At 39.0% G+C, this 72,089-nt stretch overlaps 3 long non-coding RNA genes across 4 annotated transcripts; all 3 read right to left on the bottom strand.

The window, feature by feature from the left end:
* Positions 1–2,210: 2,210 nt before the first annotated feature.
* Positions 2,211–6,096, bottom strand: LOC108496176. The gene is made up of 3 exons (XR_001874373.1): positions 6,043–6,096; positions 5,708–5,763; positions 2,211–2,340 (listed from the first exon to the last, which is right to left on the bottom strand). It is a non-coding gene; the product is annotated as an uncharacterized LOC108496176 (long non-coding RNA).
* A 16,928-nt stretch (positions 6,097–23,024) lies between these two features.
* Positions 23,025–29,688, bottom strand: LOC108496177. Its single transcript, XR_001874374.1, has 3 exons — positions 29,399–29,688; positions 23,736–23,836; positions 23,025–23,268 (listed from the first exon to the last, which is right to left on the bottom strand). It is a non-coding gene; the product is annotated as an uncharacterized LOC108496177 (long non-coding RNA).
* A 1,183-nt stretch (positions 29,689–30,871) lies between these two features.
* On the bottom strand, positions 30,872–52,357 carry LOC108496172. Of its 2 annotated transcripts, XR_001874363.1 has the most exons (5): positions 52,133–52,357; positions 51,981–52,028; positions 50,446–50,508; positions 36,565–36,642; positions 30,872–32,550 (listed from the first exon to the last, which is right to left on the bottom strand). It is a non-coding gene; the product is annotated as an uncharacterized LOC108496172 (long non-coding RNA). The 2 variants fall into 2 exon arrangements; XR_001874362.1 differs by having other exon boundaries at positions 51,981–52,351.
* Positions 52,358–72,089: the final 19,732 nt, after the last annotated feature.

Raw genomic sequence — 72,089 nt, 5'->3', positions numbered from 1 at the left:
GAGTGGTCGTCTGTGGGCCTAAGAGTTGGACTCAATTATTCTGATGGGTCCCTTCCAACTCAGCATATTCTGTGATTTTGTGATTTTTAGGAAAGAATTCATTTCTAGGAAGACTAGCAGCTTTGCCCTAGCAAGTGATCCTGAAAGATCACTTCAAGGGGGAAGAAGTGAAACCCAAAAACTCCTCCAGTGGAGACACTCTGCAAAGAAATAGGAGAGAATTGATGAGGCAAGTGTATGCAAATCACCAGGTTCCTGTAGAGACAAAATAAGGTTAGCATCCAAGGAGATGTAGTCAACTAGAAGTAGGAAGTTCATGATTTGAGGAGTACAGTTCAGCTGATAAAAGGATAGAATTCTGTCAAGTAGTAACAAAGGCTGCATGACAGGTGTCAGAGAGGGCCTGTGTAGTGTCCAATAGCAGCCAAACTGTAAGGATCTTCACTCACATCAACTGCCTGTGTACAGCAAGGAGGAACTTGAATAAACCTCTTCTCAGAGTTCAAGGAGCTTTAATATGTTTGAAGGATGCTCTGATACATGCTTTTATGCAGTGCTCTGGAAATAAGAGGCTGAAACTAGGTCAAGAGAGCAATATTCTTCACAGCACAATATTTTAAATTGTGAGATGCATTAGAAGGCCATAGTGATCTCTTTTTTCCCTAAGAGGTTGGGGAAAATAAACTGTGTGTTAATGCAAGTTTTGAACAGATAATTTCTCTGCTGTATTTCTGTGTGTGCTGGTTTAAGAGTCAACCAGCAGGGGAAACGAACTCAACTCAAAGGAGAGACCACAAGTCAGAATAACAATTTATTAAAACACAGCAAGCACAATCACACAAACAAACAATTGGTCCTAACCCACAAAACCCACATGTACAACCCAGTACCCTGGGGCATGAACAAAGTGGTGTTCCCTGGGCCCCGCTTGAGTCCAAAGTAAAGGGAGAGGGGAAAAACCTGCTGGTGGGAGAACTGTTGCAGTCTGGTCAGAAGCGGTGATTGAAGTCCAGCAAAGGTCGAGAGCGACGAGCTGCAGTCTTCCTTCTGGATCCCACGAGTGGTTGCAAAAGTTCTGAAACTCCAGGTTTATATATTCCCCAGTTCAGGCAAAAATGGTCAATCTTTCCCTCAGAGCGGGGAGTTCCATAAAAGGCTCAGAGCGGGGACTTCCATAAAGGGTATGAGGACAAGAGCATCCTCTTATCTCACAGGCCTCTTAACACCTAGTTTATAGCCTGAGGAGTCAGGCTCTATGGGCGGAGGGTGCGAATAGTCTATTGACAACAGTTTCTGGGTAATGGCATGGAAGGCTATAGAATACACAGTTTTGGGTTATACCCATACCATGATGAACTGATCTCAGCTGTCCTAACTAGGACACTGTGGCAGAAGGTTGTCAGACAGATAGTCTAGGGAAAAGCAGTTTACATTAGTTCTCTTCTTATTTCTTTCTGCTTAAAGCAGGAAGATGTAGGTGGAGCCATTGACTCTGCATGATACTGTAAGTGGGACATGTGGATGCGTAGACTCCATTGCAATGGTAATTCTTGCCTTTGACCCAGTGACCCAATAACACATACCTTAGTAGCTGCATCTTTCTATATCATAGAATTTTAAAACTTGTCTAAGCAATTTTCTGTACATACAACTTGGAAATATTGATGTGCTCCAGACTCATGTATGTTTTCCTTCCTCAGATATTGTCGTTTATATTTGGGATTATATTGGGCATTTTCTGTGCTCATTAGTAGCTGACACAGTTTTTGGATGATGTTAAATAGTTTAAGGAAATAACTGTGCTTTAAGTTGTCCATGGTTATAGCTGTGAAGTGATGACTAAGTAGATAGGATGGTCTTAACACTTATGGTTTTACTTCAAGCGAATAGCAGCAAAGGTCAGTGCTCTAAAACAGACAATCAAACAAAACATCTTTCGTAGGAATAAACACCAAAAATTTTTCTTGCTAAAAATTATAAATTGAAAGTAAGTGTTGGGAAACCTTTACCATGTATATGTTAACTGCACATTGGTCATTTAAATGAAAATTAATCAAAAGCATGCTTAAAGCCTGTGCTGAAATGTGACTGAATTAATTTTCTCTGGAAACTCTTGCTAATGGACACAAATTTTACTTTTTTTTTCCTCGAATTTGTCGAAACACAGTATTAATAACATTGTACTGTCTTCTTTTACTTTTTTGGTTTCTGCATGTCTTCTTTCTTCATCTTCTAGATTGGGATAGCCTCCAATTTCTTCTCTCCCTTTCTGCTCTTCCCTTCTTCCCATAGCTTGGCTGCATGGAAGAGGTTTTTTGTTCCAGCTATGTTGTTTGGCAGCTGAACAAAACAAGCATGTCAGGGAGGGGAATAGGACAGGTAGCTCTGACATAGCTTCATGCTGCCAACTCCTCCAGATATACAGGACAACTTTGGTTACATAACCTCATCCAGTATTTGGAAAACCAGGTTCAGACTGAAAGGGACCTGTGGATCCCATGGCTATGCCTGTGATGTTAAATGCTCCCTTACTCACTCCAACAAGGGAGCACAGAGAGCCAGTGGAAGTGGGCTCTTTCCATGGCTCTTCCACGGGACCCACAGCCCCATGGCACTGGTGTGACACTTAATATATAAAAAGTCAAAGTTGGAGCACTCAATGAGCTGAGGGAGTTCCTGCCTAGAGGCAGGGGGTGTGCTAGGGGAAGAATATTTTAGAATTGCAGAGGTCTTATAATAGGTGGTTTATGGAAGAAACTAAAGATGAGGAAAAAAAAGGATTTGGATGATTTGGGGAGGAACAAGCTGGCAAAAACAAAGAGATAAGGTGACAGAAAGAGCTGGTTGTTTTTAAAACAGTTTGCTAATCAATACACTTGTCTGCCAGTGCTGTGTGCCCAATTAGCAGAGTCTATCCTGTCTTCTTATTGTATTAATTTCTAGCTTTGCTTTCCTGGGTTCAGGCCTATGTTCTCTGTGTGTGTATGGGCATACTGAGGTCTCGGTGCCAGCAGCTGGAGTAAGACCAGGGGCTTGGCGGGCTCATGGTAGTGGCACCAGCCTCTGACAGGCTATGATTACATGTGCACATGTGGTGCATTTGTGTGCTCTGCATCTACCTGAGTTTTTAATCATCTCTAGATTTTAGTGTCATTTAAAGACAGCTCAAGCCATGCCAAAGTAGGGAAATTTTGAAACACTTGATTCCTGCATAAAGTGTCTGGTAACATGACAGATGGCAGTTGTAAGTTAGTTAGAGAAATTGAAAAAGGGTTTAGAATTTAAAGGCACCCAGCTAATTGAGATCACTGTCCCACATTACATAGCCATTTACTACTGGAAGTCACATTTCAATGAGCCAGGAGATTAATTTTTATCCATTTATAATAAGGGGAAATAGGGGGGCTTGATAAGTTAATTTCGAATTTTATTTCTTTTCTGTATTGTCATTACTCTTTTCTTCAATTATTTCTTTTATTTGTTTTGTTTCTGTCATTTGTGCTGGGTTTTTTCTTTGGCTTTAGGTTGGTTCTGGGTTAGTTTGGTGGTTTTTTTTCTCCTGCTGCTGCTTTGTGGAAGGGAAATTATCATTACTTATTTACTGGTCTCCCACAATACTTCCACATTTCTGTGTTTTGGCATGTTTTTCAGGAGGTAGGAGTTACTGTGAGACAAGATCCAGAATATCTGAGTGACTGATTTCAGTCTAATCCATCATCTTGGACAATATTGACACCAGTCTAAGTAATGCTAAACCAGTGCATCCTTCATAACCAAAGATGTTAATGATCCCCACAGCTTCTTTATGGCATTACACTTTGTCTGTTCCAAGGGCTTTTGGTGATACTACAGCTTGGATTCTTCACTCCTGAGATTGTAAAAGGTTGAAAGACAGACTTGCCATGAGGTTCCTTATATTCCTTTATGTTGTCAATCCTTATCTAGAGATAAAGGAACTGCAGCTTTCAACTGAATGTGATGAAGCAGTCAATGCCTCACAGTAGTTAAGAATTACTGAGTTTATACACAGGATTTTTCCTCAGTTTCTTCCAATAGTAATCACTTAATTCCCCAATGTAGCCTTCTGAGAACTATGAATAAGAAATTGTGGGATTATTTTGTCACAGATTAACATTAAATCTAAACTTCAAGTGTTTCAATAATATAGTTAAAGTATATAGGACAGTAAAAATTAGAGATAAAGTAGGTAATCTACTTACATTTCAGGAAAATGTAATGCATTTTCAAAGTATATTACGTCCAGCTCACTACCTTTCATAAAAAGACGGTCGGTAGTTCAGTGCTTTTAGATTCCTGAACCTCCCCTTGTTCTTTAGTTATTTTGCTTTCCCTGGAAATATTGCATGTTATATATGCTTTCAAAAATTCTCTGGTCTAAGAGGTGCTGTGAGAAACCCCTGATGACTTTGCAGCATGTCAGGGGAGTTAGTTACAAGGTAGTTAAAGTTGATGTTCCCAGCTCCTGAGATGTCTCATCTTAAAATGCAAATCCTTTGGTGAAGGAGCTAGTCTGCTTCTGTAAGTATACCTGTTTGTAAACATCTAGTACACCAGCATCAGATCTGCACCAATTCTGGTAGATTCTTCGGAGTCTAATTTACTGCAATAGCTTTGATAGGCTGGATCACAAATTAAACAGATGGCATGTGAAATGCTTACTCTGAACCATTAAGGGACGGTACAACATGCTCTTCAAGTAGTTTTCTACACATCCCTCTCCCTTCTTCTCCTCGTTTCAACTTTTTTCACCTTTCTTTCTTTTATTTTTTGCCAGAGCCCTTTCCAGATAATAATCAATTTACCCTCCTATGCATTTATAATTTTTTTCACATGTTAAGACTGTGAAGCCTTTTATATAATCTATTTTCCCAGAAACATGGTAAGGACCATTAGATACCTTACTGTTCTATCTCTACCTTGTATGTATTTGTGTTTCAATTGTTTTGAGAGGTCTGGGCTTGGTTTTTTTTCACATTTTATTGTGACTCTGACAAACAGCAATAGCTAAGTTGCTACATACTTTATAATGTTTTTCCCTAGGCTAAGTGTTTGCTATTTTGTAGGTTGAACTCCTTCAATGTGAAGAAGCCCTTGTAGTTTAGAAAACACTTAGTTCATCTACCTGATGGGTTTAAAAAGCATTAACATTCATTGAGTAGCTTTCTCATCTCTTTAATTTTGACTGTTGATGTTTTTAGTCCCTTTATTTACTGCGTTTGCATAACTGGTTTAGCAGGAAATAACACATGACTATTTTGGTTCCTCTGTATGAGACACTATTAGTGGGGATTGGTGTTTTGGACCATTAAAACACTGCCCAAGAAAGGAGAAGTCACTATTTTTTTTTATTTAATTTAATTTAATTTTATTTTATTTTAATTTAATTTTTTCATGCAGTTCTGTAAGAATAGCTTGGTGCTTTGTAGAGATTTGGTAGGGGCTCTATGTGTGTGTATGTTCATATCCTCAGAACAGAATACTATTTTTACCTCTTTCAAACAGTTCAAACATGGCTCTCTGTTTACCAAATGCTTAATTTTCACTCCCATCCTCAAATTTAAAGATAGAATAAATGAGACTTTTTTTGTGTGTGTATTTCTTTGTAAAGTAGTTTGACCTGAACATATACAGGCTTGAACTTTGCTTAGTGAGTCTTATAGCCCATAGTAAAGATCTCTGAACTTACCTGGCTTCCCATAGCTACACCAGTGCTGTAGAACCCACAGATATATTATTCCTCACCTGAAAAACAAACAAACAAACAAAACAAAACCAAAATCATCAGCAAAACTTGCTGCATATAAAAACATAAATAAGTTTGATTTCTAATTGCACAACTTTCATTCTTGATGGGAAGATCTGCAGGGAAGTTTTGGAAGAAAGGCAGGGATGTGGTACTTCTAATACACTCTTATTGAATCCTCATTCTTGAACAGCCAAATTAACTACTGCTTTCAAATAGTATTATCCCCACAACATTTCATCTTGTTGTTTTTCTAATTTCTTACATTGTTTTCTCACCTTCATGGAAGGATTCATTTGCCTGTCATCATGAGGATATAACAAACTACTGGAATGCAGCAGATGGAGCTCACGTATTGTGGCAACAGTACATAACCCTGGTGTTCAAAGGCTCTTTAGTGTCTTCAATATGTCTGCAGGGCAGCCAGGTGGGACTGCAGCATATACAGCTGTACCAAAAGTAACAGCAATCTGGATTTGTTGATACCAACAAAGAGAAAAGGATTTGCAGTCAGGTTTGGGTGTGTGAGGCTTGCACAGGACATGAATAGCCCATGCCGAAACCCTCAGCACTGACACTGCTGACTATACAGACTTTAAGAAGATTAAAGTTGGCAAAACTTCTGCTCTCTGTGCTCTAGCACTTCTGTTTAAATTGTGGGTATGTTCAGTGCAGTGTCTGTGTGTACAAACATATGCATGACCTGACTGTCACTTTCAAGATCCCCACTGCCCGGGTGACTTTCAGAGCTGCTAATGTAGTAACGTTATGATAACTACAGAATTGCAAATGCTGGCAGGATTTCTGGTCATTTTTATTCCTGTTTTTTTTAATACTGTGTCTAGATGGTTATTTGTCTAATCTTGCTACTTTCAGAATTTCTTGCAGATCATTATACAAGCTAATGGGGGATCTCTTAAATAAATTTGAAGGTTCCTAAGTGGATCTCTTAAACAAATTTTAAAAGGATCATTTACTTATTAACTGGTGTAAAAGGGAAAATACTGGAAGTAGACAGAACGTTCTGGATTAAACTGATGGATGAAGGGGAAATCAAAAGACTAAAACTATTAATCGGTTAGAGATGAAGTTTGCTGTTCCAATAGAAGAAGAAAGCCAGGGAATAGATTAGGTAAGGAGATAGGGATTAAAATTCCAGATACAAACAAAATGAGGTCATAATTGCAGCAATAGAACTAGAGCCTTGGGGGAGGAAAGCAGGTGTGCAGACAGCAAAGCTTCTCCTACTGGAGCACTGATCTCCAAGGAAATTGTGCCCTGGGGAACTAGGGGACAAGCAACGCCAGGTGGACTGGAGCCCTGCAGCCCAGTGACAATGACTTTTGGGTCCATCTAATGTAGAACCTTCTCTCTACATTAATTTTTTTCAGGGAGCTGGAGCTGTAACACAAAATGATTTCACGGAAGATTCAGGAATCCAGAAAGGAGTCCCACCACACCTGCTCGGGATACAGACTAACTGAGGTGGGGGTGACAGCACCTCCTTTTCACAGAATCATGGAATCTGCAGTGTTGGAAGAGACCCATCAGAATCACTGATATGTACCTGAGGACATTACCAAGTGCTTCTCGAACTCAGACAGGCTTGGTGCTATGACCACTTCCCTGGGGAGCCTGTTCCAGTGCTCAGCCACCCTCTGAAAAAGCTCTTCCTGATATCCAACCTAATTTTGTTTTGTTGTCTGCATGAATGGGTTTGTCATTCTATCACCAAAGACTGACCAAACTTCCAGGCCATGGAATTCTTCAGTGAGAGCATTTCTTGCTGTTTAACTCCTTTAAAATTACAAAAGCCAGGAAAAATATTAAACTGAATTAAAATTTAGGTTGTCCTTGTATTATGACATTTCACTGAGTATTCAGATGGGAAAGAATCTCCTTTTCTCTCTCTCTGCTCCAAAGACGGCTGTCTCTTGCTAGGCAGAAGGAGTCTGTGGTCACTTCGAACACAGATGAGTTTGTAAGCCCAGTTCAGCCTGTACCAGCTGAGGAGGAACGGAGACTGCTCTTCAAAATGAAACATCGTAGTTTGCTGGCTAGAGCATGCTACGCAAAAACTGAGACTATGGTTCCTTTAGTCCTTGTTAGAGAAGGATTTTGCTTCTGGAATGGGCTCTAGATGTTGCTGCTGTCCTCTGCCTTGGCTTCCCACAGGCCTCAGAGCTATTGACATGTTCTCATCCAGACTGTGCTTTCAGGACAACTACAGCTTGGATGTGGACAGTCCTTCAAACCAGGAGGCAGACAATATTGTCACTTGCAGAGCATAGACTTGTAGTGTAACAGATTAGTAGATAGGTCAGTTATTTGTTTTGAAAAATTTTATTGTGCCATTTAAAAAGAACAGGTAGCATATAGAAAAACTTACCCCTGAGTGCCATCTTAGGGTGTTGCCACTGAATTATCTTTAGCCTGTACAGCCTAGTTACTACAGAGGTCTCCTTTTTAATGTAGTGTAAGATGAATGTTTGAGGCACAACAAAATGCAGACATTACATAAACTACCACCAGTTCACACATCTTACCCTCAGGAGTCACAACCAGAAATGGCAATGAAGCAGTAGAGAACTTCAGTACCAAACACAAGCTTTCTCCTCTGCCATTCTAGGTCTTCTTGATGAGACTATTCTATAACCAATGAATGAAAGAGTTTTTCTGGGATGTTGTATGTGAGCAACACTTGGAGCTGTCTCACTTTAACTTGACTCTCTTTCTTGGCTATTCCTACATTAGATATTTGTCTTAATTTCCCTCAGTAGAGACAGTGGATATACCATACATAATGAAGTGCTTCTGCCAGTGCCAGCAAGAATGCGAGTACACCACCAAAAGTCAAGGTTGTAGGTAGCATCATCACCATAAAGACACCATAACCACCTTTACTGCTCCTGTGCGTGACACAATGGCAATGTGTTCAAATAGTTCCACATATATAACAGAGGTAGGAGACACTAGAGTCAAAGCTTTACTTTGATTTTTTCTTTGAGTCCCCTGCAAAGACTTGCATTTGACTGAAAGCATTCTGAATCAGGATTTATTTAACAGGGCAGACAAGGTGGCAAATAAGAAGGCAATGTATAATAACTGTGTAAATCTTAGTCAAAAAGTGATCAGGTCATAAGTGCTGAACACATGATGGCACATTAGTCTTCTCTCTAACCTTCTTGCTGTGGAAAAAAATTATCCAGTGCCTTTTCTGAATCACAGAAACAACTAGCACAGAGATTGACTAGTTACGTGTTTTAGTGTGTAACCACTCACACATGGTGGAAAAATTATTTCTTCTTATCAAGTCAAATATTCTGTCCTTGATTCATAGTAATGTAGCATGTGATGTATTCTCCCTTTTTGTGATAAAGGTAAAAATTATACAAGTACACTTGCTTTGTGCAACCTTGCAGCATTCTCCCCTTGTCTCCACCTTCAAATTTAATGTTCTAATTAGTAGAAAACTTGGGTAGGTATAGAAAAGCAAAAACCTTGCAATGCTAAGCCGTGGCTTTAATCAGATTAGAAGCTTCAAGAACACGTGTAGGACCTTCAGAAATCCAATTATACAGTTTAACCTGCCAATATGAAAAATTTGTTCCCAGCATAACCCTCACAGTCATGAATTCTGACATGAACCATAAATCTATTCTGTATTAACTCTAATGCTAGTTAATATAACAGTAAATAGTGTCTCATCTATGAAACATATGTTAGATTTTTTTATTATTATTTTTTTATCCATCTAAGCTCTTTTCTTTGTTTCTCTGAGAGAATGAGGAAGAAGGTACTCTGCTTATGGTTTTGTTCAGAATGTAGTTCAATTCCTTCTCTTGATTCTAAAATGCTTACTTCTGTATCTTCAGTGGAAGCTCCTCTTTTTCTTGTCTGAGGAAAATTAGATGAATGACATTTGGCTGACCTTCTGACACCGTTACAGGATTTTTCTATCTGCTCTGCCATTTTTAACCTAGGATGTGTCTAATGGCCGGAGCAGAAAGCATTGCAATAAAGCCCTTAGCTGCTGCCAAGTAATTATGTCCCAGAAAGGACATAACCCTGTCAGCCTTGGTCTGATCCTGAGCTAAGGAGCCCTGCTCCAAGGGCTAATGAGATTAGGTAGTGCAGTCTACTGACATGGGCTTCCAAATTCAACCTCATATTTTATTTACAGTTCTGGGACACCTTACATGGATGTACAAGCTTTTGAATTCCCCAGCATACAAGGGAGAATCACACTCTTTCACATGTAGGAGTAATTAGTACACTATTCCTTATCTTCTTCTTTTCAGTCCTTGCTGCTGAAGTTCATTTGTTTCTTTTCCTTGGTGTTTAACTTAGCTAATATTTTTTGCTGGGCTCAGCAGATTACATCTACACGGCTGTCTATTCCTGGGTGCCAGTCAAGGGAGGCCATGCTATTCAAATGCACAGTAAAGGTCTCAAAGCTGCATCCAGGTAGGGCCAACCCCATCCATAACGTGTCCAGGAAATGTTCACAGAGAGCAGAACTATCTCACCTTTTAACAAGATAAAGGAGACAGACTTACCTAATGTGTATCTTTGTGTAAATGTGAGAGGATTGTTGGAATTGGAACCATAGGGCCCACAAGTTTTATCTTGCTTTGTGGAGCAATGTCTTATCCTTTAATTGACCCAGCAACCAAGATTATCTGCACGTTAGAGGATGCCAAAGCAAAGTGAAAGAATCTGAGTTTAACCGTCAAGGAACTGAAACAAGTGAATTTTCAAGTGCCTTTGGAAGTAACAGTTGTTTTCTGAGGCTTAAGCATCTACAGTACCAGCTTAGGCAGTCTAAATTCACTGCAGAGTTTCTGCTTGGACAGCTCTTGATCTGCCCCTGCCAGAAAAATTAGCTTTGTTTATTGCCCTTCACCATCTCACCACTGACTTGAAGGGTGTGTGACCCTAGCCCCTTAAATTGCCTTGTTTGGACAAAGGCTTTACAGTGTCTATTTTGAGGGTGCCTTACAAAAACTGAATACCCAGAGGCCTCATTGTTCTCAGAGGGAAGTGCATTGTTACATTTGTAACTACAAATACTAAACAAACAAAACAAAACCAAACCAGATTGCACAATGCTAATTTATAGAAAACACAAAAAATATGCCAAATATTTTGCTCTAACTTAAGAAATACTTAGGGTTAAAAGGGGGGATATTTCTTAGTGCTAGTATCAGATAAGAAATAAATCAATCTACATTTGACCCAGGTTTGTCAGCAGTAGTTACTGGGTAATCAGTTCAAACATTACCTTGTTAGTAAACAGAAACATTCTCATCACCCTCTATTGCATTCTAAGCCAGATATTACTCAGATAACACTTAACATTTTGCAATATCATATTGACAAGAAAAACTTATATTTTTATACCTGCAAACAGGTGCTGCATTCTGTTTTTTTCAAAAATTATTAGTAATGAAAATAAATTCAATTTCAGCATAATTTAAGTGATACAGAGCTGACCCTGAAGTATTTTATTTGTTTATTTTAATTGATTTTCTGTATTTTTCATTGGCAGAGTACTTGTTCTAAATAAGGTTTCAGGCAGATTTTGAGATTTTTAGTCTCAAATAGTGTCGCTCAGAAGCCCTATTCTCCGGTAGATGGCAGTTCTCTCAGCCTTATTCACCCTGTGTATCACACATAAGAATGTGGTCTTAATCTATGAAAATAACCTGATATATGTTTAATATTGTTAACCTGCAGAAGTTTTTTTCAAAAATAATGTTGTCTATTTGCCTTTATAAACTTCACGTAATTGTTACAATACCAACAGAACTTGACTGTTTAAATAAATAGTTTAAAAACCAGAATGAGTGACTAATACTGTATATAGATTTCACCACCTTATTTACATTGCTATATAAACACCTGACTTTCTACAATGATATAAAATATATTTTAATAATAGTAGATAATGCTATCTGACTGGTTAAAATTTCAGGTGAAGCAACAAGTTAACTATACATGTGGCCAGTAAAGGTCATAGTTGCTCTAGTTTAGCATTTCTGGTTTCTGTCTGGCTTAAACCAGAACATGCAGGACACAGCAAAAAGTTTATAGAGCAGCCCTTTAAACCAGTAAAACATTCAATAAAAGTGGAGTCAGCAGGACGGGCGAGACTCAAGTCTGTTCTTATTTTGTGTGTTGTCTGCTAGGCTCCCTATACTAACTGGAAAATTCGTTGTATATTTAGTTTATTTTCTGCTTTTCTTCCTGTGGACTGTATGGCAGAGTGAGATGTTGCTTCTGATATTGTTTGTCCTATACACATTAAATACAGTGGCTGTTTCTAGTAGTGATATTTCTGATGGTTCCTTCCTTTTTGTGTGCTCATTAAAACTTCGGGGAATTTGGTTTTGTTAACCTTGAGCTGTTGGAGCAGAAGCAGATAAAACAAGTTGCAGTAATAAGCACTCTACAGAAAATGGTTACTTTGTAGTTTTAGTGTCTTGGCTCATTTACAACCTAATCATTACAGTTCGTTTGCCAGGAGCTGTATAATGCTCAGTTATGCATCTGTGAATAGAAATTACATAATTAAAAGCCAGGCAGCAGCACATTCCTTCTACACATACATGGCTGCTTTAGGTCTCTGATTTCTCGGGTGAAACCTGTGAGCCTTTGCCGTTCAGAAAGTGTATCTGAGCACGTCAGGTTCTCTGTGTAGCGTTTTGGGCAGTGTCCGTTCACTTCAACTGCAGTACCTTCTGATGTGCTCTTTTGATCTGCTTGCACATGCAAGATATTCACCCAGGTTTTCTGGGCATCTGCAACTCATGCTCCAACCAGACAGTCTGATCTCCTATCCAGAAGACCAAAATCTACCATTGCCCCTAGACATATCTCCCAAGCATGAAAAATCATGTTTACAGAGACGTTGAAAACTTGATAGACTTAGATGCATTTTTCGTTTTATTAGTTATTTGGGTAGGTAACAAGGCTTCAAGTAGCAGCATTGCTTTTTTCTCTTTTAAAGTATTTTCTCTTTGACCCGAGTTATGTTTAAAGGGAAAGCAACCTGAAGCCACTTTTTCCATGGATGGAACCATTGTCTGGCAGACATTGCACTAGCACAGCTGTACTACCTTACTTTCTACAATTGAACAGTCTGTGGTGGAACTTGTTATTTTAAATTGAGGAGGTGAGTCAGTGCTTCACTGGACTCTCGCAAAGACACTTGGAGCGCTGCAGAACTCAGCCCCCGTTCTCTTTGGTTTGACATTTTGTCAAATTCAAAATATGCCAGTTGTGCATCGAGTTTGTAGTACAATCAAATTGCTCCAAAAGAAGCAAACAGTTATTGTGTCATATTTTTGAGGGAGCTTTTCAAGGACTGATTGATAACTTGATGTGGAAACATGCCTAATTTTCAAATCAGCATTTTAAACAAATAAATGTCATATGCTTTAGACCACTTGTAGTCATCTTAAACATATGATGATTAGTTTGTTTTTAGAAGTTGGGAAAAAATATCTTCCTGACAGAAAAACTTGCTCTCCTATTTTAAGATGAAGTATATATGCTTACATAACTGTCTGTGGTATTTTTACGTTGGAAAAATATTATCAACCAGAATCCCCTGAAGCACTGGGGTCCTTTGCTAACAGAGTGCTTGGACTGCAGCCACCTCTAAATCACATTGCATGACAGTAGGTAAGAAGACCCGAAAACAAATAAAATTTTGCCATGCATATCTGCTTTGGAGCATCAAGAGAGCAAGGGGGGCTGTTAGTCCTGAAACCACATATTTTTGCAGTCATCTACTTTTATTTTCCCATCATAACTCAAGAAGTTCTGAAAAAAAAATTTAGGAAAAAATAAACTCTGTGGTTAGGCAAACTTGTTGGAAGTGTGACAAAAAGCTGAAGCAATTTTTCCAACACTATCATTCAAAACTTCTGACTTTTGTTTAGCTTTCATTTTGGGTTATGTTAAGACGAGCAGATAATGCTTGTCTCTGATTTACCAAGTAGAAAACTTACAGGTAGGTACTGTACTCTTGAGTCTGGCAAAGGAGATTGGACTTCTGGCATCTCTTTCTCATATGCTTGCCAAGCTGGACAACTTCCTACATAACTGATGCCTTATTTGGAAAATGCTTAAACTATTTCTTGGAAAGTGTTTGAAGGTCAGACAGAGTTTTTTTGGTGTTTTGCAGTATTTATTATTGCATAAGAAGGTTGTGTCCTACTTCTCATGGACATCTGGCTAAGAACTAGTGATATGACGAAGGCATTCTTCCTGACACAAAAGAAACCCTACTGGAGACAGTAAAAGGCAGAACTACAGACAGGTCCCTGTACCTGCTACACATTTGTTTTTACATTTAGGAAATAGGTACTCTAGAATTGTCTTTAAAATCCCTCAAATATATACATACTGCATGAATTTTGAGGCTCAAAATGGGGTCTCTGATAATGCAGCTTTGAAGTCATCTACTCTGTGGCGGGGGTCCTCAAGAGACCAACCAGGTGACAGAAGTTGATGGTAGAGGCTCTGAAGATACAGGCACAAGGGAGTAATAGCAGGTTGAAGGTTGAAGCACAAATCACAACTGGCCAATAGGCATGACAAAGAACGAGGAATATGTATATCACCTGTAAATATCCCCTTTCTGATATAAACATAGAAGAGAAAACAGGGAGGCGTCAAAGGTGGTCACAACCCCTAGAAGAATGGGAACAAAGGAAGAAAAGATAGTGGGGAATTGCTCCACTCCTGTCTTCTTCCACTAAGGCCACCACTGCTCTTTAGTCACAGTAGGTTTCCCTCAGCTTGGGTAATTAAGAAGGGCTGCTTTTTGGCTTGCTATTCAGCAATATTTTGCCTGTGTAAAGTGTCTCTACTATGTCACTGGATAATGTAAATTTGGCCTCTGCAGAGCCCTGTGAGTGTGTGAGCATGCGCGTGTGTGTTTTCCACTCCAACCTGCCCACACAACAAAGGGATTGATGCTGCAGCTGAATAACTCAGAGTCAGAATAAGCTCAGATGCAACAACTCACTTGAATGAATATAAGGACTTCAAACCTCCTCCCCACTCCCTCCTCCAGTTTCTTTGATCTCCTTTTTAAAAGTCTCAGGCTGTCAAAACATGAATGCATGTATGCATTTCTGCACATGAATAGTCACGGCAAAGTTAAGGGAACAGAACGCTGCCTATACTCCCATTCAGCCACATTGGATGGAAGACCAGTATCTCCTTTCTTCTACACTTTTATTGTACCTTATCTGAGCACTGGATTTGTTCTTAGCTTGCTACTTCCTGCCCAGCGTATTTGTACATTGAACAGAAAAGTTCCAGCCCAGTTAATTATAATTAATTGAATTGCTAGAGAAAAAGAACCAAATAAAACAAGGAAGAAAAAGTATTAGAGTATGTATTGGTATTTGTCTTATATTTTCTCTTTTAAGGTTAGATTTTGTCTAATGCTCTGTTTCAGCATAAACTTAGAAGACTTCTGGGTGGAGGAGAAGCAGTCCATACAATGATGTGTGGATACTGTGGTATTCTTGGGTTTGGGCAGAGTGTCTCCGAATCAATTGAAAATATAGCTTTAGGAGTCCTGTGATTTGGATTGAAAACTGAGAGATAATTATTAGGAAAGTACCAACTTGAAATTTTGAGTATTCTGTGGGAAAAAAAATAAACAAAACAAAACAATAAACAACTTCTTGATATTGGTCATTTTATGACTTTTAAAAGGTACTATGTACTTGCACAGTAACCTCTCTCCTGCATCATCCCAGGGCAGCAGAATTACAGTGCTGCAGTTCTGAGGCTGTCCTAATAACTTCACATTATATTTACTCATGGTAGAAGTTAAAAGTAGCCTTTACCTTTCTCTGAACTCAGACTGGAAAGGCAGCCAATGAACTACCTAAATTTTGTGGAAAAAAGCCTGGGTTGTTACATTAAATCCAAATTATGTTCCTGGCAGACTATAAACCTGTACCTTCAATTTATGGGGAAAGTATCATCAGATGTGTGCTGCTCACCGGGGGGTGGCCTCCCCATCCCCTTAAAATTGTCACTGCTAATACTACTGTGGAGAAGACACGAATAAGCATAAATATGAAGGTAATGTGTGGCACAGATACTCAGTTAAAAGCCAAAAATAATTGCTTCTGGGAAAATTATTGCTTTTTGAAGTGTGCAGGCCAGGCCCTGTGAACAACACAACCTGACAAATTGTCACATGTGGCATATGCTACAGCCTTGGTTCAGAATCTCGCCAGAGGCCAATTTTGAGAGATAATTGCAGGACTAAAAGATTTCCCTCTCTTTTCAGTTCTTCCTGAGTTTTCAACAGACCCAAAATGATTTGCAGAAGTAGGTCAAATTGGACAGTTGCCTTAGATTGAAAGCACTTCCACAAATGTAACTAGAGAGCAAGAACCAATCTGCAACGAACGACATTAGTTATAATTGACCTTTGCCTTTGCCATCTAGCTGCATTTTTAATCTGCAATAGCTTCAAACACCAGGCTAATTATATTCCTATAATGAGCAGCATACCAAAGAAAAAGAAAGGCTTTCTTTTCTAAAGAAAAGCCTTTTAGAAATTCAGGATGGATCTGCTTCCTTTGTACGTTGCTCACTTTCTCCCTCAAATTTCTCTATTGAAGATTCTTTCAATCTTTACACTATTCTCTGTAAATAAAACAGCATTGAACAAAGGGAGGCATGTAATCTGTTGACTGCAGAAATGAAAATATTATTAATTTTGTCCTTTGCTGTAATTTGGATATAATTTCTGGGAAAACATGAATTTGAGAGATTCTAAACAGCTGTTGGCTACATCATTTTATGAAAGGATCTAAGCCACTGGTGAAGGAAGCCAGTCAGACATTGTTTCAGGTCTGATCAGTTCAGATTTAACTTAAAGAATTGTACTAAAAACAAATATAGTGATTACTATATGTTGCAAAGAACATACTGGATGGAATGTTTCTCTTATAACCCCATTTTGTTCCAGACTGCTGGGACAAAATACCTTAAGGTATTCATGGAGCATTCATAAAGATGAACCATATGAGAATTTAGATAATTCCCTTCATAATCATACATTGGTTTTTTAGCAATTCATTCACATTGTGGCAGAAGTTTAGTTTGATGTCAATGCATAGGTACTATATCAGATCTGAGGCCTAATTAGTTGAGTGTGTTCTCTCTTAGAGTAACTAGGTGCAGATGTATTTGATAGCTATACAAAAGCAGGCTGGTAGAAAGTAATTTTTTTCTGCCACATTAGGTCTTTCCTTTTATCTCCAATAGTGAAAGTAACTGAACTCATAAAGTGAAGTTAAAATTTAAAAGAGACACTGTTTGATGGTGGCCCGCTTATCTGCATGAAAGTCAGCTCTGTAAACCTTCCTAAATTCTTGGCTTCACCTCTGAAAAAGAGCGCTTACAAAGCTTTCTTTAATGAAGTTTAGTAACAGCTGTGTTCACTCGAAAATGAGGGAAACCACACAAAATACTCTAAGAGCTTTAAAATTCACAAAACAGGGAAAAGCTAAGTAATTGACATAAACTGTTGTCGTAATAGGGAAAACACAAGTAATTTTTCATGTCAAATTTTCCATAGAGGTAGTTTGTTAAAAAACCCCAACAACTTATTTCTATTTCTCTACTATAAAGAACACTTTTTTTTTTCCTTTCAGGACTTAATATACAATCTCATATCTATCCACTGCTTGATTTTGAGTAACCCCATAAAAATACTAGGGGATAAGTCTTTAGGATTAAGCAAGAGAGATTCCCAGAAACAGATTTACACTTCTATATTCAGTACAATGCACAGAGATTTATTGCCTTTTAAACATACACGAATCACTAAAAGATATGGTGTTAAGTAGCCAATGGGCCAGAGTTAATGGGTAGAATACAGGTGTCACAGATGTGCTTCTAAGGAGTGATCTAATGCTAACATGAAATTAAAACTCATTTTTGGACAGATAATTATCCTAGTGGTTTTGTGTGCTTTGACAAAGCATGAGGCAGCTTGAGTGCTACCAGCTGAACCCAGAGAAACTATTACCTTACCCTGGTAAATGTCATGTTGTGTGCATTAGGAGCAGGCTGGTAGATACACATCTGCTCCCGCATCTCTTCTTCAAAGCTAATGCAGCTACAGACATCTTGTTGAGTGGTTTATGACTGTACAGTAACCTGTGCCACCTGGTAGAATTCAAAAAACTGAAGGTTTTTTGTATTAATCAAATGCATAAGAGCTCTAGCTCCAACTGAGGCAGTAGGTTTTTATGAATAAATTGCATGTGTCTTGATTTTCAGTGTTTGTAACTTGATCTGGCATAGGATTTTGGCAGTTGGTAGGGACACCTAAGTTGTCTGTGGGACCCCTCAGCAGCCTCCCAGTAGAAAGCTCTATCCAGGGATCCATCCACTGCAGTCATAAACACACAAACCATACCCATGTCCTTGCTATCAGCTAATGCGCAAGGGAGAAATAATTGGAAATAAGTTGAAACATGGCTTTCTCTAGGCACCTCTGTAAGATGCTGAGAGTAGGGGTGGCTAGCGAGGGACCTGGAGCAGGTAATCCTGCCATGCTCAGTCCAGCACCATGAGCTGCAGTTTGATCCACGCTCATCTCTCTTGTGCGTGCAGGAAGCAGCATCTTTTTCTGGATAAAGGGTGGAGATGGGGAAACTGCCTGTGCTTCTTGGCAGCTCATCGGTAGAATTATTTGAGGGGGTAAAACTGGCTTCTTATGTGAGTAGGTGTCTTAAAAGAAACCAAACTCCTTATTTTTAATTAATCATTTTCTTAAGGCAGTGATCTGAAGTGAAAAAAATTAAAATCATTTTTGAAAGAACACAAATACTGTAGGTGGTGGAAATAATAGAAACTAGATGTAACAGGTTTGATCATGTCACTTGTGTTTCACTCTCCATTTGTCTTTTTCCACACATTTGCTAGGGTTGGTGCATCATATCTTCAATTAAATTGTAGGATCAGAAGGCCAGGGGCTACAGGCTGCGACTGTTGCTTCTGCTGTTATTAGATTACAGGCCACCATGAAACTAATACTTTTAGCACAGCCTCATCAGGGTGTGACAAGCAAGCAGTCAATTTTCCGAGTTTTATATAGTGATCTGCTTATACCCATGGAAACCAGTGCACTTAAACATACATTAAATGCTTTAAATAGTGTACAGAAAGAGGAAGAATAGAACAAAACTATTGATAGTATAAAACTTTGAAGTATTTGGTTTATTAAACACACTGTTGCACTCCTGGTTTAGGTAGTGAGAGATTGCTATAAAGAAAACAAAATCTGTAAAATCTTCTTCTTTCAGATATTATTAAAAATACCTAAATTTCCCATTTAAGTTAAGGCTAGGATAAATTTATGCAATTTTTCTTTAGTGTATCTGAGATTTTCCAAGATACCCTGCAGCAGTGGCCAAGCTGTTAGAAACCACTTTCTAACATTAAACCTAACCCCCCTACACCAGGATTTAGACTCTAATGGATTAGGAAAAAAAAATTTCCCCCTGTCCCTTTTGCAGTTGCCTTTTTTATACTTGAGGAGCATTGTCATGCTTCCCTCATGTTAGATTAAACAGTCCAACTTTTTGCAGTCTTTCCTCGCTCAGTGCATTTTCTAGACCACTGGCTACTCTCACTGCTCTCTCCTGGACACCCTCCAGCTTCTCCCCATCCTGCAGGAAATGCCTTGCCCAAAACCAGTCACAGTGATTCAGCTGAGGTTTTGCAAATGCTGACAGGAGTGGAATGAGTTCTGTATGAGCCCTGTAGGTTAATGCCTCTGTTTATGCATTCTTGTACAGTGTTTGCTTTTCTAGCAACAGCAGCAGATTAACTCCTGTTAGCTTCAGGTCCAATATGATAATCTTCTACAGAAGTACTACATATAAATTAGGTTATCTGCCTAAACACTGAGTGACATCGTCTATATGTGATACCTTCCTGTCGAACAACACCTCCTTAAGAAGAAAAAAGATCAATTTATATTGATAACTTTAAGTTTCCATGGTGCTCACCAGTGCCACTGACTGTACTTTTAGCTCAGTTCCTAAATTTCAATAGGATTGCTTCCTAGTTCAATATCCTAATTGCTAAAAATATTGATTTGGACTAAGAAAAATTCATGAGTGTGTTTCTTTAGTAAATGGCTGAGCACTTTTCTGATAAGGTTCTCCAGTTTTACTCCTACCCAAATGTATTTCATCCAGACCTGGTTTGCCTAGTTTCCTTACAAAAAGATCTCATCAGCCAATGTCAAAAACATAATGAAAGACACGATTTATGGCTTCTGCTGTTTATCCACAAGCTTTTTACCTCATCATAGGGGAAATGGAGTTGGTTGGATGCAATTTTGTTCTCATCAAATCCTTTCTGACTGCTAAAAGATGATTTATACAATATCACTAGGTTTTTTTTAAACTTTCAAACTTTCAGTGTTTTATCTTTAAACTTTTGTGATCAGTCAATCTAATTGTCTAAGGCCAACTTCTCTTATCTTGCACAGCTTAAAGTCCAGGTTTGTGCACAACACTCCGCAGTGAAGAGAAGGATTTGGAAATTTCTGTCACAAGGCATTGCTAACTCTAGAGGAAGATCAGACTATCCAGATCATTTTAAGGAATTGATTACTAAACACAAAATAAAAGAATGACTAAATCCCACACCTCAAGATAGCAGTGAGTAGCCTCTTATGATCTTAGCAAGCAACTCACCCAAGGAGGATTACAAAGGCATAGAAAGATTTAGTTAGTCATTGTAATTTGAGTTTTGACCACCAATAGTAGCTGTTGTTACTAAAAGCTATGGAAGTATTTTTGGAATGATGTCTTGGAAAGCCATTAGTAACTTGAACTCTTCAGGATGTCAGGGAATAGCTTACATTAAAAGTAGACTCAAAAAAACCCCTCAAATTCCCAAACGGATACATCAAACATATAGATGTTCCTCAAACTAAATGAGGGGTGAATGTGCAGGGAGAAGGAAGAACTGTTGTTGAGCCTAGAAAATGTTGCTACTAGAATAAAGAATATAACTGAGGGAAAACTTGTGGTTTGAAACAGGCAGTGTTAGCTATAGCAGGTATTTCATACCTGTAGGGTCCTGAAGTGTTAGTAATAGTCTTTTGCTTTGCTGTAGTAATAGTGTGTAGAAAGGAGTAATGACACTGTTGCATGCATCTTTCATACTTCCATGAATCACATCACCATGCATTTAGTGTTTCACAGTCACTGAGTTGTCCCTGCAACACCACTGGGAAAGACGAAAGTAGTGTTTTACAGAGGAGTTGTAGCAAAAATGGGCAATGAATTGAGGGTAGGTTACACATTTGGAGTACCAAAAGTACCCTCCAATGTGGAACCTGTAGTTAGTTTCTTTATTTTTTTTTCTTTTAGATTTGACACAGAGTGACTTGCTGTAGTTGGCACAGGAAATTGGTGAACTTGAGCAGTCTCCCATATTTTTTTATTGTCATTCTTTGGGCTATTTTTATTGCACAGTTTTAACTCGATCTCAGTGACTTCTGCACCCTCTCACATTACAAAACCTAATAATCAGTATTATTTCCTCTTATATGTGTAAAAAGGAGGCACAGATAAGTTAAAGCCACTTTTTCAAAAGCAGCTTTTTCCGCTGGTGTATCAGGAGGTACAGCTACAGCTTTGACAGACTTTAAAGATAGCCGCCTCTTACAGCGACTACAGTTGTTTTTACAGGGGCCTCCCGCTTCCACAGTGTTCCCTGGAGCATCAGCAGCTCCTGTGCATTCTCCTGACTCTTCTGCATCCACCAGTACAGGTCTCCTGGTGCTGGGGAGTATCCTCTTCTGGTGCAGCCATTACCTTTCTCCCTCAGGGGTTTTAGCCCTAGTTTTACAAGTGCTTACTTTTATTAGAGTCAATAAGTTTTGTGAATGCTCAGGGAGCTCTGTGTGGGTCAGTGTCAAGCTGGAATGCGTAGCTCGTTCACTATTAGATTTCTTCTCTACTTTTTCTTATGAGTGCCAGGGAATAAGCAATAAATCAACAGCAAAACAGTGGACATACATGGCTGTTCAGATTGGCAATGTGAGGTGCATACTCCCTCAAATACCGCGATTCAAGACAGTGATATATGTATTTTTGTTTCCTGGGGAGTTAAAAAATAGATACTTTTAGCAACGAGTTGAAGATATGTGAATTCTGAGTGCATTGGTAAAGTAGTTTCCCTGACTTACTGCTTCTTTTTTATTTGCTTTCTTTTCAGTAGCATCCACATATCATTCTGGAAGCAGGAATGAAATCAGAAAAACAGCTAGTGACATATGCTTGGCTTGGAAATGGTGTATATTGGGGAAATATTAATTGAGACCTGCCAGATCAAAGCTGGGTGGTCCAGTCCCAACTAGCCACAAATACACACCTCCAAAATACTGTAAGAGTCTAATTGCTACCCAGAGCCAGTCCAGAAGCCACTAATCTGTCAGGCCCAAATAAAAGATGTCTACTCTGGCCAGCATTCGTTTGACACGCTGACATACTGAGGGTACAGCATGCTGGTTTATATCTTCTAAGATCCTAAATTAGCAAAAATCTGTTCCATAGTGCAGGAATTGCTTTGTGGTGAGTAGGAAATGGGGAGATATCTAATGCCATTCACTTATCTGCCCGCGCCTGAAGGGACAGCAGTCATTCCTGTTCTGTTCCTTTACCACCTGCTGTATAGTAGAAACAAACTCCTGGCTCAGAAATAGGCAACATGAGGCTCCTAATCTGCTTTTCTCTTCCACACTGAACTTGCATAATCCACAAGAGAGCCAGGCCAAATCTGGTTATTTATAATCCAGCAAAATTCTGGCCTGCTGTCTGCATTGTTTCCTGAAGTGCAGGAGAGTGTGATGTTCACCAGCCTACTCCTGGTAGTCTGCTTTAAGAATATCAGTGCTAAAAATTACCAACATAAAATTTAGCCAAATGATTTAATTTAAATATATATTTTGTCTCAGATATACCTACCACCCTGAGTATAGGTAGCATTGTTCATTGTAGAGTCAAAAATTATTGGAAGCTCTTATCTGGATTAGAGTATTAAAATTAGATGTTTTGAAATTATCATATCTGCCTATCCCCAGTAGTCTGTTATAGCTGTGAGAACTCTGGGGAAATATTTTTCTTGGTTTTGCATGAAGTTCCCAATAAAACGCATTACTTAGTGTTCTCTGGGGTTCAAGACTTTAAGGTTAACTACAAAACAGTATGTTGTCCTCCAAAGCAAAAAAATAAAGGACACAGGTAAATATTCTATCAACTAGCAAAAATCTGGTTCCTTAACAGCACTCTGTCACCTTGAGTGAGAGACTGTGCTTATGGGGATGGTTTGCTGATGGTCTGTGTGGAAACAGATTCAATGCTTCATGTGTCATTCCAAAGGTACAAGAAAGTCCAGCTTTCTGAAATGAGTTCACATGTATGAATCTGAAATAAAAAAAGTTGCATGGTTTTCAGGAGTAGGAACAAACCTTACCCACCATTGGATATAACTTTACTGCACTGTCTACAAACAAGATGTTGTCTGTTTCATCAACGTCAGTTGCTGTTCACATTTCTGAGATCAGAGTTTACAAATGCAATAGGTGGGAGTGTAAAATAAAAGACTATTGACTTTGCAGCAAGGACCAGACAGTAATTACTGCAAGAGAAGTGTTGTGTCCACCTTGTGCCTTCATTATGGCATAGACCTGTTCTTGATGCCTGTCCCAGGTCGTCTTTGCCTTTCAAGCACATTAGAACAGAGCAAAGTCCATTAAAGCATTTGGGAAAACTGAGTTTTTAGGGAACGTCTATTCTGATTCCTTTCTATGAACCATAATCCCTAAATTAGTACAAAATTACTCCCTATCCAAAAATTCCCCAATAGCTGATTAAGTGTGGTTTGGACTTACAGGCCCCAAAGCATCCCAGTAGAAGTTGAGTTGTGGCTCATGTCATTCCTCCACACAAGAACAGTGCAGTCTCTGACCGGGGAACGTCACAGCACAATCACCTTGATAATAAAGGAAACCCATTAACAATTAGAGTGATGACCTCCCTTAAAACGCATGAAAAGCTTTAGTTTCTGGTCAGTAGCAGCCAAGCACCCCTGAAAGGACATAAAATTTAAGGTTTGCCTTTCAGCATCCCAGAGGGATAGAAGGGCAGGGACAGTGTGCATGGGCAGAGCCCACCAGAGGGAAATTTGCCTGCACCAAGCAGAGTTGCACACTTCTGCTCAAACCCTGCCTGTCTGTGAGAGTCAGTGACACTGTCTGGACTACAAGAGCTGAACTATGCCATCTCAGTCACCCAGCTGAAATATCTGCTTCTAAAGTGCATCAAAGGTTTTGGGTCATCCACATGAATCTGGGTTTTATCTTGTTTATCCAGGCTAGTGACTGCAGTGGAATAGCTCGGGATTTACCGTTGTGTGAGAGCGGGTAGATGGCTGACAGTTTTCAATATCCCAGTTGTTTTGGCACATGATTTAAGCACTCGGTGTTCTTGGATTCTCCTTCTACTGGATTTATTGGAAATTAGGATAGATACCGTGAATCATAGAAAAGGATTTAATTAAGATGCCTCTTTTCTATTACAGGGAACCATTCCCTACTTTTCAGGTCTTTAGCCAACTTGATTTCTGGGTCTGGAGTAACCTCGCTCCTCTCATTTCCCTTTAGCAGCTTCTCCCCAGCCTGAGGACACGTGTGCTGTATTATCATGAATTATCAAACACATCTGAGGGGTGTGGGAGTATTATTTGACTCACACAGCAACTAGATATGGGCTTCTGTGGCTGAACCTTGCTTCTTTGTGACTCTTCGGGCAGAGGAAAATGGAGTAGAGAGATTTAGAAAGGGGGTTCTGGCAAGATGGGAGGGGAGATGCCCAGCTATACACCCCCCTGCCAGTGTCCAGCTCCTCTCTTCTGACTTCAGATGTTCATATCCTTCAGTAACAGAACAAGCAGCAGATAACACCTGGGGAAAAGTGCCCTGTATTTTTTTCTTTGCTCTCACATGTGATCTGGCAATGCTGTGAGATTTAAGTTACAGCAAATCGCAACTCAAGGCCTCCAGCTGAAAAGAGCTATCTCAAATTGCTGTATTTTAGAGTGAAAAGCATGAAATACATCTTTTCTCCCTTTGTTGATCGAAGTGCACTTTTAAATAGTAGCAGTTCTGCACTTTACGTAACTGTTTCCTGCCACTGTTAGCTTTCCAGAATCTGACTGAAGTGTTCCCTGCTGCTACAGTTAACTTGCTGATAACTTACTGCTGTTTATTTACAAACACAATGTGCAGGCATCCTTTTTTGTACCCTCCACCCCCACCCGTTTCTTTTTCTGGAAGGTGTTTTTGCCACATGCAGTCCCTGTCCTCATACAACCTTCCTGTGAGCAGCGCTGCCAGCTTGGGTGGGCTACCAAGGAAACACCGAGAATTTGTTGGACTTGAAAAGAAAGCAAACAGACTGCGAATTTGTTAGAGGATACAGGTGGTTTTGATCGGCTGAGTGGAGTCTGTGCCGGAAACATTACGGCTCCTGAGGCTCCCGGGGGACTTCACCAGACAGGGCTCTACAGCAACACTGATGACTCATGGGCAGAAACTCACCTCTGAGCGAATGGCAGTGAGGAAAAAGTGACCAAGCCAAAAATGACTCGCAGGGAAATGAAGCCTCCAGAGCAGGGCTGCTCTGACAGTCTGCTAACACACTTAGCTCTAGCAGCTGTCACTACAGTCAGCGATGCGACTGGTTGCATAACTGGTGGGAAAGTAAATCTAGATATAGCTGTAAACTTGTGGCAGCCCAGCCAAAAACTCAGCAGCCTCTAGGACTTGCTATCCAATGGTTTTGTTGTAGAAAGCTGGATGGTCAGTGATAAGTCTTGAGTGGATGGCCACAGAGAGTTTTATTAGGAGCTCAATACACAGTAAAATTTCCAGCTAAGAAAAGCATCTTCTTTGGGAAGATGCAGTGTTGAATGGAGAAATCATACCACAAAGATCTTTCTGCCTTCCTGTGTTTGTTAATGGGAATCTGTTGAGATGAACTAAAGACTTGAGACTGCAAAAACTACATAAGAACATGTGAAAAAAATGCTCAAGAAAGCTGCTCAGCACTTTCATCTTGAGGATGTGTCTGGAAAATAGAAGTCCTGGTGCTGTGACCTCTTGAAACCTTCATGATCTTCATGATCTTCTAACCTACATAGAGTAAATTTCCCAATAATACAATTATCCGTCTGGACAGATTCATGGGTTTAATTCTGGACACGTGCAACATGAATTTGAAAACAGTGCTGCGCAAACAGGATACTCTTTCTTTGTATGAAACATCAGCTACTGGGTCACATCTCTTCCTCTGGAATCAGCAGCTGGAAAACATTAGATGAGTCACAAGAATCGGAGAGGTCTGAAAAGCAGGACACACTAAGTGACATACAGGGTGAAGGTTTTAAACCCACAGCTTGAAACACTAAGTCAGAGCCTTCAGAGCAGGACTAGAGTTAAGCTGCTCTGAAATGTTAGAGATGGGCTGGTGTGATCAGGCTAAGATACTCAGGCAGTATCAGGGATGACAAGGTAGAAATGAATGCACAAAAAGCATGAGCATCCTTTTCTGCCTTTTTTTCCCCAGGCAGTGCTGATTTTGCAGTTACTCTGCTTCCTGAGATGATTTACACCAGCTTACACAGCACTTTGAGCTCTGGCCGTACCCTGACAGACAGGTGGTAGCTCTGGATGCACTTACAAAATAGTTCAAAGGGATAGGTGTAGGCAGGCAGGATTGTCAGTATACTAGTAGGATACCTGAAGATTTTAGGTTATGTTTACATGCAGTTAAACTATAAATGCAAGATGTGTTTTCTTTTTATTTCTTTTTTTTTTCAATGCAGCATAAGTAGGCAGTTTTTGAGTATCCAAATACTGGACTCTTTCTTCAAAATGACGCAAACTACAGCATGTCTGCTTTGTTTTCTCCTGTTCCCCTACTTAGTCTGGGATTAGAGACACAGGGTCTGACTGTGGTGGCCCTTGTCTGAACTTTTCCAGGCATGTCCTTCATTCACAGGCAGAGGCGGTGCCAGGGTCTGGAGGCCCAAGCTGGGCTAAGCAGGCATCCTGATGACCCCACAGCTGGCCAAAAGTCTCATATCCCACTGTGTCTTTTTCCAGTGGGGCTGCCAGCCTACTGCCTCTCCTGCAGCTTCTCATTCACAGAATGTGGTGAAAAAAACCCATCAACAGTGTCTCATAAAGTCAAGTTTGCTTCCTGTATGTTTTCAGTAGGGTATTTCAGAATTCTGCATCTGTAAAGGAAAATAGCTATTGCAAACTGGAATGTGATGCTCATGTATTCTCTCTGCAAGCCCTGCATCTCTGGGGCTCTAGCTCAAACAGGCAAGATTTCTGACTTTCTTATTTTTCCTTAATTGCTTACTATATTGCTCTCCATCTTTCTTTCTTTTTCTTTTTTCTTTTTCTTCCTGGTCTTTCGTTTCTCTGAACTGGAATGTAACTTACCTGTGTTTTCGTGGATGCAGCAGCAAAATCCATGTAAGTTCCTGTATTTCTGTCTCTTACTTCACCAGAACTCAAAATGAATCTTAGAAAACAGAGATATGAGGAGCCACAAAAAGGAGTCTCATGCCTTAGCACACAGATCATAGCCCCCTTGGACTCAGCCTTGAGTGAGTGGGAAATGAAATCTTGTGCAAATGGTTTTGCAAATGTGTGGGGCCACATTTCCCTGCATTTATAAGGGAAGATTTTAAGGAGCTATAGAAAGACAGAAATTCCTGATTGTAGACTATCATTATTTCAGGAGAGGATCGTCTGGCTTTGAGTTACAGGTAATGCACATTATAACAGCACCAGCACGCTCTGAAAGACCTCAGAAGATGAACACAGACAGCCTCTCCCTTGGCCACTCCCTGAGCGCATTCCTATCCTTCCACTTTTGAAAGTATTTTCCAAATATCTAGGTAATGCCACAACCGTTTTATGATTCTGAAGTCCATCTTGCTGTACTTGTATGAAAGGCAATTTTTTAGCTTCACTTTGAACTAAACCAACTTGTTTCTTTCAGTCACTGCCCATCAGCCATATTCTCTGCCATTGCTCACATCACACTTGCTGCTTTCCCCCATACTCTTGCCACTGTGCACCCATCTTCCCTGAGCCTGGGTGCCCTAGTCTTATTCCAGCTGTAGCCTTGCCAATGCTGAATAGTACTAAACTATTAGCTCACTTGTCTTGCTGGTTATACTCCAGATTATTCCAGTATCACACTTACTTTTTTATTCACGGAAACATGACGCTGTTGAGACAGATCTGGATTAATTTAATGCCATTTAACTTTCTATTTAATTATATTTAAATGGAAATTTAAATGGAATCTGGCATTAACGTATTATTGATTTAAAAATTTTGTGATTCTTTTCAATATGTTTTATATGCAACTATACAGAATGTAGCTAACTTCCACTGAATAAAATTATTAATATGAACAAGTGCTCACCAGTAACAAGTTAGTTCCTAATCGGTGAGATTATCTGTGTGGCTGAAAATGCTTTATGAAAACAAGTATCAATTGTTATTTCTATTTTGTAGAATTTATCTTCAGAGGTTTTTTTTCTTGCTTGATTTGCTGAGGGACAAATACTGCTTTGCCAGATACTCCATGATATGTTATTCCATGGTTTGCAGTTAGAGCTAGTGTGTCATGAATCAATCTACTTGACCATCATGCTTTAGAAATACTCCCACTAGCCTTTCTATTGCACAAATGATTATTTAATGAGATGGATAAAAAGGTAGCTTTTCATGGTGTTCCACAAAAATTGTCTTGGAGACACATTCACTGCTTTTGTTTCCCAACACTTTTAATCAACTTTCCAAATCCAGAAAGCCTTCCAGTCAACCTGGGAAGCACCAACCTGCTCCGTTCCCCACCCTTGCAAGGCAAGGAAACAGGTGTATTAAATCCTAGAGGCACTCCTTAAAACACCCATACCTTTTTTTTTTTTAGCATAATCACTGTAACTCTTTCTCTTGTAGCTGATGCTGATGCTGCATATGTGCCACATCCACTATTGCTGATGCAAAAGTATATACCATCTTAGCTTATTCAGGGAGCCACTGTTAATCATAATCTACATTAAATCATCTTTGTCAAATTTTAGTCTCTAGAGTGTTAGCATATTAAAAGCTGTTTTATCCATAAGATATTCTTTGTGTTTATAATTAACAAAAAGACCTGCTATTTGTGGTATTCAAAAATGCCTTATCAGTTCTTTTAATTTCATCAAACACCCTAATCCACAGATCATTATGTCTTATTAAAATGTGTCATGTTGCTGTGAAGATTAAAAATCAGTGCCAAAGGTCAAACAATCATTATTTGAACAGCTGCAAGTTCCAAAGAACCATGACCCTTTTAAATATTTCAGATTTAAAAGGGTTTTTTTGGGTAGCAACTTTAAATACATAGTAATAACAATAGAATTGTGATCTAAAAGCCTTTTAATAACCTCTCATATGTCTTTTTGAAATGGTTCACTTACCTCCCAAAGCTAGTAGCCTACAGGTTAAAAAATAAGATCAATTAATCAATTAGACATTGCTCTGTTAACTGTCGGGGTTGACAGCAGGTCTGTCAGCAGCCTGGCACTTATCGACGAAGCAATCGATACTGACCAGATTACAGTATACCCCTGAAAGGAGGAGAACACACAGCATGCAGAGGAATGTGGGCAACTTTCAGACAGGAAGAAGATGGAAGACAGAAATGGACTTCCTGTACTTTCGGCAAATCAGGATGACTCGGCAAAACCTGTGTTTACTGTTTTGCAACCAATCCTGGTGTGTGTATACATAAAAGTACCAATAGCAGGTTGACATGTGGATGGCCTGATGGCCTGATTTATGTGTACCAATAGCAGGATGACATGTGTATAGCCTGATGTATGTTTACATGAAAGGCATCAATAGAAAGCTGACATGTGTGATGTGTGAAAAGTATAAATGTTTGCAACCTGTTACAATAAAGTGATTACAGCCTTCTTGTAATCCTGTCCCTGCTTTGAAAGAAGATTCTATGTCACTCTACCCGTCCCGACTTTAACAGCAACACTTAACTGTTTCTCATCATTTACATATCCTTCCTTATCAATGTATGCATATAGGTATACTGTTAGTACGAATACAGATATACTACAGATAGATGAAACTGCTTTGTAACCAGAGTTAGCTCTAGTCCAAATACACTGCTGTCTGTTGTGTTTCCTACAGTGATATCAGTGGCCATTTGGATCAGATGCTGTATGTGCATGGTCAGTATTCTGTGATACAGTCAAACTAATTGAACCAAACTCAATCCCTGTGTAAATTCACTCAATGGGATAGACAGTCAGAGCACATGGAATTGCACTTGTTTGGTCTCATGACTGGAAAATTTCAGGGGCAGATCTACATCTGGTATTAATTGGTAGCTCATTGCTTGTGTTTTGGTTTTTTTTTTTTAATGCCACTGTATCTGTTTTCTGTGCTATAATGAAACCAGTATATGTTCTAAACCTTAGAAATGTGTGTGTTACTTTTCCACCAATAAAAGTATTTTTAAGAGAGGGCTGTATCAACATTATTTTAAACTGTATTACATACACCAGGAAAATGACCTTTTAATCCAGTTTATCAGAGGTGGAAAATGAAACATATTGTGTTTGCCACACACAGCCCCACAGTGTCTTCCTAGGATTACTAAAATGGCATCAAGTGTCACATCTGACCCAACCTCTCCACAGTCTTGAAGACAAAGTATATGACTACCATTGTCCAGCAAGATATCATTTCCCAGATCCAGGTTTGGCATTCAGGTTATCTTAATAGCTACTGCTTAGCATAGCTACAAAAGGAATCACCTTTTACTTCACCACATATTCCTGAAACAAATCTCAGAAGGCAGATGAAGAACAGATGCAAACCATCAGAAAAGGAGCCCTCCCTTTATTGCAATAAGGAAACGAAGACATCACAGCTACCCTTACAGCTTGCGTCTTTATTGAACAAATCCTACTAAAATAGCTAAAATACATTGGGTACTTATAGTGCATTATTAAAGATCACATTGTTACAAAAGCCTGCATTTTCAGCAGTACACAACAACTATACATAAATGCCACGACTGCTGAATATTACTTCTTGCTCTATATACAGCACAACAGACGTATCTAATCTATTGAAAAATAAAAGGTATAAGGAAAGGGATACAGAAGGTGGGGAAGGGAAAGAAATCTAGGAAGTGCAGTGCATGCATTGGTATTTAACAGTCAGAAGCTAAGACAGTTCAGAACAAGGCCTGCCCTGTAAAAGGAAGAGCTAAAAGACAGAATTATATAAAAAATTAAGGTGGGCTTTCAGACTGTGTCTAACACAACAACACTCCATGAGTAGATGGTACTGCTTAGTTTTGTGGTTTGTGTTATTTTGTATTGATAGTAGTCTGGGAGCAAGAACAAAAATGTAAAGTCCACATGTTGACAGGACTGTGGAAATGTACCCTTCCCCTTTAGGACTTCTCCTCCCAGAAATTTGCTGTATTTTTCTTACTATATCCCCTATTTTTTGGATTTGAAGAGGACATTAAAACTTGTCCCTTCTTTTTAAAAGGCTTGTAAGAAAAAAAGACAAAAATCAAGAGACTTTGAGAAGTTGGTGGAAAATTATTGCTCGTCTTTCTCCATAAGGTGGACAGGAGTCAGAAAGGAGATTTTATGTAAATTACAGTTTTGTGATTGCTCCCACTGTAACTGCATGTTTGTGAGTGGACACTGATAGGGAATCAGTTCCTCACTTGTATGCTATAAGTAGTTACTCACCTACAGCACTGAATAAGAAAGCCACACTGAAGACACAAGTAAACAAGTCAGTCCAGTCTAAAGAACAACATTCAGAAAAACAAAGTACCAACACCTTCTCAGAACATGGAAATAAAAAATAACTCCATCAGAGCTACCTTGCCAAGGAGCATATTTAAAGTCCAAAATAGCACCATTCATCAGTGTCTCAAATCCCGTGGCAGCATCACGATCACTTACCACAAGGAAACCATGAGTTTCATACTACTTCTATACATCAAAAGAGTACATGGATAAAATATAGAGATATACAGACAATCAATGAAAATAAACTACTAGGCTTGTTACATCTAAATGAAAAAAGGGGGACTCTCAGCCTCTGCAAGAAGCAGTTCAGGTTGGTGGAAATGGAGAGAGCTGTTAACCAGTTTCATGTGAGCTGTGGAGTTTGAGTAGTGGAAGACATTGTTGTGGTAGAACCAGGCCTGAGGGCCCACCTGTAATGTTTGTAAACATGGATTCACAGTGTGAAATTCTGAGAGCTTTCGCTTGAGTTAGAATGTTAAAAACTAGTTTTTATGGTACACATTTGTCCACTGTTATTCTCTAAAGCAAGGCTCAGAGTCCCATAGTTTCTTCTTACACTTGATGATTTACACAAAAACAATCCCCAAGATATGACACCATGACCTCATCAAACCCATACACCATATGTAATACGAATGGAGAAATAATGTTTAATAAGAGTTGAGGTAATTGATTTTGGTGAAGTGGCGTCCATAGCCATTTACTGGAACCAGGTACTCCCCTTCCGCCTCACTTTTCTTGCGATTCACTTCCTTCGAGATGGGGAGATTCCCCTGTGGAGATGAAAAACTGGTATTAGCTGTGCTTCACAGAAGTCTGTTTGGTGGAGTCCCCCCTTCTCCTACCCTAAGGCTTACATAATTCCCCAGCTTTAGTTGAGAATTAAACATCTACCAAGCATGACTGAATCACCTATAAATACTGATGTTATGGAGAGCAAAGGATTGCTTGAAAACCAGGCAATTCTTGCACCATCTGAGAAAAACATGTTGCTTGAGGATGAATGAGTGTGTCCTAGCAGCCAAAATGCAAGGGTTGAGCCAGGAACCACCCTCCACTGCTGAACTGGGGAATCTGGTCATCTATTGCAGCTTGGGAGGCCTCAGCAATCCAAGAAAAGTCACTGGGAAAGAAGCTGTGGAGCAACAACCTCTTCTTGCAGGTCATCCTTACAATACTCCTTGGAATTACTTTACTAGCTTTTGCCCAACCAAGCCATTTCTATGCCCTTAATAACAGGTGAGGCAGCTTAGGTCTAAACCTGCACCAGCAGGTGCTGTGTGTGCAGGAGTTCTGGCACACAGCCGTGGCTGAAAATGAGCAATTATCTGTTCCGCACATGTGAAGCACAGAAGGCAGACACAGGGTCTCAATGCCGTAATGTAAAACTCAGAGACATGAATTGACAGATGGCAGGCACCAAGCCCCTTTGGAAATATGGCTCAATACCAACCAGTGTAACCAAAACTTTAATGTTAATGGTATTATCTACCAATATATTCATTTGTTTGCTTGTCTTTTTTGAGCTCCAAGTTCCCTTTTATGGATCCACTTGATCTCCAACTTGACCTCCAACCTAAAAACGCATCTTATTTATGAAAGACCATCTTAAGTGAACTTTTTACAGCTTAGACCTCTTATCTTTAAAAACCTTACTACTTAAGCAGCTAACATATACTAATAAGTCACCTCCCTATATTAATCCATTGAAAAGAGCACACTAAAGACCCTGCAGTGTGTTTCTTGTTCTGGACAAGTAAGAAGATGATGGGCCATATAAGCCAGCTGCCTCAGACAGACCTTGTTTAACAATACATATTAATTGTGAATATTCAGTCAAGCATTTAAATATATATTTCAATTTAAGCCTTAGAATGAAGCCTAAAGGCCAAGCGTGTGCCTAAAGTACTTTGCTGATGTTATGCCACTATGAGTTCTGAAACAAAAAGAACTTGTTTAACTAGTAATATATTGTAAGTATGAAAAAATAAATTGGTGGGTTTTGTGTTTAAGAGATTAGAATTGTAAAGGTGTTTTATTGCTCATATGGCTTTGGACATGTCTGTGACATAAGCAGAATGCTTCTCTTTGTTAAAGAAATTGTTTTCTTCAGGTTCCATTTTTTCTGATCTGAGAGTTGTAAATTTATGAATTAGAAATTGAACACATGGCAGTTCCACAACTACCAGTAAAGTGCAATTTTCAGCAATTTTCCTTTCCTGGCTCTTCAAAGTCAGAATTTTTGCTGGGACGTCCATACTTGCTACATTTATTGTGCTGGGAATTAAGTCACCCCATGGTTCTCCCACTGCCTTTATCACAGTTTACAGGATAAATTCTGCATTTAGGTAGAAGAAATCCTCATGGGGTTCTGCACTGCACACGGTCAGGAGCAGTTTTCAGGTTGAACACAGAAAAAAATCCCTTGCTCTCGGTGACCTCTTCCTTTGGGGCATCCAGAAATGGAGAAAAAGAGCAGACTTTTTCAGAGCAGTCAGTACATATGCAGAAGGGCTCTGAAAGCCAGGGAAAGCAGTAGGAGTAGAAATATACTTTTGCTGGAACCAAACTGGGGACTTTATAAGAATTTCAAAATGAGAAAATACCATTTAAATTTTAATGACTGTACAAACATGTTTTCTCACAGGACTCTTCCATCCTCACGATAATATTTTACTTTTTTTTTTTTTAAATAAATTTGCTACTTGTGCATCACTTACAGGATGTGAGAAGAAAACTAGAAACTTACAGATGCAAACAGGCGCACAGACCAAAGGTCTGGGCAGATTTCCAAAAGCATTGTGTTGGGCAGTTCCTTTTCAGCTGTAAAAACAATCTCAGTCCTGAAATTTTGCCATATAATCATGAGATAAGAAGTCCCATATGACTCTCTTAGGTCTAGAAATAAATTGTCTTTAAGAACTGTATCCTTTTACATTTATTGGTTGCATGAAAATAATAATTTAAAAAAACACATCAACACTTTTATTTCAAATAATAGTTTTAAAAAATCTATTAATTCTACTTTATTCTTTTAGCAGTTGAGGCCTTTTGACATTGAGTAGGTAAAACTGCTCAGCTGAAGGACTGAAAACTTTGTGCAGTTTTCTTCAACAATTTATCCTAATTAATTTTATAGAACAAATGAAAAAAAATTTCTAAAGACATACAGATTCTGTCGAAGTTGATACTCTGCTGGAAGCTGGATTGTGTGCAACTAATATTCAAGTTACTTTTGAAGGTCAGTTGTGAATTAAAATTTGGAGCTGGTTCTAAAAGCTGGTCCCTGTATAAGCACATGTCAAATATCTTTTGAAGAATTATATAAGGGGTAGAAAAAAACCACACTGTATTTAAAAAGCAAGAATCCAATGATTATAAGGGGAAAAAGTATATAATACCTTTTGAATAGTTGAGAAACTGTTATCTGTTTGCATAAACTTTTATTTTAATCTATGTACAGCACAAAACTGCAGCTATTCAGAAATCCTATATAATGCAGCATTGCTACTAACTATGCTGCACATAATTCACAGCTTCATTACTGTGTTTCAGGAGTAACTTTAATGATGAATGAGAACTTAGTAAAGCTGCTAATTTGAAATTTTTAATAAAACCCATCTAGTTAGCACACAGCTGATTCACAAAGTTAGCAAATTCACTTGATGCAAGTATGACCATAAACAGCATCATGGCGAGGCTTCGCGAACGAAGATTTGGCACAAGCCTATCCAGCTGAACTTTTGGAATACTGTGGCTGTTAAGAGTGGCAGTACTGCCATATATGTTAGTTTGAAGACTGGCATGCTGGCACATGAGTCTGAAAATAGCAGACTGCAAATAGTCTAGCTATAAATTTTAGAATTTCCTTTACAGAGAAAAAGTGCGGAAAGTACAGTGTTATCCAGATGCAATAACAGCAGAGTTTTGTTAACAGGGAGCTGAAGTCTAGCTAATAACTTAAACTTAATCAAAACAATTTTCTGTGTGCTCTCTTCAGTTTACCACGTGATCTCTTCTTTACTTACTTGCTTCTTTTTTTTTCCCACCCCACAGATCTCGAGTCAGTAATGAAAGGGAATATGAAAATAAAACATGTACATTCTGTGGTTCTGAGTAACTGCTATACTTTTGCTATGCAGATTTCATATCATATCCAGTTTCACATTTATGAAGCCAGCAATGGTAACAGAATAAAAGCTTATGAATCCTGTCACATCTAAAGATGTGACAAGCCACATCTTCTGCCTGTATGTTGGGGTACTCCTTGTCAAACTCAGATGAAACCTGCCATGCTTTGTATGCTTGTTACTTAACAGGTAAAGCACAAGCAAAAAACTTAACAAAAGATAAACAACACCACATGGTTCCTCCTCCTGCATTGTCACTGACATTTTTGTCTGCATTGCTGAGAACTGCAAAAATTAAGCATTCAAAACTCAGATGTCAAGCATGTAAAATCATGAGACAGGCTCAAGAAATATGAACTCTTGAAAATTATGTTTTCCTTCTGGTGTGTAGCCAGTACAAGTCCATGTTTTCTGCAAGCCTGAAGGCTAAAAACATAATTTTAAAATGAAAGCTGAAATCTTCAGTTAACTGCCTGGAACAAGGAGCCAAGGCTTTAAGAAAAACAGAGTAACATAAGACTCATGATGAAATCATGAGAGCTGGCTATTTTCTCAAAGCAGTCATAAAATGAAATCCATTGAAGTTGCAATTTAATTTTTTTCAGAAAACTTTCATCTTAGTAAACTGTATGAAAGAAATTACATAAATAACTTTACCTTTGGAAATCCCCCATCCCCTCCACTGGCTGGAAAGATTTTCTGGCTTACCCAAGTCATTGACCTTGGTTGATAAACCTGTAGTGACATAAATATATACAAGATCTTACTAACAAAGAGACATTCATTAAATGCAGTAAAGTTGTGTTCATATGACAGATCACCAAGTTTAATGTTAGTTGAGCTTGGCCCAGAGACCTAGCCGTGTTTAACGTTTAGTACATATTTTTTGTAGCCACGACAACATCTGTCCCTAGAGCATTACAACTCTACTGTTTATGACAATCTGCATTCAAAGGGCTGTTTGGAAAAAAAAAAAAAGTGTACAGGATGCAATGTTTTAAATATCTTTAAAACTTCTGTATAAGAGGATGTCCATACTTTTAAACTTACTGAGGATATTGTAAGACAACATGCCCATTCTCTTCTTCCAGAAGTCGCTGGTAAAAGGCTATTTAATGAAGTTCATTACCTTTGCTGATGACTACAGCAGACAAGAGCAACACACCTTTGATAATCCTTGCACAATGAACTGTGAACTAGAACTTTCTAAGATCATTGAAGAAGCTATAATTCTATGTCAGCACCCTGTATTTTGCATGTTAAAAAAAATACAACAAATTATAAGACACATACAATAAAATAGCTGGGAGCAGGATTCAATGTCTATAGAAAAATTTTCCTATGGAAAACGGGTAAGATCCAAAGCTTTCTACTGACTACAGTGGGAGATTAGAGTGAATAAATGCTAAGCTAATGCACCTCAACTTCAGGATGAAGATCAAAACATCCTTCATCTTGGTCTCATGAAACAATGAAGTGGTGAACTACAAGTTACATACAATACTGAAGATCTTGAATTTATTTTCCTCCTGGTTCTTTCTCGTGGGTCTTTGGCATTTGGTGAATTGAACTCTTTCTGCGCAATATCTGGATGTCTAACTGTCAATATTTTGAGCTGACTATTAAAAATTACACCATTCAAATTTGTTTGCACTTTAGGAATCAAAACTTGTATTGTCACTTAAATAACTGGTGGACCAGTTTTACTCACCTGCTTACTGCTGTACATATAATGAAACAAGAGGAATGATTTTATATCTGTGGAGATGCAAGTTCACTATAAGTTGGCACAACTGGACTAGTTGTAGCTTAGAAAAATAATCAGAAGATTATTTAAATCATCTTTCCAACAAAAAGTGCTGAATTCTACTGTAAGGCAGAAAACAGAGATGGGCACAGAGCCCAAGGCAATACCTGCTTTCAGACATTCTCCCATGATTTTCTGCAGTACAAACCACAGTGCTTTCTCCCAGTTAAAGCAATAGATTTGATTTCATACCCTAGTTTTCAAGCCAGTTAAGCTCTCTGGGTATGTCTGACATAAAATAATTAATACATAAGCCAGGGCACTCTGTTAATTCATCAGTTCACACTAAATATTTGAAACACTTGAATAAAAGACACCAAGTAACCTCTGAGTTCTCTAGTTGCTATTTATAACGGCTGATTACCCATTCTGCAGATATGTCTTGGTTTTATTGTGTAGTGGTGTTTTTTGTGCAAAAACTCATGGTGGGAAGTAGCAATAGGAGTTCAGCTCTACTACAGGACATGCACGTTCAAAACAGCAAATATACAAAAATGTATATAGGAGGACAGAATAAGCATCAGTATAAGTCATTATGATGGATATGACCTTCTCTATTTTCCATGGAGCCTGAGATATACTTAGATTAGTCCATAGGCCATGTTATCCCTATTAATAATTTAGTAGGAATAGAATGAGCACTTGAAGTCAAATGACAAAATAAAAATCCTCAACTTAAATTAATAAAAACTTAGAGGAACTGCAGTTTAAGGGTGGGAATGGGACAGGAGGGAAAAGCTGTAAATTGTAAGATAAGCTCACAATTATGCTCCAGGGTTAAAAAAACCAAGCACCAAAAGCAAATACCACAATCAAAATACCCTACACAATCCCCTGGTTACCTCTCACAGAAATCTTCTGTAAAAAAAAAAAACCCGTAATGTCCCATTTTCTTAATATTTCTTCAAAACAATTACTGTGGTCCATACTGGTGGATAATAATCACATGGATATATTCCACATGCAGTAATTGTTCTGCTACAAGTGTACCAAAGTTGTGAATGGACAGCCAAAGAACTTTAAGTATCTGACTTGGGAGCAATGCTGAAAGAGAATCATGGTTTGGATCCTGACTTAGTGAGGGAAGATTCTGGAATGGAAAAAAAAAATGCTGGTATAGAAAAGTCTACTTAAAACTTACTACAATCCACCAGAAAAAAAAAAATGAAATAAAAACCAAACCATGAGGTCTTGCTGTGCTACATGTTTTATAAATGCAGAAACTACTTAGATGTTCAAATATACTGATAACTGGGGTGTTAGAAAAACACAGTAAGAACATTTAGTTAATTACAGCAGCTCAAAACAACTGATAATAATGTTGCAAGATGAGCTATAGGGAGAGGAGAAAGTGCAAAGCAATGTTCCACTACAGAGTAGGATGTAAGGGTTACAATATTCCAGCTGTTAGCATAAAGCAAACACTTCTAAATAAATGTTTCCATTGATACACACCAAATTGTCATTTCTTAGTACTTCCTGTGTGATTATTATGCAAGTTCAGGCTTGGCTTAAAAAACCAAAACTGTCATGATTCAGAACAGAATTACTGAGCTTTAGGAGGGACTGAAAACTGAAGTTACTGCAAGTCTACACAATGTATAAGAGTCACACTCTGACTCATATTGATGGCCTCAGTATTTGATAATCATTAATTAAAAAGTTAAGCTAGTAAACTTCATCCATAAATTATCAGAGTGGATCATCCCTAAATGTCTGACTAACAGTGTTAGCCTGCTGGGATCCTGCCTTCCTGGCAGAACATGTGATACGCAAAACCATTCGCTCACAGTTGGAGAAGTCGGGGAAAAAAGCCCACTGATCTGGGAAGAGCTGTTTGAGACTGTTCTACAGCAGGATGCAATTCTGCCTGGAACATTGAGGCCAACTTGGAATTGGGAATGATCTATTAAGATTATATTTTCAATTCTGTGGCCTCCAGTCTCTTGAAAGGATATAAATTACAAAATTTAGTGTTAAAGAAAAAGCAAAAGGGGAGCAAAATAAATGCCCAGTCTATTTATGAGCTCTTACAGCATCAAGGCTCCAGAACTACTTACTGATACTTTTTCTTTCAGAAACAGAAGGATCTCCAGAGTCATCTTTTCTCTTTTACCCAACAGACTGAGAAACTCTTGCTATTGCAAAGACTCTGTTTTACCAACATTTCAAAAATTCAATTCCTGTTCTTCCATGTCCTCTTAAAGAGCAACAGTAGGGGAGCACAATCTTTTGCCCAGCTTTAAAACAGACACACAAAATAATTTAACATAGCTGGACTAAATATACTGTATCAGTCACATAAAAATGCTGAAATTAATTTCTTGGTATCCACTCTTCATTCCTAGTCAGTAAGAGCGTCTTTCAAACATTCACATAGATTCATCAAGAGGGGAAAAAACCAGATTTACAGCATGCTAAACTTAGTAAAATGAGCATCCTCCTAATAACATTCCTGAAGTTTTTATAGTTATGAAACAATTAAGAAAGCCACTGGAATTACTTTTTCTATATTTCCCACTCATCCCCCCTGGTGGACCACAGCAGAATTCCTGTTCTCAAGTCTCATTCAAGGCTTGCAGTGGTATTGAACTGCAGTCAGAGTTTCTTAACTAAAAGTTTATTGAAGACCAACTGCTCTGAGCAATTCAGCAACCAGCTTTTGTGAAGTTTCAGATAACTTCTTTGTCATATAAACCAATTTTTGGGGGCAGGGGGAGGGGGGAAATGAAAACAAAAAGGAAATTATGACAAGTACACTAGAAATTCATAATTCCAAATAAAAGGTAATCTCTAGTAGTTCTGCAGTAGCTTGTAGGAAAAAAAAATAAAAATAAAAACAAAAAAAAAATTAAATAAATAAATAAATAAATAAATAAATAAAAACATAAGGAAAGGATTTCCTGTATGGATTAGCACTCTAACAGCAGACACAGAAGGAACAGGGGACTAAAACAAGAGACGTGTGTGGAAAAGAAAGAGGTGTGCTCTTTCTATCTGCAGCACTAAAATGACACTTGTGCAGCTGTGAGAACTGTTGCCCTGTGTGTCTGTAGTGCCTAACAGAACAGAGAGAGGCCACCATCCTCTTACACAGTTCTCCGAAGGATAGGTTGCATAGCCAGAAAGGAATGCTACTCCTCCTTTCTGTACCTGTATTTCTTTCAAGTAGTTAATGGATTTTTGCACCACCATTGCTCTGTGTCGCAATGACACAAATCAATGAAATTGAGCTACTCAAGGAACATTTGTAAATTATTTCTTTTGTGGCTGGTCTCAGCATCACTGAAAGTGTCCAGAAGATTTTCTTTCCAAATTAAGACACTATGTAATTTCTTTTTTGAAAAAATGTAACATAGTTGCCTGTGAAGTTTAAACAGTTATAACTTTGCTTTTTTTAAAAAAAAAGTTTCTTAGTTACCAGCTGGTTAGAGCTGTATATCTACTTTCCCCAGCACATCCTACCAGGCAGTTCTCAATTCCCACAAATGCCTCCCACTGCAGTAAAAAGTTCTCTTTGTAACCGAGGTCCCACAATCACAATCTAAATGCATAAACAGACAATCTTACTGCATCATGGCTTGAACACCAAATCAATAGTTTTGTTAATGAAAACCTCACTAATTTATTTTAAACAAAACTGAAAGGAATTCTTTTGCTAGAATCAATGCCTTGCTTCTAGTGCTCCCATCTTCAGTAGTTTATTTTTAACACTGCTAGGAGAACATTATGAAAGCATATAATATAAATGTCCACATGTGCCAAACCTAGCACACAAGATTTAATACCTACAGCTGAATGGTTGCTGCTTCTTGAGAGTTTAGTTGGGTGGCAGTGTGCTCCCAAACACTTTTTATTATCTGAACTTTCTGCAGAGGGCAATGATAAGGCCACATCAAGAGTGCTCATCATTACTCCTTGTTTCAAAGAGTCCTTGAAGTTTTGATGAACCTTTGTTGTACTGAAGAAGCTGCACACATGATCAAATGGGATAATGCTATTGTGATAAGCTGACTGAAAAAGGCTCAGTGAGGAAGTTTTCCCTGTTGAAACATCAAAAACCACAACCTGCCCAAGTTAAAATGCAAGTTAAATACCTTAGTTTAATTAGTTAAAAATGCTGTGGTTTAACAGGTGTGAGGATTGTCAATTTTGCGAACTTGTTAGCTTTTTTGACTGGCTCTGCACCAAAAGTGTGAACCTGTGGTAGAGGTGCAGTGGCAGTTACCCCAAATAATCTGATTCAATACACTGGCAGAGCAGCAAGTTTTTCTGTCATCCCTGTTTTCCAAATCAGCGTCATGAACATTAAAAAATCAATGTGTGAAAAAAAAAAATAATTTACAAGTATTTCAGTTGGTTAATTCCAGAGTAAAGAAAGTTATATAAATGGTTTGAGAGAACTGATGAAGAATTATATGATGATTCTCCATCTGGATGGGATTGTTCCAAGTGTCCCACCTTTTTGGTGAGACTTTACCTGTCATTACAGTGATAATTAATACTTGGCATCAGCAGAATGTGACAGGACAACTGTACACCTGAATTTGCCTTTGACTTCTCTGCATCAGCATCCTCTGATGTCTTTGCCTTTTCATGGGGAAAATATTAGTGCTGCTTTTTATTCCTCCCCATTTGATGACTCAAACTCACAACCACATAGAGATGAAAAGACCTAAATGAGACAAGTATGCTTTTCCTTGCATCCCCCTCTCCACACTGCACATGAATTATAAAGTTTATTCATTAGGGGTTTTTTTGCAATCCTTGTTCATCACTTCTGCAATTTTTGTCAATTTCACAGAATAGAGTGTCATTTGCTTCTTCCCTACACAGCATAAGGAATTGACCTTGGAGGTAGTTTTTCTGGATTTTAGTGAAAAAACTTCTCATTTAAACCGGTCTTCATCTATCATTTATTTCATTGTTCTTAGGTCTCTATTTTTCCATTTACTCTGAAGTGTCTGCTTGTATGTAGTGTCCTACCTTGGGTCATCTGTATCATCTTCTTCAAAGAATTCACTCCTGTCCTCCTCCATCTTATAGAAGTTGCATCTTTTATATATGTACTTAGAGCATCCCATGACATAAAAAAAAAATTGTCTGAGGGACTGTGCAAAATTTTCTAAATCATGTTTCTAAGACTAATGGGCTCTACTGCTGCAGAGTCCCTTGCTGCAGGAAAGGATGTTGGGTAGATAGTTTAGAACTCTGAACTTCAGTGTTCAGAGCAAGCACATTTTCCACATCTCTTACATGACCACTGGTCTCCAAAACTGGGTGAGTATGGTGTTGAGGAGGGGGACAACACAAGCTGATCAAGCTTGTGTGTAGAGTCAGCAGACTTCTGCCCAATTCTTTATCTGGTAAGAATCCTAAACTGAAATTTTAGCTGTCTTCTGGCAAAAATGATTGAATGAGATTAATTATAGAAAACACTTTCTAATTTTCCCTGGAGAGGAATCCATCCCACACCACCTGAACGTAATGCAATTTTTAGGCAGAGAGATCAATTTGCAATAGTCAGGATGAATCTGGCTTCTGTGCTACAAGTGCTGTCATTCTGCTTTTTTATTTCATTAATATGCAAAAATCATTGCAAAGCACTGTTAATATTTACCATGCATGCAAAGAATAAGAGAAAAAAATCAAATGTTATATTGTGAACACTGTCATAAATGCTCCTCTAAATTCTGACTGACTGAATGAATCTTAATGATACTGATTACCAGAGTATTGCACTCCTTGGAAGAGAAAGAAATGCATTTATTTCAGAACAAAAATAATAAATAAATTTATATTATATGGAAAGTTCCATGAAGCAATAAAATGGCTGCAAATCACTTTATTCCTCTGGTAAATTTCTGTGCATGTACTCTGAGATCATAAAACATCACAGAAATTATAAGCAAATGAGAGCCCTCCAGAAAACTGGACTCAGAGCACAGTACAACCCATCATATTTCATCTGTTTGCCTCTGTACTACAGTGGTCCTTTTTGTTGTTTCACTTAACATTCAACACACAGCAAAACAACAATAACAAACCTGAGAATTAAAACAATGTTCAAGTTCTCCGTCAGTTGCATACGAGTTTGTAATTTGCTCTTCAAGGGCAATAAGGTAGAGTTTAATTAGTAACTATTTGCATCTACACCTAATGGTGACTGCAGAACAAGATGCATGAGCAAGTCTCTTGCTATAAAATCAGGTGAACACACAGCATGGCAGCAAAATGCTGGACCAAAGGCTGCATAGTTAAATTTTTCAGTAGTTTCGTATTCAACATTGACAAATTACTTGAGCAACAGAGGAGGAAGAAAAAGAACATGGTCACAGGCCGAGCAAAAGGTTCATTTAGTCCAGTCTCCTCACTCCATTGAGTTTTAATCTTAATAGAAAGACCACAAAAAAGGTCATTAGGTAATCATGAAGAAAGAATAAGAACAGTCAGGCCAGAATACTGCTTCTCCTGTGCGCCCTCTCAGACCTAGCCCTGCAGTTTTGGGGTACACAAAATGTATACACCAAGCAGACTAGAAGTGTTTCCTTTTTTAATTTCCTATAAATTTTCTAAATTAATGGCCTGAACACTGTAGCTTACAGAAGACTCAATAGACTGTTTTGGACTGAAACTGCTTTTCTCACACATACCAGAAAGATAACCAGCAATCCAACAAGTGATGCTGTTCCCCAAGCAGTGGCAAGCTCGCTGCCTCTGCCTCTGAGATGCCAGCCCCTTGACCAAGCAGCATGTTTCAGGCCAGCGTTAGGAGCCCCAGCAGTATTCTTGGAAATGGGAGACAGAATCACATTGTACAGCCAGTACTTACCTCATTAAAAGGGTTGTAATGACCACAGATGATTGTAACCAGTGCTTGAAAGCATTATGGCACATTTACCTGAAGTCTCCATATTATCAGCCTCTAGTACCATCTAATGGAACTAAGTGCTATTCCAGATACAAAACTACGAAGTGTATCATGTGTGCACTGTAGGCTGAAAGTAACAAAATGTCTGTGGATTCTAGGACTCGTATAACAGAAACACACAGGGAAAGAACTTTTGCTGCCAAGTATTCTTTCTGGGGTTTTCCAAGTTGCCTTATATAATTACTTAGCTGAGAAATTAAGGGTAAGGACACATACCAACATTTCCACAGGATTTTCTTTTGCCAGCAGGAATAGAGTTATGTAAACTTATATTCTTTTATGACAGAGATTTAGGTACAGTCATGTGAAAATGAAGAAGGAAAATTTGTTCCTCTCTAACCTGGCCTTTCTGGTGGCAGAACTCTGTGGTGTCAATGTGTGCCTTCTAAACATCAGTGCTTGAAGAGTTCAGTTCTTTCTGATAATGTACATATTAAGCCAAGGCTTAAAACACACAAATTTCTTATTACTTTTTTCAACTTGGTCCCACATAAATATGCTAAGATAGTAGGCAGACAATCAGATTAGTGTTAACAAAATTGATCCACAGACACTTCTTCCTGTAGGATGAGAAAATCCTACTTATTCTGAGGGTGTGGGGGGGGGTTGTGTGTTTTTGTTTTGGTTTGTTTTTTCTTTTTTGTTTGTTTGGTTGGTTTTCGTTGGTTTTGGTTTTGTTGTTTTTTGGTTTGAGGGGTTTTTTTAATGCAGTATTTACAGAAGGAAAGATCAGGAATCCTCCCAGCAACATGTACATAGGGATTCATTCAGTAATGCTGCTGTGAATTTGCCAGATCAGAAGTGCAAATTGAATTGCATGTAACACTCAAACAGTGACTCATACTATCATTCTACTTTAAACATTTGAAAATAACATTTTTGCATCCTTCTAGATCACACTCTCAACCAATGTGGTTTAATGAGGTGAAAAAATATTTGAAATAAAACCAAAATACAAATAGTTAAAATATTTTTTATTAAAATATCCTGTGATGGCCTTAGATCCCAAGTCTTAAAAATCAATGTCACAACTGTAGTGTTACAAGGTATATATACTAATTCTTATTTCTGATTTTCCAAGATTTCAGCCTTTGAGAAAAGAGTTAGTAAAGCTTTTTCCTGGATCTAGTATTATGCAAACCTCCCATTCCATGTGTCAACACAGTTCTGTTCAGATAAAGTACGCTGGGGTATAGTTATAAAATTTTAGCACCCAGTGTGTAAATGTTTGTGACTGAGTAGAAACATGTATATACAAGTTTTTTGTCTTTTAATGTACATATGAGCTGTACCACAGAACTATCCCTACTATCTATAGCTTTGGGCAAATATTACTTCTTTTTAAGCCCTTCTTTTCTACTCATAATCAACTAAAATTGTGTTTCCTGCTCAGTTGAACAGGTGACTTGATAGAAGTTTTGCAAAAATCATTTTGTATTTCTGCTTATAAATTTTGTAAGCTGGAAAGCTTTAATTCTCCTAAACTTTTCAGGAATCAAGTAACACTGAGCACACTGTACACAATGTGTTCTTCATGCACAATACATAAGCATAATAAAAAAGCACAATATACACATTCAGATGGCCAAAACTGCTAGCTTTCACCCCCAATCAAATTTTCTCAGCCAAATTCTACCGATGTTACACATGAACAGAAGAGGGTCTGATACAGTTCTACAGGTCCTATGCAGCTCTGAACTACCATAAAAGAGATTCCAGTTCCTGTGCCAGGTTTGGTAATAATCAACAAAGTATGAGTTTTTTCACACCAGACCAAGAGCTGCAGTGTGTGCCGTGTGTGTCTAGAGACATAACGTCTCATTCTAGTATCTTGCTCTTTTTAATCTTTTTTCCTCAGAGCATATAAAAGGTTCCAAATAATGCCTCTGCCAGACCGATTCTAGGCTCCATTCTCCACAGATAACCCTAGAGTTATGAACAGCTATTCTAACCAAGGTGGAATCATTTCACAGGCACAGAAATTTACGAAATGTAAAAGACATCTGCATGTAACTCCCTGGAAAAAAGGTTTATAATGACTAAACTGGGATGCAATCTTAAACATAGACTTTCTTTTATAAATATCTTCATCTAACTTAAATTTTATTATGAATTTCCCTGTAAACCCTCTACCCCCTTCTGAAAAAAAAATAAATTAATGGAATTATGATTCTTTTCAATCAAATGCAGGTTGTCACTTCTTTCTCTCTGACTTAATGAAGAAGAGCTTTTCTCCCAACTGTTTTCACTCTGAAAGGTCATCATCCCATATTTCTCTTTTTTCCACAAGTAAAACTATAAAATGCAGAGAATGTAAACGACAGAATAACCTCAGAACAGATGCAGTTCAGGCAAGGATATACTACGGGAAGCATTTGGCCCAAATGACCTACTTCTGGGGCCTTTTTGCTTTGGGATGACACAGCTGTACTGCACAACACCTAGCCTGGAGATTCCAGATCATTGGTGACTAAGAAAAAAGTCATCTAATGGTAATCATCTAATGGTGGTAAGTCAGAATTAAATTAATGATCTGCTCTAGGTTATCTTTTGTTTATTTTCATGTGGGTCAAAATTAAATTATTAAGGATCTGTTGACTGATACACATTTTTATTAGTATTGTCAGTTTAAATTCCTTAGCACCTGCAAGGCAAACCCTCAAAACTGAACCTGAAATCCAGAAATGAACCACAATGTGAGATGAAAAAAACACACCTGAGTGCTTTAGAAGCAAACAAACAGACCCCTTCGTCAAGTGTCTAAACTGATGGTATGATTTCTTTCTTTACAAACAATCATTTACCATTAATAAATAACCAAAAAACCCCACCACAAACAGTAACCTGTCCCTGGTTTTGCTAAGAGCCTTCTTTGAGGTCAGAGAAAACTGGAATTAAGACTTCCTTACTCTCTGAAAAGTTCCTTTATTTCAATGGTTGGATCACTTGGGGAAGAAAAAATTTTTAAAACTATTCTTTTTTCTTCTTTTTTAGTTAGAGTCTGTTTTTCCACTTTAAATAGCACTCAATTTTTAGTTTATATTTTATGTCATTCAGCACTTCCCATGAAGGTGGTGTACAGAAATTCTAGCATTTCAGATGGAAATAGCACTTAAACACCTCAGGATTTCACGCATTGCACATAAATATAAAAGACTCTTTCTCCCTTAAGGTATACACTTATGGAAATATATGCACAGGTTAGAACAGATCCTCAAATGGCAGGTGTTCTTGTGTAAGATGGCTCAAAATGTCCATGAATTAATATTTTAAGAAGGCGAGAAAGTACAGTCTTCTGCCTATTTCTCTTTAAATTCAAGATGTTATTATACAGCTCCAAGAAAGATTGATTAATTAACCAGGTATGAGGAAATTCTAATTCCAAGTCTAGAAAAAGAAGCAGCATTGGAAACTAGTCTGTTTAAGAAACATTTTTTGGAAAAAGAACATTAAGAAACAGTAAGACTGAAGTTAAAGCAAGTTCTCACCAAGTTCATTAGAGTCCTATACTCCCAATTTTAACTGTAAGCTTAACTAAATAATTAATGAACTTCCAGTTTAGCAAAGAAATAAGCAAGCCATTTTCCCCCATTTTTAGAGGTTTATCGCAGTCTGGTGAATCCAACAGCCGAATTTTCACTGACCAGTGAGAGCAGAACAGAGCCTTTGCATATGCTGTGATATTAAAAACAAAGTAAACACTTTTACCATCACATCTTTCAGAACAGAGAGTGTTGATATGTGAAGAAGAATATTTTCTGCAAATTAGTGTGGCTAGGGAGATATTTGCAATTAATACAAGAAATATGCCAAAGACAAGTGTGTTCATTACTGCAAGAAAAGTATGTCAGTGGTCTGGTTTAGAATTACGTTCAGTGTTAGTGTGCCGGAAGTGAAGGAAAGGGAAAAAGAGGTGGTGGGAGGAGAAGAGATTCTGCCTAGTATCACATCTTAAGTAACCTTGCAATTTGGGGCAAAACCTAATCTTTCTTACATTTTAATTCTGATCACAAAAAAGAAGTTGAACTAGGCCTTTTCTTGACAAATAAAAAACTTTTAGAAACAGCTAAATGAGACTTTTATTTATGTTACAGTGCAAAACAAACAATAGGACTAGACAGGTGGGTAATGACATTTTATTTTTTGCATTTGGATAGCTCTAATTTGTATTTTATGTTCTAGTCCAGAGATTGGTTTAACAAAACTTATTTCCTTGACTACTATAGGAACCTTGCTAGATTTATAGAACCATCTGCTGGTAAAAATCAGCAGCTATTTTATGCCTAACTAGATTTAAAATAATCTTTTGTTCCATAGATAGGCATATATTGCGCATAGCAGCCTGCATAGCATCTAAAAATGTGGGCTGATTGTCACCTTGGTGTTGGTAGGAAAACAGTTGCCTTATCCAATATTCCACAGTTGTGTGAACAACATGTATTTTAACATGATTTCTATTCACAGTTTAAGTGAATAATTTCCCTTTTAATTCCCCACCCCCCATCTATTCATTTATACACAGATGATCAAAGCACTTTGATGAAAGTAGGTTCCAGAAGAGACTAAAACTCCAGAATTTGCAAGTTTATTTTTGCAGAGAGAAATTATATAAAACAAGGAGCCAAAAACAAAAGCAAAGCCTTTATAACGGAGTATGTATTTGCTTATTTTAATAATCCCCTCTCCCCCAAATCGAAACAATCCCAGAACCAGACACAATAATATTAATGCAAGAACCAGACAAGGATAATATTAATGCAATTAATTCAACCCAATCCTAATAAGAGTATGTCCCTGAGAACCTCACATTTTGGAAAATATTCTGTGTTAATGTACATCCTATGCAATGATACTTCAAGCATTTCTCCATACAAATTAACAGGTGTTTGGCCACCATATTATAACGTAGCACCCAAAACACATCACATTTATGTCAGGACATGTTTTGAGATATGCTCCAAGCAATAGTTGCACCTTCAATCAAGAATGCTACATGATAACAAACCATCTAAACTAAATCTGCCTATTTTGAGCCCTTTTTCTGCAAAAAAAATATTATCTTTGTCCTGCTGATGCTGAGACAGTCCTTTGCAGAGAATACCATATTTAGATGTATAATGTTTCATCCTTAAAATTGGTTGTTTGTCAGCAGCAGTATCTCAGAGTTCAACATATGGGTTTTTATCACTAAAGACAAACACAATTAACACTGAAGGAAACGGGTTATTGTTCAATAAATACATTCCAACCAAGTGCCTATAAGTTCAGTCAGGTTTGAGGCCTAGCCATTTTTTCTGAAAGAGATCTGTGTCACAAAGAAATGTTAACCTTCTGAAAACATTACCAAATAATAAAATTTAATTTGCCTCCTAAGTACTTCCCTGAAAGACTAACATTAAATATGTTTCATTTACTCAGTGCAATGACCTATTTATTTCTTTTTTGGAAGGAAGGTGTTAGAGTTGACATTATTGGATATTGTTTTGTCTGCATATATTGCTACACGTGTTATGATGTGTATTTTTCACAGTAACCTAAACATTTCTTGTTTCAATTAAATAAGCTTTACTGCACAAAGAAGGATTTCAGATTTTTATTCAAAGGTTGCAAGAAAATAAAAGATCCAACATAAGGAGGTTTTCAGAGTACATCAGTTATTGTATGGCAAATCCCTATAGCCTCAAAAAGTATGTCTTATAAAAATCATATTTATAAATGTGTATCGGGAACAGGGAAATAGTGTTTGTATTTATACCAAAAAAAAAAAAATTGATTCTGTGCTAAAGCAACTGATTCTTACCATTTTTAGATTCTGTTAAGTCTTGCGATTGCAGTTTCTCTCAAGTAGCACAAGGAGAACAATCTGAAAAATTAATTAAATTAATTTTAAAAAAATTAAAAATGGAAAAAAAAAAGTAAGTCCAACAGTCACCATATTTAATAGGTATTTTTTTCCAGCCTAACAGTGAATGAACCAAGTATTAACTTCAGTAGTTAAGATTAAAGTCATGCAAATTATTCTAACCACATAAATGGTTATGTATCATGCGTTTCTGCACTTCAGTGGTCTGTAGGCTTAAATATAGGACAAAGGAATCCCTGGTACCTGGATTTGCAGAACTCTATGCTATTATTAGCACTCAGTACATTTCTGAAGAGCAGTATACCTAATGGCTAACACAGGCAAAAATCAGTCAAGAGGACAAAAAGCTGTCACTGTATGCTTACAGTAATTGCGGTCCATTGTTCCCAGGCATACTACTAAGTGTGGATTTTTGCAATCAAGGAACAAGTATAACACAATGTAACGGCCCAGAGACTAGGTATTTTTGGAAATGGCACTGCATTATATAACCTCCAGTTTTCTCCCTCTCTCTCTGTTCCACAACCCCCCTCTATTTTAAACAGGGAGAGGAAAAAGAGTAGATCCTACCTCATTACCTTAAATTATCACTCTCTTAATTGACTGAATTTGTAGCATACCTCCTTTATCAGTTGTCTCATAATGACAAAAAATTTAAGTCCTCTTCTATTGATTATATATTTCTTACCTTTAGCGTGTATCTATGAAATGTAATTAGGTATGAGTCATATGTGTACACAAACACACACATACATACTGGATTAAAAACTGCAAACTCTTATATCCATAAATGTACATAGAAACGTTTGAAAGAAAGCAGCACATCATTACATGTTCAGTAAAATATGGTTTGTTTTGGTTTTGTTTGGCTTTTTTTTTTTCTCAGAAGAACCACCCAAAATTTAACTGCTGCAGATGCAAAAACACAGAAGGCTGTTGCAAGAATGACTGCTTTCTAAAAATAAACCCCAGCAGCCTGAGAGGAATCTAGTGTCAGGTCGGAGAAGAGGGAGATTCGTTTCACAAGGGAGAAGAAAGGAGATGATAAACCTATCCTAGAGCCTTGCATGCATGCTAACAAAGCCAAGTGCATTAGGTTCAAAAATACGTTTTGGTGTTTGCAGAGTGCAAAAGCAAGAAAAAAGGAAAACATTATAGAAAATCACTGCTCATCTCCCCTTGCATGTGTGCGGAAAAATCCACAGCCTAGAAATCCAGCCTTAAAGCACAAAGACAAAGAGTTAAAGACATATACCGCACGTTTTCTCATCTTCTTTTAAAAAGACTGTTTGGAAATGTGCACGGAGAGGGGAAAGCCAAGCTGCAGCAAAGTCCGGCTAAGGACAAAAAGAAATGAAAAGAAACAGAAAGACGCAGAAAGAGGAAGGGGGGAAGGGCAGGGGGGCAGGGAAAGAGAGAGGGGATTAATTTAAAAAAATAAAATTCTGTGGATTGGAATTGCATATACTTACAGACAAAAGCCCCCGGTCCCTGCTCACTTTCTGTCCTTTCTACATGATCTGAAACACAAATGTGGATTAAAAAAGGGCAGCATGCTACAGAAGGGAATTTATAGTTGGGGGAGTGGAGAGAGGGTAGGGGGTGTGGGTAAGAATGACTGCACCTCTTCCAAAGTGCAGCCTCGGAGAAAAAAAGAAAAAAGGGGTGGGGGTGGCTGGGGGAAAGTCTCTCTCTCTCTCTCCCTTTCCCTTTCCCTCTCCCTCTCTCTCGGGCTGGGTTTTGCTTGCCAGGGCTGGTTATACTGAACAATGAGCTAATTCTGATGGTAGCTGGCCAGCTGCCAGCTCCATTCCCCCCCACACACACACCGCCTTACACATACACACTCCCCCTGCCCGCCCGCCCGCCCGCCTCCCCCCGCACGCTGCTGCAGCGCCAGACTGCTTAGTCTGCAATAATCCGCAGCCCCGCGGCCCGCCCTTTCCCGATGTCTCGGAGCCGCGGCTGCTCTGCGGGGTGCGAAATCGAAGAAGCCCCCGGGACAGCCGGTGACCTGCTGTCTCCAGGCCATCCCGCATCCCCAGGGCGATCCCGCCCTCCCCGAGCCATCCCGCACCCCTCAGGCCATCCCGCACCCCCTGGGCGGCGGCCAGGGCGGGCGGGGAGCGGGGCCAGGGCGCTGCGCAGAGGCGCGGAGGGGCGGAGGGATGGAGGGGTGGGAGGGGGAAGGCAGGGAGCAGCCACGAACTGTAATAATAATCCTGCAGCGGCTGCAAAGGCCATCTGAGGAGAAAGGGGAGGGAGATGGAGGCAACCGCCCGCCTGCCGCTTCGCCTCGGCTGTGCCTGTCTGGGAGGGGAAAAGATGGTGGGCGGAGAGGATGGGGAGCGCCGTGGCACGGGCGGGGCAGTGCGGTACTGCTCCGGGAGCCCGGGGATGAGGGGCGGGGGGGGCGCAGCCGGTGGCCGGGGCTGTCCTGGTCGTGCGGGGCTGTGCTGGGCACGAATGCGGGGACAGATGCGGGGACACCGCGGGGAGGGAGCGCAGGTTCGCCCCGCAGTGCTGGCGAGGGCACTCGAGGGGTTCTGTCGGGGCTGTCACGGAGTGGTGGCACGGGATTGGCAGCAGCGATGGCATACGTTGTGGGAATCATTCCCGCAAGCATGGGACGAGGGACGAAGGCAGCCGAGCGAAGGATATCGTCGCGACACAAAAGACCCCGCAAAGGCTCTCCCCGCTGTAAAGGCACCTGAGAGATGGTGTGGTGTGGGCACAGTGTAATCAATCTCACCTCAAAATGCTATACCGCGATATATGGTTTAAAAGAATAGAGAAACACGTGTTGAGGTTCCCTGTTACCCTGCAGGTTATGAAGGCACCTTCCTTGGGGTTAATAACGCCCAGGGCAAGAGTGATTAAAATGGTATGAAATCATATGTGATGTGGGCTAATCGAAGATTAAACCTTGTCTATCAGGCCTGGGTTATAAGCAACTAACCTTGTTTTTCGAATCCACTTGTGTTTAAGTCCCCATGAAACTGCATTATTCTATGGTCTACGTAGGATTTCCATTTGTTGAGTGGAAGCAGCTTGCTAGCATGTCTCTGCACCTTCCTGACCAGATACTATATCTTTGGGAATACTTTGCAGGCCTGCCAGCTTAGGGAAAATTCAGCAGCTGGAAGAAATATGGGACATAAGCAGCCCCTGATATTTAAACCTCTGGTAAGCTGTTATAATAATTTTAAGTTTAGTGCAGAAGGATCAGATTATTCGCCTCAAAAATACAGTTACTACTGCTCATGTCTGTTCAACTGCTTACCTCCTCCACAGATTTCACTGATCAGCTGTTAGGACTGAAATACAGTAGAGCTTGTACATTTGAACTTTATCTTGAGACAGTGGGGGTTTTTGTTTGTTTTGTTTTGTTTTGTTTTTTTCTGAATAATAAATGTGGGCCCAGTGCAGGTAGCAGTCCTTCATGGTATACACTCAAGTGAAAGCAGTGGGTTTTGTCTAGTTTAGGTGTGTTGCAAAAATAGATTCTTGCACTCAGTGTGCAAAAGGCTGATCATGCACAGAGTGGAGGTATTTGATGTACTGGCAGTTCTGCACAGAAAGGGGCACTGGGTGGCAAATCCACAAAGACAGCATCACAACTGCCAAAACTTTTCACTGTTGATACTGTTTAGCAAACAAAGGCATTAATGTTCCTTGGCTACAAATTACCTAGTTCTCTTATTAAGCAGTATTCTATTTTCTGTTGGTTAATGATTCTCTCACTTCTCATGTTAATTAGTCTGCTTGCTCAGTCTTTCTCTTCATTGGAGCCCGTGGATTTCTTGGGTTGGTGGCCTTGAGTCAGTGGTCACAATCTGCTCCTGCTGGAATCACCTTGTACCCAGTCGAAGCTGATTCAGCACAGTTGCTGGGTTGTTTTTATTAGTTTCTTCCTTATCTTAGGGATTCTGCCAAATATCTTTGTGGCCTGTAAATTCTGCCTTCCCTGTGTCCACTATCAGTGGTACAACCTTCTTCCCAAACTCCCTCTAGGTCTGAGATCATTGGAATGTGTCAAGCCTTAAGGCAATTCTACCAACAAGTCATTTGTCTTTCCAACACCTGGACATCACTTAGAGCTTGTTGGCTGTTTTCTGTTTCATGGATTAAACCTTTCTTGTTCTTCAGGCTTGAAAGTGCACAAAGATCAAACATCAAAGAACATCCTTTCTTTAAAAAATGTTACATATTCCACATTTTGCAACAAGTGCATCTTCTAACCTGTGGAGTATGTTATAGCTGGTGAAGTGGCAGAGATTCACCACTTGTAGAGAGTTGGCACTGTGAAATGAAACTAGACACCAAAGACATAACTGTTGGAGGTGGGAAACTTGCATTGCAAAGACCCTAAGAGAGTGAAGTGGAGAATGCTGTCATCCAACATGGAGGGGATGGACAGATTCTTTCAGGGATCCTTGGCAGAGTGATGATGGCACTAAATTATAGTTACAATTTAAGCTTTATATTCTTAGCAGAATTCAGAGACTATTCTATATTATGATTTTCATACTGCAGAATTTATTACAATAAATAGGTAGTTTAATACAGAATTTATAATACAACTTAACTTACAATTTCTCAGCACCTAGATCATAACTTAGCTTGTAATTCCTATTCACCTGGACACTCTGCAGATCGGGTCAGATCCCAATGCAAGGTTCACTGTATCAGTGTAACAACCATAATCAGACTTGAAAAAACTCTATAAAAGAAGACAAATCACTCAGTCCTCTACAGAGAACTGTAGAGCTGTTCCTGGCCACTGATGGATCTGTGGTTTCACTGTCCATCAGCAGCTCTAGTCCAAATTCTCCACTTAGGACTCTTAATGGCTTGATTTTATGGACATGGTTCTGAGCGCTGTTACATTTCCCTGTCCTGTGTCAGAGTCACAGCTGATGACACGTGAGAACCTAACCACGTCCTAAAATTCCCACAGAAACAACCAAGAATGGTTGTGGGTACATGTAAACTTCCATCTGAGCCCTTACAACCTTCATTTTCTTTCCAATGACTTGGTTTTGTAGCCCAGGTAAGTAAACTGCTTTGCTACGCTGTTTGTGCTTGACTGTATGTGGAACGTTGTACCTGTTTGCTGCCTGAAACAAGCTAAATTGCTAAGATCTGCTCAAAGTCTGCAGTCTGCATTCCTGAGTTTGGCTGGAGTGTTTTCAATTTCCTTTCCCTTAGCCAGCTTCCATTAGCAGCTCTGACGGAAACTGGAAACAAAGGTTTAGCTTTTAAGAGGAATCAGCAGGCAAGAGCCTGAGTGGGAGAAGAAAAGGAGGCAGTTTGGGCCCATTGTGAAACAGGAGGGGTTCTGCCACTCCAGGTTCTGGACATATAATTAAACATCCAACGTTTGAGAGACAAAGACTAACATGGACCCCAGACAATGAAGTAGAAAGAGAAAGGTTAAGACCCAGTTCAAGCAAACTGTTAAGATTGAACTGAAGTATCTTTGAAAAACACTTTAATGCAGTTATTAGTCAAATAATACATTTTTTGATTATGTCTTTGTTAAAGTAGTAAAGACCATTAGGATGCTGAGAAACACCAATAGGTAACCAGTCTATTAGGGAAAAGTATTGCCCTTTCTAAAATGCTATATTGTGATGAAGTGGAACTCTTCTTGCATCTGCAGCTGTGGCCTTCAACCTGACTCTGCCAGTGTTCCCTCTTCTAGTTTCTAGTCACTCACCTAAAAACGTTTTTATTACAAATGTGATACCAGGTAAATTATCCTACCGTCCTCAGGAAAATAAGTTTAACCTCAAGCCTGATTGTTATACCCTATGGTTAATTAAACCAGTCTGACTTTGTTCTGCAGTCAATTATAGATGGGGAGAAAAAGTTTGTTGCTTTTGCTACCTCTCGTCTGTGACAATTTCCTTTGATTCCTTTTCTCTTTGTTTCTCTCTTTGCTCTGATATATAACCCCTAAAATGGATAAAGCCCTGACTTACAAAGCATTATTTTTATATAAATAGCCTAAAATGAGGTTGCAAAGCAGACAAAGCAGAACAGGCCCTTGGGATGGTAAAAACAGCATAACAAAGATTTACTGCTAATAAAGCAGATGAAAAACTATTGCAATGAATAGACCTAAAACAGTCACCAGAAAAATCACTCTGAAGTTGTCCTTCATGATTCTGACAGGAACCGGAGAAACTACATCCTGCACTATAAGCCAGAATTCCCACTCACCTTCTCACCTCTGTCCTTCAGCCATCCCATTCCAACATTGTGTAAAACACACAAAACTGACAAGACTCCGGTCTGGAAATCCATCTCACTCAAGCCTTCCAGAGCTGCCTTATCCTGTAATGAACTGATTTTGGGTTGCCTGGAGCACCTGAAATAAAAAGGTGGTAAGAAGGTGCACAAGATGCTGGGTGAAGCTGGTACTTTGCAGAATTGGAGCCACATCATGCATGCAATTCATTGTAAAACCATCCAAGCCCCCAAATGCAGTTGTAGTTGTTTGCAGCTTTTGTGAATATGCAGTTTCCATTAATGATATCTGCAGCACTGCAGTACTTTCATGGATAAATCCTAAAAGCACCACATAGCACCAGAAAGAAACTCACTATGTAAACATAAAGATAGAATACACATTGACAGCTTTCCTTTCTTACAAATTCTTCAGTCACTCATGCTATTCCTACTCTTAAGTTCTATTCATCAACAAATAAATTCATAGAAGAAAGTGCCTAAAAAACTGTCAAGATATTTTAAGAAAAATAAAGGAGGCACTGTAGTTCATAAACTGGCTATGAGAAATTATGTGTGATGTTTTTGTGGCAACTAGATTGAAAATAGAGGGGAAGGCTGTCCATTAGCTGACTTTTTAAGAAGGCATAAACTCTGTGTTCTATTTTCAGTTGGATTTTCTGGGAGTGGATTCAAAGGGTTTCTTTTCCATGCTTATCTCCAACTCTAAGAGAGTTTTGTTTTCATTTATTTTTATTACCAAACAAAATGAACTATGCATAAATAACTGAAGAAACCAAGTTGTCTGGAAGATTTCCAAATAAGATTAACTTGCCATTAAATAAACCAAATGTTAAGGATTTTTTTACTGGTACTCCAACAGAGGACACCTTGGATGGAAGGACTACACATCAGCTGCCATATGAACATGTTCACTTTTAACATACTGAAGTTCACTCTTCCAGAATGGATTATTGGTTCACCTGTTGCAGTTCCTCTGCAATAATGACAGAAACTGAACACTTGATAGGAAGATGTGATGCAAAATATGCATCTCACTCTTGGCTGGGCTTTGCAAATGAAGATTCAGGAAAGGTCTCTACCCATGTTTGTCACAAGCACACTGGTGGCTAAAAAGGCCAATACGAGACAAGCATGTCCGATTGCAAAAGGCACAGTAGAAAGACTCCTTAGGTGGTAAATTCTGCAAGGCACGATTCTTTCTGCATTGCCTTTTCTCCTCAAGGGTGATCCTGCGTGCTTTCTCAAAGGCATCAGCAGCGTTATAGATGGTGTGTCTCCAGATCTCCCGATTTGAGGCCAGAATAGACCAGTTACGTTGATCAATATGGCCAAGGCTGAGATGTTGTTACAGAGAGTCCTTGTATCTCCTCTTTGGGGCTCCTCTCTTGTGGCAGCTGGTGGCAAATTCACCACAAAGCAAGATCTTAGGGAGGCGGTGGTCCTTCATCCTTGAGACGTGCCCTGCCCAGCGCAGCTGTGTTCTCAGCAACATGGCCTCAATACTTGTGACTGCTGCTTGTTCAAGAACAGATGTATTGGTCACATAATCTGACCAGTGGATGTTTAGCATTGTACGGAGGCAGCGTCGATGAAAAAATATGCATAATACTTAAAAAATATGACAAAGGAAGGAAAATTGTGACAAGTTCGACTAGTCCCCTTGAGTTCAGTGAAACTACCTACTTGTACAGAGTTAAGTACTCTGCTGAGGTTAGGCATATAAAAATTAAAGTGAAATTCTATATCCACTAAAATTTGAGGGAACTTTGTTATGAACCGAAATAAAGTGGGGTTTGCCCTTAAACCAGAGAGAAAAATAGCTTAAGAATATGGTAGAAGAAAAATCAGTGTGATTTGGGGCCTACGGAAGGAAAAAAATGTAAAAATTAGGCAAATTTCAGTCTCAAGTCATGGTGAAGTGAGCAGAGCTCCATGAGCAACAGCAAATGGTTAAAAGGGCTGCTTTGGAAGGGAAGGGAGAGATACTGGTAGTGACTGTGTTTATTTTGTTTCAGTCAGTATCAATTCATGATTCCCACCTTTGCAGTTATGTGCTTGGAAAACAGCAGCCACAGTACCAGTGTGGGCCTATGAGTTCAAGTAAAACCCTGTTTTGCACTTGCAGAACAAGAAGCAGAAAAAGTGGCTTTCTTTCCTGCGTACTCTTCCCTGGCATGTGCTCTTTCTGGGTCCTAATTCAAGAGTGGTCCTTTGACCACTGCCTCTTAAAAATTTTGGCTATTTGTACTACATAAAGAAAATGCTACATCTCATTTTATTTATATTGGCTCCCTGAGAATTCATTTGATTATCTCCTGATTTTTATCTTGGAGTAAAACAGAATAATGATTCCCCAATCAGGGTTCACAATTCCCGTAGGTTTTACAGGAAATTGGGGTTTCTATCATTGACTCGGGCCCAGAATGCAGGAATAGACAATAATCTGAATTAGTGAATCATGTAACTGAACCTAGAATCTGCTGATCTAATTTACCTTTTCAGAGCATTTACTTCTAGGAAAATTTGTTACATTTGCTACCAGGTTCATTCATACAAATATTTGTACCAAAATACTAAGCACTGTAGATCAAATTCACGGCCAGTAGGTTAGATTTTTAAGGAACTTTGCACACTAACCAACAACTGCATAATTAATGTTTAGGATTTGCCTTGAACTTGACCTTGACCTTGTATTTTTCGATAAACTAAGTCCTTCACTTGTACTGCCTGATTGCCAAAGCATATAAAGCAGTATCTGCATGCAGAGAAAAGAGAATCTCCTGATTTCCAAAGAAGACCCTAAAGTGTGGTTGATCTCAAGCACATGGCTTGCTTTGTTGTATGAAATAGACACCCCAGTGTCTGAATGTTAATGATGAAGAGACACCATTAATTGAAGTTCTGTGAGGCATGGTGTGATATGTATTTCATTGCCTAGTTTTCTTGCAAGGAAATTAAGATAAATTACCTGCACAAGACAGAAAGATTCAGAAACTTTTGAAAGAATTTACAGTTTGGGTTTGACTCCTTGCAAACTCAGGTGCTCTAGTGTGGAAAACAGCAGAAAAACATTTAATTCTGACTAAGGGTGACTGGGAAGAGCTATTTCCGCCAACCAGGATGAAGAGTTAGCATATGCTCCCTGGAAAGAGAGATGGAGAGCAGTCATGGGAGACAGAGAAAATCTTAAGCAGTATCAAACTTCAGAAGAAAAGTTAAAATACAGATCACAGGATTTGTTGTTGATAACTAGCCAACCAAATTACACCCAAAGAAGACAGGAGATTGAACAGTACATGTGTGTACTTTTCTGAAATCAACCTGAGATCTCTCTCAAATTACACTGACACTCTCTGAATGTCGTTCTGATTTATGTACTTGCAATGTTTTCATACTTGCACTGTTTAAGAGACATGAATGTAAGTGCAATTCTCAAATTCTCACTTTTGAAGCAACATTTGCTCACACTAGTGATTGCACAGAAGATATGTTAATTGCTGTTCCAAGTAATGGTTCAAGAGATGAGCCTTTCTATTCAAGTAAATTGAATAAACACACTGTGTTCTGTTTTAATTAATGCAAATTCATTTAATTAAAAATGCAAACTACAATTTTTCTATCATGGGCCATGCATTCAACTGTTCTCAGTCACTTAGTGAGAACTGGCTAGATTACTTTAGTCAATACTTCATGAGTTTAAGCCAAATTTAAGTTTGGTTATAAAGCAGAGTTTAAGATTAAAATTAATTTTTCTGGAATGCAACAACAGAGGATCAATTGCTGCTAGTTCACCAATTCTGGAAAAGCAAGACTAGAAGATAGGAGTTTGATTTGAATCAATTCTGTCAGCTTATTTTTAAATGTCTGGATTTGGATGATTTTTTTTTCTCTGCAATGTAATTAAATACATTCAATCAAGGGAAATTCATTCTAGATAGAGTACAAAAGCTCTCTGGTTCACACTGCCAATCATGCTGAAAATGTTGATGATATGGGCAAACTATATTACAATAAAAACACTGTGATTATATTAGAAGACAAATATCTCTGAAATTTCTACATCCAGACCTAGACCCAGCAGGGTTTATGAAAGTAATCATGAAAGGGTCAGACATGAAGATAAATGTTTGTCTTTAAGAAATATATAAAGGAAAAAAAAGTCAGTCAATGTACCCATCTATACCTAGGGAAAAAGTGAAATTGCCACAGCCCAGGGACACTTTAATCCTGTATAATAGGCCACAACATTCCCTTTAGAGTGTTTCAGAACTTCTATGAAGAAAATGGGAAGCTGTGGAAGTGATGGGTATGGAATTAATTACATTTTTTTGGCTAGCTTCATAGGCTTAAAACCAAAACTCCCTAAATTTTCCCTTTAACCTTAATGAGTTATAAATTCCTCACTACAGAAAGAGCTGGTCAGAGTTTGATTGCCCCACAATTCTCTTTTTTTCCATTTTTTCAAAGCATTGCACTATGCTTTTTATTATGAACTGTATCATCATTTACTTTTTCCTCTTTCTGCCTGTAGGGTATATCTGAAAAAGGTCCTGACTGTTCACCAGTAACACATCTCCCATTCATTTTGAGACTAAGCTTCAGTCCATTATCCTTCATCTAATAATTCTCTCTTTTTCCTGGCACTTTTCATAATAGTGACCAAAGAACAGGCAGTAAAAGATTAAAGTTAGACGAAGAAGTTAAAAAGTCCCTTTTTAGTTGGTGAACAGAATTGCTTTCTTAAAAACGTGCTCGCACAGGGGTGTGGGGGTGTGTGTGTTCACAGAACACTTCTTATTTTACCATTTTGCTGAAGCCTGGGATTCAGCAATTCCAGCATGTCATAAAAAGAACTTGTGCATTTATTAAAAAAAATAAATTCCAAACTCCTTCCCAGATTTAGCAGGTGAGTTCAGTTATATCATATTTTACACTGATTAATGAAAATCCAGTTCTGGCCTGGAGAGGCAATTACTGCACCTGTCAGATATTCCATGTAGACTGTGAGACATGCTTTTCTTCTATATGCATTGTCATCCCTACACACCTCTGTTACCTCTGTCAAAGATGGTCCTGGGTTCAATGGAGTTTTGATCTGAGACTGAAAGACTGCAACTACTCTTTCCTTCTTACCTTATAATATAGACACAAAAATACAATATGCTGCTTCCTTTGCTTCCTTCAATCTGCTAGGCTTTTTTTTTTTTTTTTTTTTTTTTTTTTTGTCTAGGAAAACTGTGGTTACTTCTTCTTAAAACTAGAACCTCCCCCTCTTGAACAGCTGCAACTGAAGTGTTTATACCATGTGCAGAAGGAGGTCTGGGGCCAGAATATCATTATGCTCCTAGGCAGCTTCATGTTACAACCCAGAGTATACTCAACTCTGCAGATGGCAATGGTTACTTGCTATTAAGTTAATAATGCATTTTAAGTGGCTTTTAGTGGAAACTTTCTTGGTTTATATATGGCACTACTAAAAAAGAACTTTGTTCATGATTGTCCTTTTGGTATTGCCTTTTTTGAACTTAGCAAGTGTGCTTTACCATTGTGGAGACTTGTTCTAGAGGCAAATCTGAGCTCTGATGAGTGCTCAGTTTATTATTTACCACTATTAAAAAAACAATTTTACACAGCTGAGGGGGATTTCCACCTTAAAAAAACCCAAAACACCTTTATAAGAAAGTTTAGGGTGGAAATGAAAAAAAAAAGCCTCAGAACTGTGGAGTAATATTTGACAAGCAGTAGGAAAGATCCTAGTTAAATGTTGTATGTTAATGATGTTAAATTTCATCCTTTGGCCCCCTCAGTCATACATAGCACATCTGACAAGTGTTCTGTTGTTGGGAACACTGTATGATCACATTACAGAGTTTGTATCATTTGCAAAAATGTGTATTCAGAGAATTCTCTCCAGCAGCAATACTGAAGGGTTCCAAAATTTTAAAGTTATTCTGAGTGTTATTTTTTGAGCTACTAATATGAAACAGATTTGAAAACTAAGCCCTTTAAAAAACAAAACAAAAAACCAAACCAAACCAAACAAACAAAAAAACCAAAACCCTACAAAATATTAGACTTTCTTCCAAATGAGAAACATATTTTCCTTCAAACAACTAAATCTCAAAAACATATTTTCAAATTAATTCCACTTCCTTGGGGAAATGCATTTTGGGTCAGAGGTTGCACATGAGAAAAAAGAACAAGGCTAGTGTAGTCAACATCAGGCTTGCCATGAAAAAATTACTAGTCTTCTCTAAGAGGTTGACTGTAGAATTTTCATTCCAGCTATGGGCTGTACAGAGCTCTCCTTCCCTTGGATCTCTGGTTTTATAAGTGCCTGGGTTTAATCATAATTGATATTTTAAAAACAAAAGGCAGAGCCATAGAGATGTGAGCTGGCAATAGAGAGTGGAAGTTTTTTGTTGAGGATTATCCTGGGGTGTCTAAAGGCTCTTTCTTGATTCCTTTGCTGCCACCAAAGGGACACAGGCAGGACACAGGGATTTGAAGCAGCAGAGAACTGTCAGAAGCAATGGGCCTCTCCTTGAAGGACTGTGCAGAGCAGGACAAGCACTTCTGCTAAGAGGCCAACATAGTATGTTGGGTTTGCATGGCAAGGTTTTGGTAGCACAGTGGCTTCTGTGAGAAGCTGCCAGAAGCTTCCCCCATGTCCAACAGAGCCAATGCCAGGTGGTTCCATGATGGATGTGCTGCTTGCTGGCCAAGTCTGGGCCGATCAAGAATGGCGGTAAAACATCTGTGATAACATACTTAAGAAGGAGAAAGAAAACCCAGTTATCACACAGATGTAATTGCGGCCAGAGAAGAGCGAAGTGAGAACATGTGAGAGAAACAGCCCTGCAGACCCCAAGATAGGTGGAGAAGGAGGTAGAGAAGGCGCTTCAGAAGCTGGAGCTGAGATTCCCTTGCAGCCCATGATGCCCATGGTGAGGCAGCTGTGCTCCTGCAGCCTGTGGAGGACCACAGGAGTAGAGAGATACACCTGCAGCCTGTGGATAAGCCCACATCAGAGCAGGTGGATGCCCAAGAGAAGTCTCTGAACCTGTGGGAGGCCCATGTTGGAGCAGGTTCCTGGCAGGACCTGTGGCCTGTGGAGAGAGGAATCCACTCTGAAGCAGGTTTCCTGATAGGACTTGTGACCTTGTGGGGGACCCACAATGGAGCAGGCTGTGCCTGAAGGACTGCACCCTGTGAAAAAGTGACCCATATTGCAGCAGTTCATGGAGATAGGCTCACACTGGAGAAATTTGTGGAGAAATGTCTCCCATGGGAGAAACCCCATGCTGGAACAGGAGAGGGACTCTTCTCCCTGAGCAGCTGCAGGAACAATCTGTGATGAACTGACTGTAACCTCCACAGTGGAGGGGGAGGAGATAGAGCTTGGGAAGGAGAGAGATGTGGGGGAAATTGTTTTTAAGATTTATTTTATTTCTGATTATCTTGGTCTGTTTTTTTTTTTAGTAATAAATTCAATTAATAACCTAAATTTAAGTCTGTTTTGCCCATGATAATATTCGGTGAGTGATCTATTCAGTACCTAATCTCAACCCATGAACTCTTCATTGTATTTTCTCTCCCTGTCCAGTTGTGGAGTGACAGAGCATCTTGGTGAGTCCAGTCAGGGTCAACCCACCACACATGGGAACAGCCGATTGGACTGCAAAGCAATTTTCTCAAGTGAAGAAACCAGTGGAAACAACAATGGGAGGGAGTCTGAAGTTATACGCCAACGAGATGACTTGATTTGTAAAGGCAGTGAACATACGCCATCCTTCTTCAGTTCATTAAAAAACATGGTTTTATCTCATTTTTGAAAGCTAGTGTACATCTTGACCCAATTGTGCCTGCTGAAGGATTTAAGATCCTGATTTTAATTAACAGCTGGGCTCTTTATACATTTTTAAAACACTTCAAGGTCGATTTACACTGCCAGAGAGGTAAACTGTTATATTACATATGGCAGCTTGATATAGTTTTTTGACTAAGACTACAAGTTTGGCTGAAAAAGCAAATAAAGTTGATGCAATGATTTCATGTTTGGCATTTGACTTGGTTCTCATAATATTTTAGCTGAAAAGTGAGAGGTAGTCAAAATCCCCATTGCCTGGCTGAAACTACCGTTCACTGCTGGCAATCAGAATGTAATTGTGCACAAATTAGTGGGTGTGTATTGAGAGGCGATCTGACTGTTGGCTTTTTACTACTTAACATGGATCAGAGATTTTGTAGTTAGAACGAGAAGAGGTGCTATTAAAGTTTGCAGGGAGTGATGCATAATGCAGGGGAAGCATCAGTTGAGCAGAGTGACCGGTGCTGTGTATCATCATTCCCCACTGTTACATCTCTAGATGAAAAAGATATACAGTACACCAACTAACCAAGCTCACTTTTAGCGTCTGGTGTGGAAGTTGCTGCAGCCCAGGAGTCTAGTTATGTATGCAAATGTGCACCAATTCAGCCAAATCCTATGGCCTGTGTAATATAAAAGGTTCAGGTGGTTGACCATAATAGCTTTTTCTGCTGCTAGTATATTTATCTCCTTTAAACCAACCTTTGTATCATTTTTCTTTTGTGCCTGATGAACCATATGATTCCATGCCCAACCATTTATTGCTTCTAGGACCTTGGAATGACATATATAATCTCAAAGAGTCTACTTTATACTTAATGCTGAGCTAGCTGCTTGGTAAAGACTATGTCATATCTTTTTGTCATTTGCTGATTTTTATTTTTTTACCTTGTGTTTTGAAATCTGACCCCCAGTTGTCAAAACAAAAGAAATATTTTTATCTGCTGTTCTCTTTAGTAACACCACAATACAGAAGTAACAGAACAAAAAAAAAGAAAAAAAAAGAAGACTGAGTTGTTAGTATCATGCTGAAAATTGATTGCATATTTACTTTTAGAAAAAGTAATGCTCTTCATTTTTCTGTGTATTTATATTGGTAATAGAGTTCATTGCAAGGCTGCAGCTCTGGCACTGTGATCATGCTCTACTGTAGTAATGTCAGTGCCATTACTGTGAAATGACCCTGTCCCTTAGAGGAACATGTTTTGCTCAGTGAACTTACATTATTTTCTTCAAAGAAAACATGGTAGCTGAACTCACTCCTGAAATACTTGAAAAGTGTTTCAAACAGATCACAGAATCCTAGAATCACAGAACAGTTTGGATCGGTTTGACATTAAAATCATCTGGCTCCACCCTCCCTGCCACAGGCAGGGACACCTTTCACTAGACCAGGTTGCTCCAAACCCCGTCCAATCTGGCAACTTGAACACTTCCAGGGATGGGGCATCCACAGCTTCTCTGGGCAGCCTATGCCAGTGCCTCACCACCCTCACAGTAAAAAATTCTTCCTAATATCTAATCTGAACCTACTTTCTTTCAGTTGAAAACTGTTCTCCCTTGTCCTGTCACTACATGCCCTGTAAAAAGTCCCCTTCAGCCTTTTTATAGCTCCCCTTTAGGTACTAGAAGGTGTTCTTAGGTCTTCTTGGAGCCTTCTCTTCTCCAGGCAGAATAACCCAGACTCTCCCACCCTCTCTTCATGGGAGAGGTGTTCCATCCCTCTAATCATCTTTGTGATCTTCTCTGGACTTGCTCCATACATCCACATCTCTCTTATATTGGGGGCTCCAGAGCTGGACAGAGCACTGCAGGTGGGGTCTCACCAGAGTGCAGCAGAGAGGGACAATCCTCACCCTTGCCCTGCTTCCCACTCTGCTTTGGGTGCAACCCAGGACATGGTTGGTTTTCTGGGCTGCGAGCACACAGGTCCAGGTCACGCTGAGCTTCTTGTCAATCAACACCTCAAGTTCTTCAACCCAGGGCCACTCTCAATCCATTCTCTGTCCAGCCTGTGCTTGCACTTGACATTGTCCTCACCCAGGTGCAGGAGCTTGCACTTGGCCTTGCCGAACTTTGTGAGGGGCTGAGAGAGCTGGGGCTGTTCACCCTGGAGAAGAGAAGGCTCAGAGAAACCTCAGCAATGTATATAAACACCTGAAGGGAGGGTGCAAAGAGGACAAAGCCAGGCTCTCTCCAGTCTATGCCCAGTAACAGGGCCACAGACAATGGGCGTAGATAGAAACACAGGAAACTCCTCCTGAAGATCAGAAAATGCTTTTTCACTGGAAGGGTGACAAAGCAATGCCCAGTTTGTCAAAGGAGGTTTTGGAGTCTCCATCGTTGTAGATATCCCTGCTGTGATTATGTAATATACTGCACTATAACAAGATACAAAGATGATATTGAAAAGCTACTACTGAATATTGTGAGTTTTTTCAGTATCTTTTATATGATTAAAATGTTAATTTAATTGGATACTTTTCTTTCTCACATGAAAACTGATACTGGATCTGTTATCAGCATGATGTCTGGCACTTTTGATTTGGTATAGGTCTGCAAATCAGTACAGATGGATAAGAAAGTGCGTGTCTCTTTTTCCTTGACTTATGAGAAATTAACTGTTTGTTTAATCTGCATTTGTTATTTTTTTAATCTAAGGTCTAAAATAAAACATTTTAAAGGAAATTTTGTGTCCCTGGGGAAAAAAAATAAAAAATAAAAAGAGGAAATTTGAAAGACAAGGTGGGTGAAGAGAGAAGGAAGAAAAAAATCAACCAAGCAGCAAAGTGCAGTATGTAACTACAGGTTATGGAGGTCTTCAGTAGATTGCTCTTCTTAAATCTATCTAGACACAAGGTTAAACACTGTATGTGAAAGACTTGGTTGATCAGTGTGGTTCATAATTGATATTATTTCACCCAGTGCTTGCACTGAGGAGTAGCTGGCATTCTCAATTTCTGACATGATAAGAAGGTGCTGGACTAAAAAGCACTGCAGATAAATTGAGAAAGTCCCTCCAGGTCAGTGCTGCGACATAGTCAGCTGTATGGAGGGACATGTAACAATGTGCCTTTTGCTCTTGCATTGTCTTTCATAATGGATCCTGACTGTCTTGTTCTGCTTTTCTCTTACTCCACTATGTATCATGAAATGTTGTATTACTGCAATTATTGCAATTGGCATTGTTTTCAAACTTTAAATTAAACAGAGAATAAATACTATTATATGCTTTCCTTTCACTTTTGGAACTAATATTTGTTTTAAAATAAGTGCTTTTCATCACTCGTCATATTCTGCTGCTTGATCCTATAGTGAAGTCGTAACTCTGAACTTATCGTAGTCTGTTGCCCAGGAAATGGCTAATGGAGAAGCTCCGACTTTTTACTCCCACACAACAGCAATTCGAAGATAGATTGTATAAATTAAAATTTCATTTTGTGTGTTTAACAGCCATGTTCTCTCTGTCAAACATCTTTAGGGTGAGCAACAAAAATAGCATGTAAAGTCATAGATTTATAAGGAACATTAAAAATTCAAACGTATCACAATATGAAAATTACAATTTAATTACTTTAGATCCCGAGTTAAAAGTGAGTTGCAATCTGTGTAATTTTTCAGTTCATCTTGAAAGTAGTAATAGTATAGTTGCATTTTTATGAGTGTCAAGTTCTTTCTAGGATTGCTCAGAGGTTCTGGGTAGTATTTTTAACCGTTGCTTAGCAAAATTGTATTAAAAAACCCACAAAAAATGTTAATTTTGGTCTGAATTGCACATCTAAGAAAACAAATTGGGGTGGGAAAGAAAGAGTAAAGAATATCTTAACACTTTTATTTTTAAACAAATTCAATGATCTCAGTTTTTCCATTTGATTTTTTTCCTTGCGGTGGTGACCACATAAGAACATCACAAAAGTATTTTTTTCCCAAAATACATCAAAATTCATACTGACCAATTACAGACTGATTTATCACAGATTCATCCCTCATATTCATCATTTAATCCAAATTAAAATACATGGCTCTGGGAAAAGTACTAGGTGGTTTGACTACAGTACTTTTGTTATGACGGTGCTCATGTGGCAGCTTGATTCAGCTGAACTTACTGGGGCTTTCAATCAAGCCTTTAGCAAAAAAGCCTTCAGCAAAACAACTCAAGGGGTCTATCCTCCAACTGTCTGAGAACAACAGGTGCTCAGCTGCAAGGTGCTTAGCTCAAACTCATGCTATATAAAGTGGAAGTAATGTAACCTGAGAGGTGGAGTGATACCTGTCTGCACAACTAATGAAGGGCTCAAGAGCTCATTATTCTTATCTCAAAGTCATTTGAGGGATTTTACTGGAGTAGTTACGATAGCTTGAATTTGAGGGTAACCATGGTGACTTTCAATACTTCACTGTATTTATGAGCCAGGAGACTGCCTTATCCAAAATGGTCACCTTAGTGCACTTCTGCAGCTCTGGCTCATCGAACTGCAATCTATTTTGCTGTTAAATAGGTTTTGAAAAGAACTGAAGGCTTCAGACAGTGTTTACCACAGCACTTTACCTCTTGCCTGGAGTGTACTTTTGGGTTTTTCTACTTAGATTCAGTGGTGTGTATTTCTGCCTCTATGCTGTAATTCACGAATCCAAATTTCTGCAAGATCTGACTTTCTGCAAGTTTTGATTTCTTCAGAAATTTACCCTTGTCTATATGTTTCTTATATGTAGGATGATGACCAAAGTGTCTTTGTACTTCCAAGGACACAGTGTATGTTCACAGCAGAATAATCATGCCATACAAACTGTTTTACTTCATACCTGGATAGCACTTTCTTAACATGTCCGTCAGGACATGGTGTGAGGCACTTCTAAGTAAACATTTATCTTACCAGCCTAGCAGGGAGAGGGGACCTGTTTGCTGATGATTCCTTCATAGAAACCAAGGCTGGAAGGGACCTCAGGAGTTCTCTAGTCCAACCTCCTGCTCAAAGCAGGGTCAGTGTCTGAGGTCAGACAAGTTCACACCGGGCTCTTTTCAATCAGGGCTTGAAACTCCCCAAGGACACACAACACATGACCTCTTTCTGTGAGCTCTGCTGCTGCTTGACTATTCTCAGGAGGAAAAATTTTTTTCTTTAATCCAGTCTGCACTACACATTTCAGCTCACATCCATTGTCTCTGATCTTCTTCCCATACACAACTGGGAAGAACCTGAGTCTGTCTGCTTTTGTCATTGTTTACTAGGCCCTAAGACATCATTATACATTTTACAATGGGCAAGGGAAACCAGTGGTGTCAGAATCATAATTCCAGTGTGGCAGTAGCAGGAGATCTCATGCTTCTATCAACGGATACATTAAAAAAATATTTTGTCAAGCAGTATTACAGCATGCCATAAATTTTACCACTGAGTTTATACTAACTCATGCTGTCTGAAGGCTATGTGATCTGTACACACTTTTAGTCAACTTGAAGGCTTTCAGTTATTTGTGTTGTTCTAAGACTGTGGAGTTCAACAACAAATCCTTCACTCTGCAGAAGAGGCAGACACTAGTTCTAATGTCAGAAGGGAGAATGATATTTTTGGACCTTGACTAGATGAAAAATAAAAACTCAGATCATGTTAGACTAACCAAAACAGATAGCTTTATTCATACCTAAAGAGGAGGAAAAGAAAGGTGATTTTCAGAGTTGTTTATACAGACTAAATACACCTTTGAAAAAGCTCAGTGTTGTGACTCCAGAGAATAAGCAGGTACTAATGTGACAGCTCACCTTCAGAATGAGCCAAGCCTGGAGTTCAAGGTTGCAGAGGCATAGAGAGCAGGACATAGGAGGCCATTTGTATCAAAGAGTGGCATTTTCAATCCAGAAGAGAAGGGCTGCTCACATCTGCTCTGCTTGGGGCACTCCCTAGGACTGCAAAGAACAAGCTGAAGAGATGTACCCAGAGATACCCTAGGAATGAACATGAGTTTCTGAAATAACCTTTTTCACAGAATTGGTAGGAATAAAGAGCATCACCAACATTTAATACAGAACTTGGTACATTTCTGAGAGAGGTGAGATGATAGGATACCTGTCACAGCAAAAGATAAGACTCAGTAATGGAATCACATAATCTCAGAATGCTTGGAATTGGAAAGGACCTCTGGAGGTCACCTCATCCAACCCCCCCCTAAAGCAGGTTTACCTGTAGAAGGTTGCACAGGATCACATCCAGGTGGGTTTTGAATATCTCCAGAGAAAGAGACTCCATAACCACTCTGGGTAGCCTATTCCAACGCTCTGTCACCTTCAAAGCAAAGAAATTTTTCCTTATATTCAGATAGAACTTCCCAGTAGTAACCTAGAATAACCCTGGAGGTTCCTTTCTCTGCCATTTTCCTCTGCTTCTTCTCCCAACTTCTCCCTTCATCCCTTGTCTTAAACTTTTTGAGAAACTGGAACATTGATTATTTTTCTTTTTCTTATTATCAGCTGACAGAGATATTTAAGGGCAGCACAGAAAAGCATAAGTGGTTAAGAGTCCTGTAGGAAATGGGAAGGATGCCACAGCTGATGGGTGTTATTTCTGAAGCATCAGAAATATATTATGTGTGGACTGCCTTCCTTTGAGAGCTGAAAGTGAAGTTTTCACAGTGTCAGTCTCTCCACTACTCTCTTTCTAGTTCTCCTTTCAAGAATGCAAAAATGAGGGAAGGGGAAGCATCGCAGGTTGGACACAAATGGCCAAGGAGCTGTGCTGAACAGGAAGTTGAATATGTTTCCAGCTGTGCACTGGAGTAAAGGACAAAACCCATAGATTAAACAGACTTTTTCCAGAAAAGTCAATTAAAAGATACATAAGGGATCCTGTGTAAAACAAGGCACAGGAGATTTTAGGAAGCATGAAATCTCTTAGTCGTTACATGAAGCCATTGTGTATTTTTGGAGGTGTATACTATACTCGTGTTTCCCTGAAGTAGATTCCTGTTTCTTTTCCTCTCCTCTGAGAGGAATCAATCAGGGCTAAGTTAAACAATCCAGAAAAAATTGTCTTAAGAGTATATTACATTCCATTTCTGGAAGTAGTACTGGTGGTGGGATAAACAAGCTGGTGTTGTAGGAATACACAGGGACTGTGGTGCCTTCCCCAGGTGTACACCTAAAGTAAATCTGTGCACCTCTTCAGTTAGTGAATCATTTACAATTCACCTTGGAAATTTAAAACTCATTTAAGCAGGCCAAATTCTTCTACAACTTCGGATGAGACTTTTAGCAATTAGACATTTTACATACCCATGAGAGGTCTTCTTTTCTGTTACAGAACTGCAAGATAAATTGATTTCCAAAATAAGTATCCAAGCAGATACAAAATCTACCCAAAAACAGTGCAGGCTGGGGAAAACAGGGATTTCTTTAGCAATAATATTTCTAAAGAAATATTTTGCAGGAACTTTGTAGAAATTATGTAGAAACTTTCAT

The sequence above is a fragment of the Lepidothrix coronata genome, unplaced genomic scaffold, assembly GCF_001604755.1.
Source record: "Lepidothrix coronata isolate B3197 unplaced genomic scaffold, Lepidothrix_coronata-1.0 Scaffold37, whole genome shotgun sequence".
Classification (NCBI taxonomy): domain Eukaryota; kingdom Metazoa; phylum Chordata; class Aves; order Passeriformes; family Pipridae; genus Lepidothrix; species Lepidothrix coronata.
This window is presented reverse-complemented; position numbering and strand designations above follow the sequence as displayed.